We start from the raw sequence: 71,830 nt of genomic DNA on the forward strand, positions 1-71,830 counted from the left end.
TTCATTGGTAGGTCGAGAAAATAAGACACGCACAATAAAGTCGTGCTAATCGATCACGCCTTCATTGGTAGGTCGAGAAAATAAGACACGCACAATAAAGTCGTGCTAATCGATCACGCCTTCGTTGGTGGGTCGAGAAAATAAGACACGCACAATAAAGTCGTGCTAATCGATCACGCCTTCGTTGGTGGGTCGAGAAAATAAGACACGCACAATAAAGTCGTGCTAATCGATCACGCCTTCATTGGTGGGTCGAGAAAATAAGACACGCACAATAAAGTCGTGCTAATCGACCACGCCTTCATTGGTGGGTCGAGAAAATAAGACACGCACAATAAAGTCGTGCTAATCGATCACGCCTTCATTGGTGGGTCGAGAAAATAAGACACGCACAATAAAGTCGTGCTAATCGATCACGCCTTCATTGGTAGGTCGAGAAAATAAGACACGCACAATAAAGTCGTGCTAATCGATCACGCCTTCATTGGTGGGTCAAGAAAATAAGACACGCACAATAAAGTCGTGCTAATCGATCACGCCTTCATTGGTGGGTCGAGAAAATAAGACACGCACAGTAAAGTCGTGCTAATCGATCACGCCTTCATTGGTAAGTCGAGAAAATAAGACACGCACAATAAAGTCGTGCTAATCGATCACGCCTTCATTGGTGGGTCGAGAAACTAAGCCGCGCACAATAAACTGTGCAAATCGATCGCGCCTTTATTGGTAGGTCGAGAAAGTAAGCCACGCACGATCGACTCAGAACAATAAGTCGTCCTTCGTGACGCACAAAGGCCGTCCCTCGCGACGCGCAAAGGCCGTTCCCCGTGACGCAAACCCGGGAGCATTCATCCCGCATCCGCATTAAAGCGTAGATTTTGAGTTTCCACTCGACCTACGCTCGACCGGAAACTTGGGGGGCTAATGTTATCGGCCCGTCTAGGGCCGACGAGAACAAAGGCATCTCTTCGTCCCACGTGGCTGGTACGAGGCCTTGGGCGGCGAAATCCTGACTCAACCAGGGGCCGGCCCAAACCAATGGCCAAGACAAATGCCTTGCCCAGCCATGGGCCGAGTCAATGGCTCACTCGGCCATTGGGCAGTTCACTCGGCCAATGACCGAGTGAACCATCCAACCACCAAGGCAGTTCACTCGGCCATTGGCCGAGTGAACCTTCCAGCAGTTCACTCGGCCAATGGCCGAGTGAACCATCCAGCCACCAAGGCAGTTCACTCGGCCATTGGCCGAGTGAACCTTCCAGCAGTTCACTGGGCCAATGGCCGAGTGAACCCTCTAGCCGCCCAGGCAGTTCACTCGGCCATTGGCCGAGTGAACTTTCCAGCAGTTCACTCGGCCAATGGCCGAGTGAACCCTTCAGCCGGCCATGCAGTTCACTCGGCCATTGGCCGAGTGAACCTTCCAGCAGTTCACTCGGCCAATGGCCAAGTGAACCTTCATCCGGCCAAGACTCCTCACTCGGCCATTGGCAGACCCAACCCTTCAGCCGGCCAATGGCCGACCCAAACTTGCTCACTCGGCCAAGGGGTCTTCAAACCACCCCTTGGCTGCCTATAAATACAGGGGCCGCTCCCCTAGTCCAGGTAATCCATTTTTGAGTATTGAAACGCTGTCGAACTCGTACCTCGCTCGTTTCTCTCAAGTCTCGGCCTCTAAACACCCCCAAAACCTCTATACCCTACCTCAATCCCACTAATGTTGAGCGTCGGAGAGGTAAACAGGGGCACCCCCCCTGTTTCCCCTTTGTAGTTCACAATCTCTTGTTTGCTTTTCAGGTATCGAGACTAGGTGAGCTTCACCCACAGCTAAGGGACGACTTAGGATACCAAGTCCGACACGCTCGAGCCGGAGTGAGACCACTTGGTCCGGCCTTGGGTCTAACCACTCTGGGCTCCTAAATAGTTGTCCAAAAATCAGCGACAACAGTAGTAATGGGATTACGTTTCGCCTCAAAACCTTTGTCTTATATTGTTATAATTTCTAGTCTCCTCAACGAGTACACAAGAAACTCGGGGGGCTAACAGGATACCTATTATCGCGCGACGCTCTCGCACGAGTTGACGTGCCGCACGCCGAAAGGTAGCGAAACATCAACGGGTCTCGTCCGCATACCGGAACGCTGATCACATCTCTTTTCGCACGACTTGACACCTCGCACACCGATACGTAGCGAGACGTCAACAGGTCTCATCCGCGCACCGGAATGCTGATCCTCAGTCAAAACCCAAAACGTAACACGCGTGCTAACAGGTACCACACTCGGTGGGAACTGCACTTGCCTCGAACCCATCCTGGCACACGACACGCACGTCGACAGGTAGCGTACACGCCGGAAGATGGGCGCGATAGCCGTCCAGCTCACACTTGCCGATAGGCAGCGAGTCACGAATGGATGGCCATGACTCGCACCCGCCGGACAAAATTAGTCTAGCCAGCGTCCACGGGAGACCTCGCCACTAAGTGTGGCACTGAGCCGTGCAAACCGATTACGCTAGACATACTAAACCGGGGGTTGTAAGACGTGCAGTAGTCGGATTCCGCAAATCGATTACGCTAAACATAGTAAATCGAGAAAATAAGACGCATAATAAATTGGGAAAAACTTTAACTAACGCAAGCAGTGTTATGAAGACAACCCAACGAAAGAAAAAAGAGTACGCCAAGTATCCGAAAGGAAAACAAAGACAAGCGCTAAACAGACGCGCGGGAAGTTAAAATAAAGCCAACTACTCGGAGCCGAAGTCGACCTGCTCCTCATCAGCCTCAGGTGGTAGAACGCTGAACACGTCAGTGCCCTCTCCGTCAGCCGGGCAGTTCGTCGATTGAGCAGCGTCTGCACGAGCCTGGGGACGAGGGTCTCCCGCCTGTGGCACGTCGTCCAAGGGAGGAAACATACCCTCGAAAAAAGAGAAAGTGATTCTGTGAGACGCGTTCTCCTTCGCGGTCGCGTCACGAACCCGCGTGGCCGCCACGTAGTGAGCCTCCTCTAGAGAAATGTCCCAATCGTCCTCCAAGTCCGCCTTGGCATGCACGGCGTCGTCCTTCTCTTCGATAGTGGCATGCATTTCCACTAGCAAGGAGTCCCACTCTCGTTCCACCTTGATGTGGGAGATATCGCTCGCCGAAAGTCGAGCATGGACGATATTCAGCTCCTCGTCTCAGCCTAAGCAACGCCTGGAGTTTCCTCGTCTCCCCGAGGAAGGTCTCCGCTGACTGCTCTGCTTTCTCCCGAGATACCTGCTCGGCCGCTCGCAATGACCTTTAGGAAGCCAACTCTGCGCCTAGGCGAGACGCCTCCTCGTGGGCTCGTCCCAGCTCCTCCTCAAATGCTTGAAACTCCTGCACGGTTCAGGCCCCGGCCAAGGCGGCGGCATGATCGGCCGCGGCACTCTCCATTTCCGCCCACATGTTCTGCATCCGTCGCAGCAAGTCAGGAAGAATTCGGTAGCCTCGGTCCTAGCGCTAGCATCTGCAAGAACGGGCGCAACACATGGAGTAAGCACTATAATTATACACGGGTCGGGAAGCGGATCGTACCTTCCGGGCATCGCTGATCCCGTTCTGGAAATACTCTATGTCACTTGTCATTAAAAGGCCCTTGAAGTCCATCAAAAGGGCGCCAAGCATTCCCCGACAGTACTGGCCCCTCAGCTCCGCCGCTTCTTCAAGGAGCATCGAATCCATCCGTCCCTCACCGCCGGTATGTGAGCACATTTCTGACAAGGGGGCGAGCTGAGAGAGACCGAAGACGAAGGGCTCTTGTTCGAGGAACTCTCCTCGTTACGGCTTCGCATAGGTGACCCTCCGTGTTGAGGTTCGATCCGAGAACGGGCAGCAGCAGTGACACCGGTGGTGGGTCGTGTCCTGGGTGACCTAGCTCGCGGGCGGTCTCGAGTCATGGCACATGTCACAATGAGAAACAAGGATGTCAAATCAACGAAGCAAAATGAAGCACAAATGGAAAACACATGGCAGCCTGAACATGCTTAGTACCCCCCGCATCCGGAGGTAAGGCGTAGGAACCCCCCGCCTCGGGCTTAGGGCCCGACAAGATCTCGTGGCTTCGGGAAGAACACTGAGGTCCATCGCTATCAGGTATGAACCACCCGGTGGTCGCCATGAGGTCCGGGGATTCGAAGAGCGATCCCTGTTGCCTCAAGTCTGGTACCGCCCCGACCACAAGCGCGAGCTCGGAACTCTCGATACCATGATTTGTCGGGAAGTCACCCGCGAGACCGAAAGTGAGAGGCGCCGCTCCGAATGCGGATTCGGACACCCACACCTAGGGATATCGATGCTTGGATGACAACTTGGTAAGTATGGGGAAACGCTTACGGTGCTGAACTTTATAGAAGCCTGGCTTCCCGAGGACGTCGTAAATAGACACAAGGTTCTTGATATCGTCAACCATCACGGCCCTGTTCCTCGCTCGATAGAGCATCATGTGATACGCGGCCATTACACGATAGAAAGATGGAGACATTTGGGACGCGTGAACATTAAGTCGAGCTAGTAGATCCTGGATCACAGGCTGAAAGGGTAGCCGCAATCCCTCGTGAAGACTCGCCTCATGAACAGTGGCATACCCCTTCCGCGGGCGAGTCGGAAGGTCGTCAGGCAGCGGCAACGATACGGAGGACGGAATACTGAATCGCTTCCTCGGGTTCCCAAAGCTGGCCAGCGAAAGAAAGCTCGAGACATCGGCGCCGGTACAATCGAAGTTGCCTCGGATCGCCGAGTCCCCGATAGGGGAAGACGAGGCGCGCTCATCCACTCGAGCAGTCATAGAACGCGTCACGATCGACGGTGGATGACGCAAAGGGGACTCGCCCGAGCCTTCCGGGTTCATCACGCCTTCGGGGCTAGCCAGAGCGATGGAGGTGCATCCGGCCGAGCCAGCGGGGCCGATTGGGCAAGCCCCCTCGCGCGCGCACTCACCGCCGGACCCGTCCGGGCCCTTCCCACGTGCCCTCGAGGCGGCCAGGTCCTTTTCTCTCTCCCTCGGCACGATGGCGCTATCCCCCGGCCTGGTGACGTTCTCCCCCGGCCCGATGGCATGCTCCCCCGGCCCGGTAACGCGACCCGGCCCGTGCCTGGATGGGCTGCCCCCGCGCAGGTCTGGCCCGTCAGCCCCTAGGGACTGGGTGGGCCGAGACTCGGTTGCCCTCACTCGGCCAGGCGCGTTTCATTCGGCCATGACGCACGCGGCCCCTCAGCGCCCGGCCAGATGGGCCCAAAGGCACAGCCCGGCCCACTCCCGGGAGGGCTGTCCTCGCGTTGGCCCGGACCATCAGCCCCTAGGGTTTGGGCGGGCTGTGTCTTGGTCTCCAGCCCTCGGCCGCCCGCTACCTTTCGGGCGGCGTCAGCCGGGCGGCGCGCCCCACCATCAGCCCCGGTACTCGCCCGGTCACCCTCGCCCGGTGCCAGTGTACCTCCCTCGGCGCGCTCCACCGGTCCAGCAACGCGGCTCGACCCATGGCTGGGCGGGCTGTCCTTGCACGGCCAAGGCCCGCCAGCCCCTAGGGTTGGGGCTGTCAGCACCTCAGCCGTCACCTCTCGGCCGACACCTCCCAGCCGGCACAGCCCATCGCAGGCGCTAGCATCAACCCGGCCGCCCTCGTCCGGCGCCTCGTCCCTTGCGCGCTCCCGGCCCGGCACGACCCCGTCTGACGCGCGCGGTCCCTCAGCGCCGCCAGCGCGCAGCCAATCGAACCCCGCCGCCTGGGGCGTGGCCTTTCCCACGCCGGCACCTGTCCAACCAAGGTCACCCAGGGCCCGCCCATCCCTCCCTCGGCTCGCCTCGCCAGGGGAATCCTCGTCAGAGGCGCGCGTCCTTCCAGGACCGCCGGCGCCCAGCAAGATAGCCCCCTCGGTGCTCGTCCCGACCGGCTTTGCTGCGCACGGCCCGCCAAAGCCCTCCTAGGCGTTTCCCTTGGCTGTGCACCCATCGCCCAAGCCGCGCAAGTCCCTCCCCGCACTCACCTCATCCGGGGGTCGCTCGTCCCGGTCATGTTGTGCGTTCCATGTGCGCCACACCTAGCGCCGCCCCGGCGTCGCCCGGGATTTGCTCGGCCAATCCAGGTGGCGCGATAGCCTCTCCGGCCGCCAGGTGGACGTCCTCACCGGCCAACCACGCGTCCACGGTGGAGAAATCATTGTCGCCCGAGCCCATCATCACCCGGCCGGAAAAATCCAAGCCCAAAGTTGGGAGAAATTGGTGATCGACTAAGAGGCGGTGAAAATCGATCAAAGAGATCACCTAGGGTCTCATGCGAATATTCTAGAAAAAAGGTGAAAATGTCCTCAGGGGGCCCATGTCCCGATAGGTGATTAGGGGACCGCATGGGCATGGGTAACGAGAAGAACGTCGGAAAACGAATAAAATAACGGAAAAAAGGCTTACCTGTTCAACACAAGGTGGTCCGACGAGACGGCGAAAGGCGAAGCTCAATTGAGTTTACTACACGGGCTACGCCCGATGGCAAACTCAGGGGGCTAATGTTATCGGCCCGACGAGACCCGACGACACTTTCGGCCGTTCGAGCGGACGGACAAACTCGCCCCGTCAATGGCCGGCCGAAACTCACCCGGCCAATGGCCGGCCCAGCTTCACTCGGCCATTGGCCGGCCCAGACGCCTTACTCGGCCTATGGCCGAGCGAAACTCACCCGGCCAATGGCCGGCCCAACTTCATTCCGCCATTGGCCAGCCCAAACGCCTCACTATGCCTTTGGCCGAGCGAAACTCACCCAGTCAATGGCCGGCCCAACTTCACTCGGCCATTGGCCGGCCCAGACGCCTCACTCGGCCGTTGGCCGAGCGAAACTCACCAGGCCAATGGCCGGCCCAACTTCATTCGGCCATTGGCCGGCCCAGATGCCTCACTCGGCCTCTGGCCGAGCGGAATTCACCCGACCACTGGCCGGCCCAACTTCATTCGGCCATTGGCCGGCCCAGGCACCTCACTCGGCCTTCTGTCGAGCGAATCCCACCCGGCCAATGGCCGGCCCAACTTCAATCGGCCATTGGCCGGCCTAGGCATTTCATTTCGCCAGTGGCCGAGTGAATCTCATTCAGCCAATGGCGGGGTCAATTTCACTCGGCCAAGGGGCCTTTAAAATGTCCCTTGGTCGCCTATAAATACGAGGTAAACAGAGGTACCCCCTCTGTTTCTCCTTTGTAGTTTACACATTCTTTCCTGCTTTTTAGGTGTTGAAGCGAGGCAAACATCATCTACATCTAAGGGACGGCTTGGGATACCAAGTCCGACACGCTTAAACCGAAGCGAGATCACTTGGTCTGACCTTGGGTCTGACCGCTTCCAGTTCCTAAATAGTTGTCCGAAAACGAGCGACAACACTCATCGAAAAATATAAAAATGGAGAGCTAAAGAATGTCGATCTGGGTCCACCACCCAAGAAAATGGAATTTAATAACGCTAGACCCCGAGGAAATCCCTCCCCAAAGAGGGGAAGGGAAAAGGAGATGGATAACAACACGTCCCAAGCAAAACCCTTAATTTACTATATTATGGGATGCTCCAAGTTTTGCAGAGATAGCGTGAATTCTATCCAGGCACACCAACGCCAACTTAAAGGTGCACCGAGGTCTGCAGGAACTTAAGAGAAAGTAGATACCATGATCTCGTTTAACGAGAATAACACTAGAAGGCTATACGGGCCCCACGACGACGCTTTGATCATTGAGCTCGAAGTGGGCAACTGCGTAGTAGCCAGGATCTTGGTCGAAGGCAGAAGCTCTGTGGACGTCATATTCAAAGCCACTTTGGATAGGATGAACATCAAAGAAGCCGAAATCGAGCACAAACCCAACTAGCTATCTGGGTTCAACAGCGAGATGACCATTTCTCTAGGAGTCATTGAACTTCCCGTATGGGCTAGAGACGTGAACCGAATGGTTGAATTTACCGTACTTGACTGCCCCTCCCCGTTCAACGCCATCCTGGGAGACCTTGGATACACGGGATGAAGGCGGTACCTTCGACCTACCACTTATGCGTATGTTTCCTGACTCCTAACGAGATACAAGACATCAGGGGAAGCCAAGAGGCATCCCGAATTTGCTATATGAATAACCACAAAAGGATCGTCGAGAAACTCAAACCAGAATAGAGCAATTCCGATGGTCCTTCCAACAACAAAACCAACGAGGGTCAATAACAATTAATGACCATCGAGAAAAGAACCACTGATCCGACCCTGAAAGAAAAACTAGAGGATAAGTATGAACAAAGTGTAGAACTTATAACACAGGTTCAAATCGATGGAACCGATCCCGAACGATGCGTGGGCATATGGGTCGAGTTAAAGGGAAGCTTACGCCTAGAGCTGATTGCCTTCCTGAAGAAAAACAAGAAAACCTTCGCATGGGCAACAGCGGACATGCCAGGTATAGATATCAAAATCACATGACATCAACTCAACGTGGACCCAAGCCATAAACCCATGAAACAGAAATGAAGATAACTTGGCCCCGAAAGAGCCAAAGTAACCAACGAAGAGGTAGAACGGCTGTCGAAAGCTGGGTTGATACGAGAAGTGAAATATCCCGATTGGCTAGCCAATACCGTCATAGTCAAGAAGAAGAACGGTAAGTGGCATGTATGTGTCGACTACACCGATCTCAATAAAGCTTGTCCAAAAGACAGCTTACCGCTACCCCATATCAAACGCTTAGTCGAAGCCACGGTTGGTCACAAAATCTTATCGTTCATGGATGCATTTTCCGGATACAATCAAATCCTCGTGCATCCAAACGACCAAGAAAAAACCGCATTTAAGATCGATAAAGGTATTTACTGCTATAAGGTAATGCCATTCGGGCTCAAGAACGCATGAGCCACGTACCAATGACTAGTAAATGAGATGTTCGCCTAAAAGATAGGAGAGACAATGGAGGTATATATCAACGATATGTTGGTAAAGTCCCTGCAAGAATCAGATCACGTTACACATTTGGAAGAATGCTTCGAAATTCTGAACAAGTACCAAATGAAATTAAACCCATCCAAGTGTACCTTCGGGGTGTCCTCCGGGAAATTCCTAGGGTACATGGTAACTCGAAGAGGGATAGAGGCAAATCCGGATCAAATACAGGCGATCCAAGAATTGCCCTTTCCTAGGAACATGTTGTCACAGTTTTTCGGACAACGATTTAGGAGTCACAGGCGGTCAGACCCAAGGCCGGACCAAGTGGTCTCGTCTTGACTCGAGCATGTCGGGCTTGGTCTCCCAAGCCGTCCCTTAGCTGTAGGTGTTGTCTATCTCGTCCGGGCACCTGAAAGGTGAGAAGAGAAGGTGTGAACTACAAAGGGGAAACAGAGGGGTTGCCTCTGTTTACCTCTCCGACGCTCAACATTAGTAAGATTGAGGTGGTTTGTAGAGGGTTTAGTGTTTAGGGGTCGAGACTCGAGAGAAACGAGCGAGGTACGAGTTCGGCAGCGTTTCAGTACTCAAGAATGGATTACCTGGACCAGGGGAGGGACCCCGGTAGTTATAGGCGACCAAGGGACGTTTTGAGGGTCCCTTGGCTGAGGGCCGGCTCTGAGCCGGCCATGGAGGAACGCCAGCTCTGAGGCGTCCTTGGACGAGCGCCGGGTCTGAGCCAGCCTTGGACGAGCGCCGGCTCTGAGGCGTCCTTGGATGAGCGCCGGGTCTGAGCCGGCCTTGGACGAGCGCCGGCTCTGAGGCGTCCTTGGACGAGCGCCGGGTCAGAGCCGGCCTTGGACGAGCGCCGGCTCTGAGGCATCCTTGGACGAGCACCGGGTCAGAGCCGGCCTTAAACGAGCGCCGAGTCAGAGCCGGCCTTGGACGAGCGCCGGGTCAGAGCCGGCCTGGGACGAGCGCCGGCTCTGAGGCATCCTTGGACGAGTGCCGGGTCTGAGCCGGCCTTGGACGAGCGCCGGCTCTGAGCCGGCCTCAGGCGGGGGAGTCTCAGGACGGCCGCCAGCGTGGCCGTCGTCGATCTACCGGGCCGAGACGGACCGGTAACATTAACCCCCCGAGTTTATCATCGATTGTAAATCGCGTGGTAAACTCAAAGTCTAACGTTGGCCCATCAGAGAAGCCCGCCGCCAAGAGGTATGTTCCGACGTCTTTTAGTATTATTTTTATTTTGTCGATCACGCTTACCTCGTTATTCGCGCCCATGGACCCCATTGACCACCTATCGGGGTGTGGGACCATTGATGGCGACTTGCATGATTTGTTTGAGGACAACCATAAGGACTTGGATGTTTTTTGGGCTCAATTTTCGCCCCCACCAACGATCCCCGATACACGGCATTCGTCGCACTCGATCAACGCTATCGAGATGACCGGAGATGATCTGTCATTGGTGGAGGCGTGGCTGGCCGACGAGGGAGAGGGCGCGCGTGCCGGAGACGGCCAACGCCGGCAGGAGGACGCCGGGGACAGCGCACGCGCCTGGGCTCGGGGCGGCGCCGGCGGTGCTGGAGACGTCGGGGAGGACCCGCCCAGGCCGGGGAACGATGCCCCTCTGCTTGCCGGCGGCTTGGACGACGCGCGTGTGCCGGAGACGGCCGCGCCTGGAGCGGTCGGCGCTGGAGGAGACGCGCCGGAGGAGGGCGACATCGGGGGGGACGCCCCGACCAGGGGCGGCACGATCTGGGTCGACCCCAGCTCCGAAGAAGCCCTAACCCGACCGGGCCGGGCCAACCAGGCGCTCACCCGACGCGCTGACAAGGAAGAAAGCCCGGGCGGCGCGAGCGGACCCGGGGTGGCCGCGCGCGGCGAAGCCGGCGCCGAGAGGGGCGCGCCGGCCGACCTCGACGTCGCCTGGGTCGACCCTAACGCGGGGGAGGCTTCTGCTCGACCGGTGGCGGCCGTCGGGTGGCCTGCAGATCGCGCGCGGGAGGACAGCCCCCGGGGCCTGGTCGCGCCGGCGAGGGCGCGCGCTGCTAGAGGGTCGTCGGCACCGGGCGACACCGCCCAGGAGGGGCCGACGCCGGGCAGGAGGTGGCCCGGCCAGGTGGCGCCGGCCAGGGGGCGGCTGGCTGCCTAGCCCTTGGGCAAACCCTAGGCCCCATTGGGCCGGGCTTAGGCGAGGAGAACGCAGCCGGCCAGGAGCCGGGCTAAGCTGGTGCGCGCGAGGAAGGCCCAACCGGCTGGGGGCCGGACGGGGCCGCTGGGCTGCGTGCGCGCGAGGAGGGCTTGGCCAGCCGAGAGCCGGGCCGGGCTGGTGGGCCGGACGCACCTGGGACTAGTGCTGGGACGTCCGGGCAGGGCTCATGGGCCGGAAACCCGACTGGCCGAGAGCTGGGCTGGGCCGACGGGCCTGACGCGCGCGCCGGAGGAGCCACCCAGCCAGGAGATGGGCTGGGTCCTCGAGCTTGACGCACGCACAAGAGGGAGCGTTGCCGGCCACGGGTCGGGCCGGCCTGACGGCGGCGACCCGGCCGGCCGGCAGCCGGTCGGGCGCTCGGGCAACTCTGCCAGGACCGAGGGGAGCCGTCCGGCTCGAGCGGGCGGCCGCGAGGGGGTCACCCCCTGCTCGGGCAACGTCCCGGACTCCGAACGCTCCGGTGACTCGTCGAGCCGCCGCGTAGCACCTGCGGCGAGGGTACTTTCTTCCACTGCGAGGGAGGAAACGTGGGCCTCAACCTTCCCGATAGGAGAGTCGGCCATACGGAGCAACCTCGACTGCTCGGGCGTCGACGTCCCGAGCTTGATTTCCATTGCCAGCTTCGTGAGTCTGAGGAAACGCTACAGCATCCCGGAGTCTGTGTCAATCCTCTGGCCGTTGCCCGACGACCTTCCGACCCGCCCTCGAAAGGCGTATGCCGCGGTCCACGAGGCGAGTCTTCGCGGGGGATTAAGATTGCCTTTTCAACTGGTTATCCAAGAGTTGTTGGTTCGATTGGGGGTACACGCTTTGCAGATGTCCCCGGCCTTCTATCAACTGGTCGCGGCGTGCCACATGATGCTTTATCGGGCGAAGAAGAGGGTCGTCACTGCCGACGACATCCAGGGCGTCATGATGGTACGAGGGGTGCCTGGGAAGCCGGGCTTCTACTTAGCGTCACACCGTAAGCGCCTCGCCATCATTAGCAAGGTTAACTCGAAGCACAGATACCCTTGGATATGGGTGTCCGAGTCAGCCTTCGGGATCGCGCCTCTCTTCTTCGGCCCCGCGGCTGATTTTCCACCCGTAGGCGATATCGAGGGTTCCGAGCTCGACGCGGTGATCAGGGCGGTCCCGGAATCAAGGCGGCAAGGACCGCACTTCGAATTCCCAGACTTAATGGCGAGGACCGGGTAGTTCACGCCTGGTGACGACGCTCTCCCGTGCCCGGGTCTCGGCGCGGAGGCTACGGAGGACCCCGAATCAGAGGCGTGGGGCTCGTCTGCTCCTCCCCCCGATGTGGGGGGTACTAACCATACATATGCTTTCCTTTATTGCACGTTCCATTGTATTGCATTCTAACCTGTCGTCTCTTTATCTTTTTCAGATACTATGATGTTGTAAATGGTGCCCACAAGAAGAGTTGTAGTCTTTAATTTGTACATTTGATGTAATAAAGTCTCATGAAGACACTTGCTTGTAATTGCCTATCTATTCATTAATAAAGTTGAAACGTTCATTCATTCTTTCTTTGTTTGAAGCTTTATGATAAAACCTTAGTCTTTTAGTCCATAAACAAACTTAACAACTTACGAAGAGACAAATGTAGATTTGCATGAACAAACTCTTCGTAGTTTGTTTAAAACGATATATTCGCAATCTTAGGGTCAAAGGACTATTGACCTCAGTATGATTGTTAGAAGAATCTATGATGTCTGGTTATGAGGCATTGAGAGTTGGGGACTCTATAGTTCTTCTAGGTATCTTCCGAAGGTACTGAATTGACCAGTGCACTTCTAGAGACAATATAAGAACAAACCATTTAACCTCTTATGTCTCGAAGTCACTATGTATGAATTGCATCATGCTTATCTTAATCCTGAAATGAGACATGTCATTTCACACCTTAGTATTCTCATTTGAGAAAGTCAGAGTTCGGACTCACTATGTGATTCCGAACAGGGCCTATTGGTGAAGTACTAAGTTGTGAGAATGTCATGAGTAACTTTGTGAAGTTCTCATAGATATGGAATTCATGTACAAGATTGCTGAAATGCAATGTATGTCACCTCATGCTTTGTTCCTTGGAGTGTGAATAAATGAACTGGCCAGTGTCCAAATTGAGCCATGACTCTTTTGGATGAAACAATGTGACTTGTTAGCTCCTCGTCAATACATTGTTTCTAACTTATTCACAAGCGACAGACGAGTTGAGGAAATAACAGCTAGAAGGGTAAAATGGTAATTTAGTAAATCCCGACTAGCTGATGACATTCATGAAGGGTAAACATAGATAATATTCAGTGGATCCACTCATCATAATTTGGTTGAATTCTTGAGTAGAAAATAAATTCATTTGAACCGAGAGATTTTCAGTGTCAACTCTTTAGTGGAGTCAGTTGGCATTAAGCTAAACTTGGAAAAGGTTTGTGAACTTTTGAGTCCAAGTGTTTAGCTCAAGCTTTGTTCATTTGGATCCATGAGGTCACTGTCACAAATCATATCGAGTAGGAATAGTTAAACTAGAAGCTAAGTCAAAACAAGAACGAGACAAGTTTTACGAAAATTGTCAAAAGGGTAAATTTGTCTTTTTGGACATAGCATGAAATGAATGTCAATAAATTTTTTTGACATGGTCATATGATGGCCTAGATCACTTGGCTATGATGTGTTCATTGGGACTTGTGGATTAATTTCATTTCATAGAATTTTACTTGAAAATTCTCAATGGGCTTTTCTTATGTTGTCATGAACAAGTAAAGAAAAATCTAGAAAGGCTTTCTGGAAGCCCTTTGGACACCCAACCCAAGAGAATGGGAGACTAATTTCGTGCAGCCCCATAGAGAAAAAGAGAGTTTATTTTGTGCATTGATGTATGAAGATACTTGCCAAAAGAAAAAGAGGAAACAAATTTCCTTTAGAAGGAAAGTGTATTTTCGGCCAACTAAGAGAGAAAGCAAATGAGGAAACAAATCCAAAGGCTTCTAGAAGCTCATTTGGACGTGCAAGGGGTATGAGGAAACTACCTTTTGAAGGTAATCCTCCTCCTATAAATACCCCACCTCATTCCTCTCATTTGATTCATTCCACATAAGTTAGAGATTGAGAGCTTCTCTCTCTAGAACTTGTGGTTGCCGCCCCTCTTCTCTCTCTCTCTAAGTTTATTTTCGATTTTTCTTGTCTTGGCACCTAGGTCCTCACTCGACCTAGTGTTTAGCTCTGCGACTTCGAGACTCGTTCTTAAGTCGTAGTGTTTAAAAGTGTCCACTCACTGATTCCTTCTTTTCGAGTGATTTAGTGATAGAAACTTTCGTGGTTGCTCGAGGTGCCGAGGAAAGAAAGAGAGACGTGCTGCGAGGGGAGACGAGCGTTGCAAACTTTCCACAAGCTTCTTCAAAGTTCAAGCTTCAAGAAAGGTTAGTAAACTTCTAGCTCATATTGGTTTTTAATTACATGTACTTGCACTTGTTTAGGTTAGTAAAAACTGTTTTACTTGTAAAAGAAAATTTTTAAAATTCCGCCGCTTACCGAAGCGTTAATTATTTTCTTAAACCCTAGATCGATTCCAACAAATGGTATCAGAGCTATGGTCAAAGAGATGCATGTACATGTTTTTAAAATTATGAGCTTGAAAATCGTTTTCGAAAGTTTACTAATTTTGTGACAAGTTAGAATTGTAATCTTAGATTTTTTTAATTTAATGCTCTTGTCTTTAAATTAAAAAGCATGTTGATTTTCTATGATTTTGGGATGTTTTTAAAACACTTTAGAATCAGTTCTAAAAGTTTTTAATTTTTTATATTGAAAAACGTGTTTTAAAGGTTTGAGAAATTTCGAGTAAAATTTTGTGACTAGTTATATTGTCTTGCTAGTTTCTTATTTTTACTTGAATCGTTCTATGGTTGTTGTTATTTCTTTTATGCCTTGTTATTACCTTGCTAATAAAACACAAATAAAAGCTTTAACAACCTTCATAAAACGTTCCGTTACACTCGATTCTTTTTCGCACCTAAAAAGGACCAAGCTTTAATTATTTCTTTTTCTTCGAGCTGGAGTAAACCCGCATTAAAAGTGGCATAACTCTCTACTCAGAAATCGAAATTTAATTATTCTTGAATCAAATTAAAGCTCTGTCTGTCCTCTGTCCAATGCCACCGGTTTCGGCTCAAAAGGACATCGGAGCCGCCAGATATGGTGATTTTACTCCAAGGTGCGCGGCTGTTCCGAAACTCCAGTTTTTTAGAAATCCGGATTTTCAAACGCCACTACCATGAGTTATAGAACTCTAATGAGAAAATTTTCTTGAGAAAAAATGTTTTTCATATGATTATAAACATGATGTGTAAGATTAAAATGTTTTGGTTTTTTGAAAGTTTAATTGAAATTGAGTTTTTACAAAACTAGTTTGAATTTTGAAAAACCGTTTTCACTTTCAAACTTGGAAATATTTTGTCATCCAAATCAAATAAGTTTTCAAAATGTTTTCAAAACTATATCTATATCACATATGTTCAAAACCTATATGCTCTTGAAAATTTGAGTGGGAGGTCTCTTTGTAGACAAGCCGAAAAATAAAAAGATGTGTAATCTAAAACTTTCAAGTGTTCGAGTGAGTTGAAGTTCACACTTCCCTCACGCACTTTCCCGAAATAGAAAATAGGAAAAGATCGAGTATGTACCTTGTGCCTTTATGCACTAATACTGCTCTGAACTTGTCGATCTAGGATTCTCTTCTAGTTGTCCGCTCTGTCGCTCTTTAACAAGGAAATCTGTTTCCGAACTTATAAGAGTTGATGAACCAACTCCAGAAACTAAGTGGGAGGGTTATACTTGTTGTTTGTAACCCACGATCCCCAACACTAATGAAAAGTGCAAGTGTCGCCGGACTAAGAGTCACCCTCGTGGCCCTCTCTTAAATGAGAGTACTCAAGGGCGCTTTGCTCTGATCATTGCTCAATGAGCTACGTCCGAGAGTGAGACGATGATGGCAAGGCCTCCCCTTGGGGGATTGTTTTTCAAAGTTGATCTTTTGGACTAAGTGGTTGGTTGCACACTTAGGCTCAATCCCTAGTAATCCTCCCTCGAGGCCCTGCGAAAGGATGTGAGTGATCAAACCAATTTACAAGGTGGCTAGTCAAAATTGGTGTATTGACATCTTGGCTAAGCATTAATGATGTGTCATTTACTTATAAAAGGAGATTTTTTGCGGCCTTCCCTCGAAGGAGTAAATTATCGTTTGGTTTATAACACCTTTGGATTTTATCAAAGTCTTAATAAAACTTAAATCCTAAACCAAAGACTAATCATAAACTTTTTCAACTTTTATAGGCAATATGTCTCCCAACTCTCTCTCTTTCATTCTTTCCTCGAACAAACTCGAAAACGAAAACTACATAGACTCGAAACGTAACCTCGACATAATACCTATCGTTAACAAGCACAAATGGGTACTCACCACCCCGTGTCCTCCTCTGACGAATGATGATTCAACTCAAGAGGACAATGACGCCTTAGCGGCCTGGCTTCGATCCGATGAGATTGTGAGGTGCTATATCTTGGCATCTATGAACAATGTGCTGAAAGAGCAACATCGTGACATCGAGACTGCCGCTGACATGCTCTACAATCTCCTTAAGATGTTTGGAGGGCAAAGGCGTCAAACAAGGCAACAAGCAGTCCGACAGTTTATGAACTGTCATATGCAGGCTAGGACTCCTATTGGAGACTTTATGATATTGATCATTAGTCATCTGAGTAAAATGGAAATCCTAGGATCTGAGATTGATGGGAAGAATGTCATAGATATGATCTTAGAAACTCTCCCCGCATCTCTTGATACCTTCAAGATGAACTACTCCATTAACAAGCTAGAGTACACTGTTACCAAGCTTATGGAGGAACTTCACACTGCTGTAGGTTTCACTAAGAAAAGGAGGAATCAAGGAGACGCACATGCTACTGAGCAAAAAGCCTCCGCCTCTGGAACTATGAAGAGACCTTACAAGGCCGATAAAAAGAACTGTCCCGCCTATCTCAAAGCAAAGGAACATAGTATTGTACTAGTTACCGAAGCATGCTTAGTAGCTGATAATGTATCAACGTGGATTCTTGACTCCGCTGCTACTAACCATATTTGCTGTTCCTTGAATGGTTTCAAGAAAACCAAAAGCTTAGAGGAAGGCGAGTTCTGTTTCAAATGGGGTGATGGGAGCCTGGTGTCTGCAAAGGCTGTGGGATCCGTGACGCTGTCTTTTGAAGACCGCACTTTAAACTTGAATAATGTTTATTTTGTTCCTACCTTTGGGAAGAACTTAATATCCGTTGCTCGTCTTCGTGAGCAAGATTATTGTTTAAAGTTCATTAAGAATGGAATTCGTATTTCGTTTCCTGATAATTCTTTTGTCACTGATGCATGTATGAAGAATGCTCTTTTTTACATCTATCCCACTCAACCTTCTCTTTTAGACACCGAAATAGACAATGATCTAATTAGGGAGCCAAAGAGGATCAAACTTTCTGAATCCTCCGATCTAACAAAATCAACACACCTATGGCACTTAAGACTTGGTCATATCAGTCTAGAAAGGATTAAGAGACTTGTGAGGGACGGTCCACTCCAAGCCTCTGCAATAGGTTCACTACCTACTTGTGAATCCTGCATAGAAGGAAAAATGACTAAGCGACCTTTCTCCGATAAGGGTCGAAGAGCCACTGAGTTGCTGGAACTAATACATTCTGATGTATGTGGTCCGCTCAGCCAACAGGCACGTGGAGGATACGAATACTTCGTTACCTTCACTGATGATTACTCACAATATGGGTTTGTCTATTTGCTCAAACACAAATCCGAGATCTTTAACGTATTTAAGGTCTTTAGGGCTTTAGTGGAAAAGCAAACTGGCAAAGTGATCAAAACCCTTCGATCTGATCGAGGTGGTGAGTATATGTCTGGAGAGTTCGATGACTTTCTTAAAGAAGAAGGTATCGCTTCTCAGCTTACCGCACCTGGCACACCTCAACAAAACGGAGTGTCAGAGAGAAGAAACCGAACTCTTATGTAGATGGTTAGATCGATGATGAGTTACTCATCACTCCCGCTTTCCTTTTGGGGATATGCCCTCGAAACAGCCGCTTACATTCTGAACCAAGTTCCGTCTAAAACGGTTCCTGGTACTCCTTATGAAAGATGGACAGGCCGTAAAGTAAGTTTGGGCCACATCCGAATTTGGGGTTGCCCTGCACATGTGCTAAGGCAAAAGACTAGCAAGTTGGCTAGTAGGTCAGAATTGTGCCTGTTTGTGGGATATCCAAAGGAAACCAAAGGTTTCATTTTCTATAGTCCCGAGGACGATAAGACTTTCGTTAGCACGAATGCTCGTTTCCTTGAGGAGGACTTCATGAAGGATGCGAAACCTAGAAGCAAAATTGTGCTTGAAGAAAAGTTGGGTGAGGAAGCTTCTACCTCATCTGTAAGAACTGTTCTTACCCCAACTGAAACACAACCTAACTCATCAGAATCTCGTCAAGTAGTACTTCGACGTAGTGGGAGGGCTACTCAAAAGCCTGACAGGTACATGTCTTATGGAGACTCTCTTGTAGCCGTCTCCGACATGGATGACCCTGTTTCCTATAGCCAAGCGATGGCTTGTTCTTAATCAAACCTTTGGCTTGACGCCATGAAAGTTGAAATGCACTCGATGTATGTCAACAATGTCTGGAAACTTGTAAACCTTCCTGAAGGGATTAAACCCGTAGGGTGTAAATGGATATACAAGAAGAAAAGGGGTCCTGATGGGAATGTTGAGACGTTCAAAGCACGACTTGTGGCGAAGGGTTATACCCAACAAGAAGGGATTGACTATGAAGAAACCTTCTCGCCAGTCGCGATGCTTAAATCCATCCGCATACTCCTATCCATAGCTGCAGCTCTCGACTATGTGATCTGGCAAATGGATGTCAAGACAGCCTTTCTGAATGGCAATCTTGACGAGCGCATTTACATGGCTCAACCAGACGGTTTCGTGGATAAAGGTCAAGAGACCAAGGTTTGTGAGTTGCTTAAATCCATTTATGGACTAAAGCAAGCATCTAGGTCATGGAATATTAGATTCGATGAAACTGTAAAAAGCTTTGGCTTTGAACAGTCGATAGATGAGCCTTGTGTTTACAAGTTAATACACGAAGGTATAGTTGTGTTTCTGGTACTATATGTCGATGATATACTACTCATTGGTAATGACGTGAGTAAGTTATCTGAGGTTAAGGTCTGGCTGGCGAAGCAATTCGATATGAAGGATCTAGGAGAAGCCGCATACATTCTGGGAATCCAAATCTTTCGAGATAGGAAAAACCGGACCATGTCGCTCTCTCAAGCATCTTATATTGATAAGGTGATGGATCGCTTCTCGATGCAAGACTGCAAGAGGGGTCAAACACCCTTTAGGCATGGAGTTTCACTCTCTATGGACCAGTCTCCCAAGACTGCACAAGAGATTGAAGACATGAGGAAGATTCCTTACGCCTCTGCCGTAGGAAGCCTCATGTATGCTATGCTTTGCACTAGACCTGATATATGTTTCGCCGTTGGCGTAGTTAGCCGTTTCCAATCCAACCCTGGACCCGAGCACTGGATTGCTGTTAAGCATGTTCTTAAGTATCTTCGAAGAACTAGGAACTTGATGCTTACATACTCAGGTACTGACCTGACTATGACGGGATATACTGACTCCGATTTTCAAGCGGATAAGGATTCCAGGAAATCCACTTCGGGATCTGTGTTCATCCTTAATGGTGGAGCTGTTATGTGGAGAAGTATTAAGCAATCTTGCATTGCTGACTCCACAATGGAAGCAGAATATGTGGCTGCTTGTGAAGCATCCAAAGAGGCTGTATGGCTTAGAAAGTTCCTTAAGTATTTGGAAGTTGTTCCAAACGTCGACGAGCCCATGACCCTTTATTGTGATAATAGTGGGGCTGTCGCTAACTCAAAGGAACCTAGAAGCCATAAGCGCTCTAAGCATATTGAGAGGAAATACCATTTGATTCGAGAGATCGTGCAGCGCGGAGACGTGGAAGTGAAGAAGATCTCAATGGAGGACAACCTCGCAGATCCATTCACCAAGGCCCTAGCGAACAAGGTCTTCGACCAACATCGTGAGGGATTAGGCATGAAGGACTACACACACCTTCTTTGAGTCAAGTGGGAGTTTGTTGTAAATGGTGCCCACAAGAAGAGTTGTAGTCTTTATTTTGTACATTTGATGTAATAAAGTCTCATGAAGACTCTTGCTTGTAATTGCCTATCTATTCATTAATAAAGTTGAAACGTTCATTCATTCTTTCTTTGTTTGAAGCTTTATGATAAAACCTTAGTCTTTTAGTCCATAAACAAACTTAACAACTTACGAAGAGACAAATGTAGATTTGCATGAACAAACTCTTCGTAGTTTGTTTAAAACGATATATTCGCAATCTTAGGGTCAAAGGACTATTGACCTCAGTATGATTGTTAGAAGAATCTATGATGTCTGGTTATGAGGCATTGAGAGTTGGGGACTCTATAGTTGTCACGACCCGCGAGCCTTAGCTCGCCCACGAGCCGCGGCAGAGATCTTCGTATCTTACTTAACATAAATAAAATTCATAAAAACTTTGGTGGAAGCGCTTCCTGAAAACATTTTCTAGAAAAACTTTTAAAATATTTACATAAACGTCTCAAAACTATGGGCGAATTTTTCGTTTTTCCTACAACATACTATTTAAAACTTTACAAACAAAAAGACTCGTCTCTTTTTAAAAACAAAACAGACTCATTCGCCCTTGACTTAGCCACAGGTCGGCAGCCGTACATACACACGCCTACTTACTTATCGGTTTCGCTGATGCTCTGCTTAGTCTTCTTTGGCCTTTCCTTTATCTACAATATCAAGATAATAACTGTGAGTCGAAAGACTCAGTAAGCGGATATCTACATATTTAATGCACAATGCACATAACACATAAACAATACATAACATGAGATCATATCTTTTCATAACTTGCGGAAGTATCGGCTTAGGTCCCGATAAATCCACCTTACTTGAGAATCAATCGGCTTAGGTCCCGATAAATCCATCTTACTTGAGAATCAATCGGCTTAGGTCCCGACAGATTCATCTTACTTAAGAACCAATCGGCTTAGGTCCCGATAGATTCATCTGCTTAGGAATCACTCAGCTTAGGTCCCGAGAGATCCCCCTTACTTAAGAATTCACCAGCTTAGGTCCCGGTGATTCACATCATAACATACTTGCTTTAATCATAACTATGGAATTACCAGCTTAGGTCCCGGTAACTCCTCTTACTTGAGAATATGCCAGCTTAGGTCCCGGCAATTCCCATCATACAATACATTTCCTGCTCGGGATCCCTTAATGATATCCGCACGACACATGTCTTATTGGCGCCAGACAGGAGGGTGCACAGTCTCCTGCCTAATCCCCATGTGGTACCAGCACGAAGCATAATAGGTACCTGCTAACAAGGGGTATATGTCGGAGGCGGTACCATTCTATGTTTTCTCTTTAATTAACTTAACATGAGAGACTGCTTAATTCGGGTTTAATCCCGATCTTAACATATATTCTTTTCGCTTATTAACTCGTGACTTATAAGATCTTGAGATGCGACTCCCAAAGATCCTATCATAATATTCTCGCTTTTGAATACGAGTCTTAACTTCAGTCTCTCATAATCCAGTTCACTAGGACTGGATCTCTGGAAGGTGGCTAACTAAACACATAGCAAAGGCTCGGGTTCCTAGTTACCTCTAGCCATTTTTGTTAGCCGGACTAATTCCGTTTCCCAATTCGTTAGCGGCTTAAAGCCCTTAATCTTGATAGTGACTTATCTTTTGGCTTATCTTACTCTTGCTTACTAGAAAGCATATAGAAAATGCACGTACAATATATGTATATATATAAAGATATATATAATATTTCTTGATATTGTAGGTGCCTAAAATCCACTTACCCGGATAACGATTCTTTCGAATCCTGAGATCTTCTCTTCCAAATAAAAGGGTTCTTCTTAACTTCACGTATAACCCAGTCCTCGTAAGCTTCTCCTGCTAATCCTTATAGCAATCTGGACGTATCTATGGAAGAGAAAGATCGAACATCGAGCATACTCAGTATCTCGTCCATTGATCTACTAACGTACACACTTCTACTAAAAGAAAGCTCATAAGGAATGCATTCAAAACGTCCTCCTAGTGACAGAACAGAGAATACATGACAGAATAAACATCAGGGAAAACATGACAGAACAGAGACGGGAAAGAATCGACGCCTAAGAACAAGGCCTTAACAACTTCCGTGATCTAGGCTAAGAAACGCCCCGCTATTCGACCACCTATTCTTTTGACGGGACAAAGCCCATTGCTTAGGATAGGTCCCGAAGGTCGAAACTAAAAGAAAAGAACGTATAAAGAAACTCTTACTAACAATCTATAGAATACGTAAGTTATATGAAAATAACTCAAACCGACACTTCTCAAATGTGGTTTAGAAAATATTTTATGACTTGTCTCTTTTTATTGACAAGTTATAATGTTTGAGAACGTAAATAAAACATTTCTCGTTGATATTCTTTTTCCAAATTAAAAGAGTCGAGCTTATAGTCGAACTCGATTTTTAATACATAATTAAGATAAATATACTAAATAATTACGTGAATAATCAACGAGTTTAATAATGATACATATTAATTATTTTTTCTTAACGACTTACATAAAACGAGCTCGATTATAAAACATACATATTGATATTATATCGCAACTCTCACAATCTAGAACGACCCAACAAAAATAATTATAGGTTCGCACTAGCACGAGTCGAGACTCGGGAAATTTCTCGACTTTCTAACACTAAACCGAGACTTCGCGAGTCTCCGAACGAAACCCGACAGCCGTGAACAGCCCCCCGAGAGCCGCCACAAAGTCGCTGCCGTTCCCGACCCAACAGCTCGTCCCAACCGAGCCGATGAACCTCGCTGACCAGCCCCGCTCCGTCGTCACTCGCGCAACAGCTCCGCCAACCTTCCGACAGCCTCTTCGCCATCCCGAGCCGCTGCCCCGAGACCTGTTCAGCCCACCTAAAACGAGCCTAGACTCTCAACATATATAACTCACACGCACAACAACGAAACAACCGTTAACTCCTATTCTCAAACTAGAAAAACAACATCAAGCTCAGAATCACGTCCCAACAAAAATCAAGACTAAACACACGGCTAGAACCATTCTACACGGCCAAGACCAAAACCACACAGCCAAGACCACAACCACACCCAAACCCGTCCAAAACCAAGAACAACACCATAAGCAGAGGAATCATCACCGAAATCAACTCTTGAACCATTAATTTCGCTTAACATCAAAAACCCCCAAATTCCAACCCTAAAATTTCGAACCCTAGAGATAAAAATCTCTCTTACCTCAGGTGAAATTGGTGGGTTCGAGTCTTCTCCGGCCCTTTCTCCCTTCTTTCCCGGTGATCTCCTCTCAGCCGGTGTCCTCGGCGGCTCACGGCGGTGGTTCGTCTCTTCTCGGTCCGCGCGCACGTCCAGCAACTTTGGGTCTCGGTCCTGGTGGCTCGTCGGCCGAGCGTCCCCTTCGCGAGCTCACCCCCTCGCTCTCTCGTTCTCTATTTCTCAGCCGCTCTCTCTCTCTCTCTCTCTCTCCCTCGGTCTCTCACTCTCGGTCTCTTCCGCTCTCTCGCTCTCTTTCCCTCTCTGGTTCTCTTCTCCTTCTTCTTTTTTTTCCCGTGTCTTTTCTCTTCCTTGGGCTGGTGGGTTTGATTTTATCCGGCTAAGTGATAAACATCACTTGATATTATCCAAATCTTTGATTGATGACATGGCAATGCTCATCCTTATCCCATTAATTACAAACCAACCTATTTTCTTTGTTTTCTTTCAAATGGGTCCCTTAAAATTGTTACAACCACGTCCTTTCATACAATCATTTAATTAAATCCATCACCGAACGGATTATAATTATATGATTTGAACCGAGAATTTTCTCGTTCGTTCTCGAATAATTTAAATATATTTAAGGTTTCTCGGAATTAATTCTCGTCCTTAAGAATTTATTTCTTAATTTAATTTCCGGAATGTTTCCTCGGAATTAATTTACTAATCGAGATAAACTCGATAATTCCTTTGATTATTCCGAGATTTCCATAACCTTAATATATTTAAAATTAATTCGATAAATCCATTGGAGTATAATTCACTCGAGAATTTAGTTGTAACAACGGAAACTCGCTTATTACTTCCAAATCTCCAAATACGAGTGACGCAGAAACTTGTCCTTACAATCCCTACCCCCTTAAGTTAGTTTCGTCCTCGAAACTTAAAGAAAAGCAGGGTACTCCTTTTGCATCACACTATTGAGTTTCCAGATAATTTTCCATCTTCAGAAAAGAAGAGAGGATATAACTTCCTCTAAACATGTCATCGCTTAATGAACAGCAGATTGATTCTAGTCTTAAGATAGTCACTTCCTAACTGTTAGATATAACTAACCAGGAATCTACTCCATCATCTACCAAGATCAAGAACTTGACTAGGACACAACAGACGAACATGCATAGTTCCCACATACAGGAATGCATATCTGAAGAGTAAAGGATAGGAATCTAACCGGTTCTTCCAGATGATGACTCCTTTACTTCATCTCCATAGATGCTAAAGACGCGAGCTTTGGCCTTAGGTTGATTCTTCAGGTAAGCGATCTTCTCTTCTGAAACGTGACAATCCCGTGCAAAATGACCTTCTAAGCCACACCGGTAGCAGCTTGAGGTTCCTATGCGACACTCGCCTGAGTGCTTTCTGCCGCACTTGTTGCACGTAGGGAAATCATTAACCCTTGGCCTCTTGTACTTGTTCTCGTTTTGATTTCCTCTGTAGCTTCCTTCATTTCCCTGTGCCCTAGACCTGGAGTTTCTATCCCAACTCTTTTTCTTCTTGTCGGTGAAGTTCTTCTTCTCGACTTCTGCTACAGATTCCTGTAGGATGGTCATTGACTCGCTAGCTGGATTGACTTGTGCTATACGCCAACCGTCAATCCTTAATGCTCTTTGAACGGCATTCGCATAAGTTCGTGGCCCAACGTCGCCACTATCAACCTGACGCACAATTTCCACATTGAGTCCATGCATAAACTTCATCTTGCGCGACTGATCCGTCGGTACCATAGAGGGCGAAAACTTTGCAAGCTCATCAAACTTGGCTATATACTCAGCTACAGAGAGCTTCCCTTGCTTAAGATCCATAAACTCTCGTACCTTACCCGAGAGATTAGCTTCACCCAGGTACTTCTCATAAAATAGGTTGATAAAACGATTCCATGTAATATGAGAAACATCATCATAGAGTGCGATTACTTCCCACCAACTTCGAGCTTCAAGTTCCAGCTGGTTCACAGCACATGCAACCCTCTCAGCATCTGTAAGTTGCATGTACGTGAAGATCTGTTGGATCCTTTTAATCTAATTTTCCGCAAGGGAAGGATCAGCATCTCCATTGAAAGTCGGTGGTTTCTGCTTACGAAAACGCTCATATATAGGCTCCCCGACAGTCGGTGCCATTATCGGAATCTGGAACAGCGGAACCTCATCTGGCGCCATAGCTTGAGCTTGTGGTGGCGCTTGTACATTCTGACCATCTGGATTCCTATTCATATTTGGCACGTGCTCACCTTGTCCTCCAGGTTGTTCTGGTCGATGCGCCTGGGGTTCAGGGTCTTGTTGTCCCTGTGGAGGTTGCTGCTCATTCATTCGTGCAATAAGTTGCGTGATCAACCTGTTCTGCTCTTCTATTTGAGCATCCCTTCGACGAGCATCTTCTGCTTGGCGCTCTAAAGCCCTCCTAATCTCAGTCATTTCTTGTGAAAGATTCGTCTGCGTTTGCTTCTTAGGTCCCATTCTTAATCTCTACTTCACCTATAAGTAGGAATGGGTAAGCACACGGTTATCCTAATATAACCACTATCTTTCACAAAGACTCAACAAGATATTATAGATAAGGCTATCTTGGACATCAACTGACTTATAAGTAAGTAAGATAGTGTGTGTACGACCACAAGTCTACAGAAACGGCTCAACCTGGGCTCTGATACCAAAAATTCTGTCACGACCCGCGAGCCTTAGCTCGCCCACGAGCCGCGGCAGAGATCTTCGTATCTTACTTAACATAAATAAAATTCATAGAAACTTTGGTGGAAGCGCTTCCTGAAAACATTTTCTAGAAAAACTTTAAAAATATTTACATAAACGTCTCAAAACTATGGGCGAATTTTTCGTTTTTCCTACAACATACTATTTAAAACTTTACAAACAAAAAGACTCGTCTCTTTTTAAAAACAAAACAGACTCATTCGCCCTTGACTTAGCCACAGGTCGGCAGCCGTACATACACACGCCTACTTACTTACCGGTTTCGCTGATGCTCTGCTTAGTCTTCTTTGGCCTTTCCTTTATCTACAATATCAAGATAATAACTGTGAGTCGAAAGACTCAGTAAGCGGATATCTACATATTTAATGCACAATGCACATAACACATAAACAATACATAACATGAGATCATATCTTTTCATAACTTGCGGAAGTATCGGCTTAGGTCCCGATAAATCCACCTTACTTGAGAATCAATCGGCTTAGGTCCCGATAAATCCACCTTACTTGAGAATCAATCGGCTTAGGTCCCGACAGATTCATCTTACTTAAGAACCAATCGGCTTAGGTCCCGATAGATTCATCTGCTTAGGAATCACTCAGCTTAGGTCCCGAGAGATCCCCCTTACTTAAGAATTCACCAGCTTAGGTCCCGGTGATTCACATCATAACATACTTGCTTTAATCATAACTATGGAATTACCAGCTTAGGTCCCGGTAACTCCTCTTACTTGAGAATATGCCAGCTTAGGTCCCGGCAATTCCCATCATACAATACATTTCCTGCTCGGGATCCCTTAATGATATCCGCACGACACATGTCTTATTGGCGCCAGACAGGAGGGTGCACAGTCTCCTGCCTAATCCCCATGTGGTACCAGCACGAAGCATAATAGGTACCTGCTAACAAGGGGTATATGTCGGAGGCGGTACCATTCTATGTTTTCTCTTTAATTAACTTAACATGAGAGACTGCTTAATTCGGGTTTAATCCCGATCTTAACATATATTCTTTTCGCTTATTAACTCGTGACTTATAAGATCTTGAGATGCGACTCCCAAAGATCCTATCATAATATTCTCGCTTTTGAATACGAGTCTTAACTTCAGTCTCTCATAATCCAGTTCACTAGGACTGGATCTCTGGAAGGTGGCTAACTAAACACATAGCAAAGGCTCGGGTTCCTAGTTACCTCTAGCCATTTTTGTTAGCCGGACTAATTCCGTTTCCCAATTCGTTAGCGGCTTAAAGCCCTTAATCTTGATAGTGACTTATCTTTTGGCTTATCTTACTCTTGCTTACTAGAAAGCATATAGAAAATGCACGTACAATATATGTATATATATAAAGATATATATAATATTTCTTGATATTGTAGGTGCCTAAAATCCACTTACCCGGATAACGATTCTTTCGAATCCTGAGATCTTCTCTTCCAAATAAAAGGGTTCTTCTTAACTTCACGTATAACCCAGTCCTCGTAAGCTTCTCCTGCTAATCCTTATAGCAATCTGGACGTATCTATGGAAGAGAAAGATCGAACATCGAGCATACTCAGTATCTCGTCCATTGATCTACTAACGTACACACTTCTACTAAAAGAAAGCTCATAAGGAATGCATTCAAAACGTCCTCCTAGTGACAGAACAGAGAATACATGACAGAATAAACATCAGGGAAAACATGACAGAACAGAGACGGGAAAGAATCGACGCCTAAGAACAAGGCCTTAACAACTTCCGTGATCTAGGCTAAGAAACGCCCCGCTATTCGACCACCTATTCTTTTGACGGGACAAAGCCCATTGCTTAGGATAGGTCCCGAAGGTCGAAACTAAAAGAAAAGAACGTATAAAGAAACTCTTACTAACAATCTATAGAATACGTAAGTTATATGAAAATAACTCAAACCGACACTTCTCAAATGTGGTTTAGAAAATATTTTATGACTTGTCTCTTTTTATTGACAAGTTATAATGTTTGAGAACGTAAATAAAACATTTCTCGTTGATATTCTTTTTCCAAATTAAAAGAGTCGAGCTTATAGTCGAACTCGATTTTTAATACATAATTAAGATAAATATACTAAATAATTACGTGAATAATCAACGAGTTTAATAATGATACATATTAATTATTTTTTCTTAACGACTTACATAAAACGAGCTCGATTATAAAACATACATATTGATATTATATCGCAAATCTCACAATCTAGAACGACCCAACAAAAATAATTATAGGTTCGCACTAGCACGAGTCGAGACTCGGGAAATTTCTCGACTTTCTAACACTAAACCGAGACTTCGCGAGTCTCCGAACGAAACCCGACAGCCGTGAACAGCCCGTGAGAGCCGCCACAAAGTCGCTGCCGTTCCCGACCCAACAGCTCGTCCCAACCGAGCCGATGAACCTCGCTGACCAGCCCCGCTCCGTCGTCACTCGCGCAACAGCTCCGCCAACCTTCCGACAGCCTCTTCGCCATCCCGAGCCGCTGCCCCGAGACCTGTTCAGCCCACCTAAAACGAGCCTAGACTCTCAACATATATAACTCACACGCACAACAACGAAACAACCGTTAACTCCTATTCTCAAACTAGAAAAACAACATCAAGCTCAGAATCACGTCCCAAAAAAAATCAAGACTAAACACACGGCTAGAACCATTCTACACGGCCAAGACCAAAACCACACAGCCAAGACCACAACCACACCCAAACCCGTCCAAAACCAAGAACAACACCATAAGCAGAGGAATCATCACCGAAATCAACTCTTGAACCATTAATTTCGCTTAACATCAAAAACCCCCAAATTCCAACCCTAAAATTTCGAACCCTAGAGATAAAAATCTCTCTTACCTCAGGTGAAATTGGTGGGTTCGAGTCTTCTCCGGCCCTTTCTCCCTTCTTTCCCGGCGATCTCCTCTCAGCCGGTGTCCTCGGCGGCTCACGGCGGTGGTTCGTCTCTTCTCGGTCCGCGCGCACGTCCAGCGACTTTGGGTCTCGGTCCTGGTGGCTCGTCGGCCGAGCGTCCCCTTCGCGAGCTCACCCCCTCGCTCTCTCGTTCTCTATTTCTCAGCCGCTCTCTCTCTCTCTCTCTCTCTCTCTCTCCCTCGGTCTCTCACTCTCGGTCTCTTCCGCTCTCTCGCTCTCTTTCCCTCTCTGGTTCTCTTCTCCTTCTTCTTTTTTTTTCCCGTGTCTTTTCTCTTCCTTGGGCTGGTGGGTTTGATTTTATTCGGCTAAATGATAAACATCACTTGATATTATCCAAATCTTTGATTGATGACATGGCAATGCTCATCCTTATCCCATTAATTACAAACCAACCTATTTTCTTTGTTTTCTTTCAAATGGGTCCCTTAAAATTGTTACAACCACGTCCTTTCATACAATCATTTAATTAAATCCATCACCGAACGGATTATAATTATATGATTTGAACCGAGAATTTTCTCGTTCGTTCTCGAATAATTTAAATATATTTAAGGTTTCTCGGAATTAATTCTCGTCCTTAAGAATTTATTTCTTAATTTAATTTCCGGAATGTTTCCTCAGAATTAATTTACTAATCGAGATAAACTCGATAATTCCTTTGTTTATTCCGAGATTTCCATAACCTTAATATATTTAAAATTAATTCGATAAATCCATTGGAGTATAATTCACTCGAGAATTTAGTTGTAACAACGGAAACTCGCTTATTACTTCCAAATCTCCAAATACGAGTGACGCAGAAACTTGTCCTTACAATAGTTCTTCTAGATATCGTCCGAAGGTACTGAATTGACCAGTGCACTTCTAGAGACAATATAAGAACAAACCATTTAACCTCTTATGTCTCGAAGTCACTATGTATGAATTGCATCATGCTTATCTTAATCCTGAAATGAGACATGTCATTTCACACCTTAGTATTCTCATTTGAGAAAGTCAGAGTTCGGACTCACTATGTGATTCCGAACAGGGCCTATTGGTGAAGTACTAAGTTGTGAGAATGTCATGAGTAACTTTGTGAAGTTCTCATAGATATGGAATTCATGTACAAGATTGCTGAAATGCAATGTATGTCACGTCATGCTTTGTTCCTTGGAGTGTGAATAAATGAACTGGCCAGTGTCCAAATTGAGCCATGACTCTTTTGGATGAAACAATGTGACTTGTTAGCTCCTCGTCAATACATTGTTTCTAACTTATTCACAAGCGACAGAGGAGTTGAGGAAATAACAGCTAGAAGGGTAAAATGGTAATTTAGTAAATCCCGACTAGCTGATGACATTCATGAAGGGTAAACATAGATAATATTCAGTGGATCCACTCATCATAATTTGGTTGAATTCTTGAGTAGAAAATAAATTCATTTGAACCGAGAGATTTTCAGTGTCAACTCTTTAGTGGAGTCAGTTGGCATTAAGCTAAACTTGGAAAAGGTTTGTGAACTTTTGAGTCCAAGTGTTTAGCTCAAGCTTTGTTCATTTGGATCCATGAGGTCACTGTCACAAATCATATCGAGTAGGAATAGTTAAACTAGAAGCTAAGTCAAAACAAGAACGAGACAAGTTTTACGAAAATTGTCAAAAGGGTAAATTTGTCTTTTTGGACATAGCATGAAATGAATGTCAATAAAGTTTTTTGACATGGTCATATGATGGCCTAGATCACTTGGCTATGATGTGTTCATTGGGACTTGTGGATTAATTTCATTTCATAGAATTTTACTTGAAAATTCTCAATGGGCTTTTCTTATGTTGTCATGAACAAGTAAAGAAAAATCTAGAAAGGCTTTCTAGAAGCCCTTTGGCCGTCCAACCCAAGAGAATGGGAGACTAATTTCGTGCAGCCCCATAGAGAAAAAGAGAGTTTATTTTGTGCATTGATGTATGAAGATACTTGCCAAAAGAAAAAGAGGAAACAAATATCCTTTAGAAGGAAAGTGCATTTTCGGCCAACTAAGAGAGAAAGCAAATGAGGAAACAAATCCAAAGGCTTCTAGAAGCTCATTTGGACGTGCAAGGGGTATGAGGAAACTACCTTTTGAAGGTAATCCTCCTCCTATAAATACCCCACCTCATTCCTCTCATTTGATTCATTCCACATAAGTTAGAGATTGAGAGCTTCTCCCTCTAGAACTTGTGGTTGCCGCCCCTCTTCTCTCTCTCTCTAAGTTTATTTTCGATTTTTCTTGTCTTGGCACCTAGGTCCTCACTCGACCTAGTGTTTAGCTCTGCGAATTCGAGACTCGTTCTTAAGTCGTAGTGTTTAAAAGTGTCCACTCACTGATTCCTTCTTTTCGAGTGATTTAGTGATAGAAACTTTCGTGGTTGCTCGAGGTGCCGAGGAAAGAAAGAGAGACGTGCTGCGAGGGGAGACGAGCGTTGCAAACTTTCCACAAGCTTCTTCAAAGTTCAAGCTTCAAGAAAGGTTAGTAAACTTCTAGCTCATATTGGTTTTTAATTACATGTACTTGCACTTGTCTAGGTTAGTAAAAACTGAATTACTTGTAAAAGAAAATTTTCAAAATTCCGCCGCTTACCGAAGCGTTAATTATTTTCTTAAACCCTAGATCGATTCCAACACATGACCCGGCGACATCGACCGCGCACGCAGGTACCGAGGGTGGCGCTCGACGTCGAAGCCGTGACCGCGGCTCAACCACAAGCCGAGGCTCGCCATGGGGGGTTTCCAACGCGGGCGAGGAACGAGGCGAATTCCTCGAACAAGCGACCACCGTCGACGACCCTCCCTGGCTCGTCCTCCGGCCACAAGCGCGCTCATACGTCGGCGGCGCCAGACGGCATGGAATCGATGCTCCTAGCGGAGGCGGTGGAGCTGAGGGATCAATGCTCTCGAGGGATCCTTGAAACCCCTCTGCGGGATTTCAAGAGTCTCCTGACGGCGAGCGACCTTGAGCCTTTCCAGAGTGGGATTGGCGACGCCCGAAAGGTACGATTCGCTTGCTTGTCTTATGCGCAACCATTATACTTATTTCGATTGCACGTATATTGTTTGTTTCCACAGATGCTCGAGCATCAAGAACGGAGCGACCGTATCCTCTGGGACTTGCTGCGTCGTATGCAAATCATGGAGAAGGACAAGGAGAGCACGGCGGCCGCCCATGCTGCCACTCTGGCGGGGGTTCGCACCGCCCGAGAGTTTCAAGCGCTCGAGGATGAACTAAAGCGAGCTCGCGAGGAGCCGGCGGCCGAGAAGGCGTCTTGGGAGAAGGCTGAGCAGGCGGCTGACACCTTCTTAGGGGAGACAAAGAAGCTCCAGGCGGCGCTCTCGAGCCGGGACGAGGAGCAGAACATTGTCCACGCTCGACTGTCGGCGAGCGAGATCTCCCGGGTCAAGGCCGAGAGGGAGAGGGATACTTTACGAGCGGAGGTGCAGACCCTCGCCGAGGAGAAGGACGACGCCGTGCGATCCAATACGGAGATGGAGGAGGACTGGGACCTCTCGCTGGAGGTGGCCCGCTACGAGGTGGCCATGCGGGTCAAAGACGCGACCGCGGAGGAGAATGCGTCTCGTGGGATCACGTTTTCCTTCTTTGACTTCATGTTTCCTCCTCTGGATGACGAGTTGCCAGAGGACGACCTGCCTCCCGAAGTCCCTGCGGAGGCCTCCCAGTCGTCAAACTGTCGATCCGATGGAGAAGCCGCTGGCGGGCCGGGCGCCCCTCGCCCCGAAGACGACGAAGAGCAGATCGACTACGGCTCAGAGTAGCCAAGTTTTCTTTGGTTTTCTGCGCACTTGTTTAGCGCTCGCTTTACACCTCCTTCCGGATTTGTGTTGTGTTTGACATGTATCGTACTTTCGTGCTTTTCTTGTTGGGTTGATTGTGCAACATTACCCTACTTCGACTGAAGCCTTTTTATTCGTTACGCGTCTTATTTTCTCGACTTTCTATGTTTAGTGTAATCGATTTGCGCAATTTGAGCAATGCGTGTCTTACGAACTCGGCTTACTATGTCTAGCGCAACCGGTTTGCACGACTTACTGCCGCATTTGGCAGCGAAGTTTCCCGCGGACGCTGGCTAGACCAGTTTCATCCGGCGGGTGCGATTCTCGGCCATCCCTTCATGACTCGCCGCCTATCGGCGTGTGCAAGCTGGGTGGCCGTCGCGCTCATCTTCCGGCGAGTACGCTACCTATCGGCGTGCGTATCGGGATGAGCTTGCAGTTCCCAGTGAGCGTGGTACTTGTCGGTACGCGTGTCACATTTTAGGTTTTGACTGCCGGGATCGACGATCCGGTGCACGGACGTGATCCGTCGATGCCTTGCTGCCTATCGGTGTGCGAGGCGCAACGTTGCACGAGAGTGTCACCGCGAAAGACGTGCGAGGTCGGAGGTCCGGTGCGCGAATCCAACTTGATGACGTTTCGCTATCTCTCGGCGTACGGATTCGACTCGTGCGAGAGCGTCGCATGAGGGACGTGCAGGGTCGGAGGTCCGGTGCGCGGATCCGATTTGTGGATGTTTCGCTACCTCTTGGTGCATGAAAAGTGGAGTAAATGAGCTTGTTGCCCTCATTCTATCCTCCTTAGCCCCCCGAGTTTCATGGGTACTCGTAGAGGAGACTAGAAATTATAATACAATACTTTGAAGTGAAATGTAATTCATTATAATGTTGAAATGGTTAAAAAATTACATCCCAGGCCGTTGGCCGAATTTGAAATTTAAAATTGTCTTTGCTAAAATCGAAAACAGCATGAAAACAACAAAACGTAAAGTAGACGAATGAACATCTATTGGTAGTATTGCCGAAGGTGCTCCGCGTTACACGGGTGCGTGAACACGAGTCCCTCCAGGTTCTCGAGCTCGTACGTGCCGTTGTGGATGGCTCGGCGTACACGGTACGGGCCTTCCCAGTGGGGCCTAGAACTCCCGCGCCTTGCACCTTGGTGTTTTGGAACACCCTTCGAAGAACGAGGCTCCCGTCGGCGAACTTCCGCAGCTTGATCTTGGAATTGTAGTACTTCTCGACCTTCCTCTTTTGTGCAGGAAGCCGGGTGAGTGCGTCCGCCCTCCTCTCGTCTATGAGGTCTAACTCGAGCCTGATTGCGTCGTTGTTGGTGGCTTCTTCGTACTCCTCAATGCGCAAGGTTGGTAGCTTGGTCTCAACGGGTACCATGGCCTCGACGCCGAACGCGAGAGCGAAAGGGGTTTCGCCGGTCGCAGTTCGAGCGGTGGTGCGGTACGCCCATAAGACCATGGGGAGCTCGTCGGCCCAAGCCCACTTTCTTTCCTCCAGCTTCTTCTTCAAGTTCTCTTTGATTGTCTTGTTAACCGCCTCGACCTAACCGTTGGCTTGAAGATGGCGGGGAGAGGAGAATGTCTTGCTAATGCCCAGTTGTTCGCACATTTCTCGGAGGCGCGCATTGTCGAATTGTTTCCCGTTGTCGGTTACAATTGACGCGGGTATCCCGAAGCGGCAGACGATGCTTTTCCAAATGAAGCTTGTCGTGTTCGCCTCGGTGATCTTTGCTAGCGGCTCAGCCTCTACCCACTTTGTGAAGTAATCGATGGCCACGATCGCGTGCTTGTATTGCCTCGGGGCCGTAGGTAGCTCACCGATGAGGTCGATTCCCCACTTCGCGAAAGGTCGCGGCACAATGATTGGACACAATGGGGCCGGTGCTTGACGCGGGATGTGGGCGAACCTTTGGCACTTATCACATTTTTTGGCCCACTCGTGGGAGTTCTTTTTCAAGGTCGGCCAAAAATATCCGAGTCTTAGCAGCTTCAATGCCAAAGATTGTCCGGCGGCGTGGTTTCCGTACACCCCCTCGTGCACCTCGTGGAGCGCCTTCCTCGCCTCGACTTCGGTCAGGCAGCGGAGAAGGGGAATTGAGTAGCCTCTATTGAACAAGTTGTCCTCCCTCATTGTGTACTTTGGCGCCAAGCTTCTCGGCTTTTTGGCCTCTTCTTTGTCTTCGGGGATGACTCCTCGCTTAAGGAATTCCACGAGCGGAGTCATCCATGAGGGAGGCGGAGTCTCGTCAACTACCCCTACATCGCCTCTCGAGACGTAGGGTCGGGTCAACACTTGGATCGGGACGCTGCCTTCGCCTTCCTCGTCTATCCCAGACGCGAGGCGAGCAAGGGCGTCAGCGTCAATGTTCGCCTCTCGGGGAACTTGGACGATCTCAAACCACGATAGGGCCTCCAGATTCTTTTGGGCCTTTGACAAGTACGCGATCATGTTTGGCTCTTTAGCGGCGTAGTCGCCCCTGACCTGGTTCACAATCAACTGCGAGTCGCAGTGGATGTGCAGGTTTTGGGCGCCTAGCTTGTTCGCCAGCTCCAAGCCAACGATCAGAGCTTCGTACTCCACCTCGTTGTTGGAACTCGAACTGCATGGCGTATCTCTATTTTTCCCTATCGGGATTCGTGAGTACAACGCCAGCGCCAGCCCCCCGGGCGTTTGACGCGCCATCTACGTGCAAGTCCCAGACCGGCCCTATCGGGCTGCTGGTCCTCTTCTTTGACAACTAGATGCGGTCGTTCTTATCGTCTTCCTCGTTCCCATTATCCTTGCCCCCTTCGCCGATCGAGGGTGCGTTTGTGAACTCCGCTATGAAGTCGGCGAGGGCTTGGCCTTTGATGGCGGTTCTCGGCTGAAACTCGACCCCGTACTCGCCCAACTCCTGGGACCATATGGCCATTCGAGAAGAGGTCCCTTTTTGAAGGGCCTTCTCGATGGGATGTCCCGTGCGTACCACGATGGGGTGCGCTTTGAAGTAGGGTCGGAGTTTCCTTGCGCTCATGACGAGGGCGAGGGACAATCTCTCGATTTCCGGGTATCGGGTCTCGGCGTCGAGGAGCGCCTTGCTCACGTAATAGACCGGCCATTGCACCTTGTCTTCCTCGCGTATGAGGACCGCGCTCACGGCCTTGTCGGACACCGCGAGGTAGAGGTACAAAGTTTCGCCATTCTTTGGCTTTGCGAGAAACGGGGGGGTGGTGAAATAGGCTTTCATTTCGCGGAACGCTTCCTCGCACTCCTCCGTCCACACGAACCGGTCGGTCTTTTTCAGTGCCCTGAAGAACGGCTGACACTTATCAGTGGCCTTGGAAACGAATCGCGTCAGGGCGGCGATCCTTCCCATCAGGCTCTGAACTTCTTTTACTTTCTGTGGCGACCTCATCTTTAAGATCGCCCTGATCTTCTCGGGGTTAGCTTCGATCCCGCGACGGCTAACCATGTAGCCCAAGAATTTTCCGGACTCGACCCCAAAAGCGCACTTGTTGGGGTTGAGCTTCATCTTGTAGCGTCGTAGGATCGTGAACATCTCCCTAAGGTCTCGAACGTGGTCGCGGGCCTTGAGGCTTTTGACGAGCATATCGTCCACGTAGACCTCCATGGTTTTGCCAATTTGATTGGCGAACATCCGGTTAACCAACCTTTGATACGTCGCTCCCGCATTTTTTAGGCCAAAGGGCATGACCTTGTAATAGTAAAGTCCGCGGTTCGTAACAAAGGTGGTCTTGATCTGATCCGGCTTGTGCATGCGGATCTGGTTGTAGCCTGAGTAGGCATCCATGAAACTCAGTAACTCGTGGCCTGCCGTGGCATCCACGAGTTGCTCAATCCTCGGGAGAGGGAAGCTATCTTTCGGGCAGGCTTTGTTAAGATCTTTATAGTCAATGCAGATACGCCACTTCCCGTTTGGCTTCTTGACCATCACCACATTGGACACCCACTTGGGGTGCTCCGCCTCCCTGATGAAGTCGGCGGCAAGAAGTTTGTCAACTTCTTCACCAATGGCCTGGTACCTCTCACCGCTGAACGCCCACCGCGGTTGAACGCGCTCAGTTACTCTCTTGTCGTCGTTGAGTCGGTGAACCATTATTTCGGGGTCGATCCCCGGCATGTCGGCGTGTGTCCACGCAAAGACATCTTTGTGCTCGCGGAGGAAGGCGGCGAGCTCGACTCGGATCCCGGACGGGAGTTAGGCGCCTACTTTGACCACTTGTCAGGCTTGGCGTCGTCCAACACGACGGGAACGAGGTCGTCCGGTGTCTCCACCTTTCGACGCTCGACATCGTCTCTTTGGTCCAGTTCTCCGAAGGTGCCTCCTTCCTCTATCTTGCAGGGGAATTTGTCCCCAAGCTGAAAGACGGTGCTTACCATCATTCCTTTCCCTTTTCCGTCCACGCCCTGGATGTAGCACATCCTCGCCATTGACTGGTCTCCCAGCATTACGGCGATCCCCTTCTCGGTCGGGAATTTCATCATCAGATGGTACGTGGACGTTATGGCCTTCAACCGATTGAGAGTCGGGCGGCCGACGATGATATTGTATGCCGAGGGCTGATCCACGACAAGGAACGACACGATGTGGGTAACCTCGAGCCCCCCCGGGGTACCGAAGGTAACCGGGAGGTCGATAGTTCCCTCCGTCATGACCCTCTCCCCGGAGAAGCCGAAGAGCGAGGTCGAGATCGGGGTCGGTCTCATCCCGGATAGCTTCATCCTGTCCAACGCCGACTTGAAGATTATGTCGGCGGAGCTCCCATTGTCGATTAGGATTCTCCGGACGAGGTTTTTGGCGACGGAGGCAGAGACGACTATCGCGTGTTTGTGTGGATGGAGCACTCGTGCCACTTCTTGGCCGGTGAAGAACATGGATTCGAACGGGGCCGGAGGAGGGGCCTCGTACGTGTGGTTGATGTAGTGTGCTATTTTCCCTTGGGAAACTTCGCGCACGTACTTCTTCCTTTGCGTGGCCGAGTCTCCGAACTCCGGGCCGCCCAAGATTGCGCCCACGACGTGAAGTTGCGAGCTCTCCGGTTCTTCGTTTGCCGCGCGGTCCGTGACGGTCACCGTCGTTAGACCTTTCTTTTCTTGCCGCGGGCGGCCTCCGTGTGCCGCGGCCGTCCCGATAGTCCTGAGGACGTATTCTTTCAGTTTCCCATCTTGAATCAGGGCCTCGATCTGATGTTTGAGTTGATAGCATTCGGACGTTAGATGCCCATGATCTTGATGGTAGTCACAGTACTTACTTTGATCCCTCTTGGCGGGATCCTTCGTGAGAGGGGTAGGACTCCCCAGATTGTCACGGTGCAGAGCCAGGATGCGCTCCGGCGAAGTGTTCAGAGGAGTAAATGTCGAGAACTTTCGGAAGCTATCGACATGTGGCGGCCTCGGCCCAGGGAGGGAGCGACCGTTAGCGGCCTGGCTTCCCTTATTCCTCCTCTTTCGAGGGTCGGGGCGATCTCCGTCTTGATCATCGTGGCGGCGACTCCCCTGTCCTCCTGACTTTCGGCCATCTCGGCCATCGAGATAGACCTCGATTCCCATATACGTGCGGGCTCTCGCCATTAGCTCCACCATGTCTCGTGGGACTTTGCCAACAATAGACTTGAGGAAGTCGCTCGTGCGGACTCCCTCAGTGATCGCCGTGATGTCGTCCCTGTCGTCGAACCCTTCGACCTTGTGAGACTCCTCAGTGAAGCGAGCGAGGTATTGTCTCAACGTCTCATCCCTCCCTTGCCGGATAGAGAGGAGATGGGTCTTTGGTTTCTTTTGCGCCACGAGGGTGGCGAATCGAGTGAGGGATGCTTCTCGCAAGGCCCGGAAAGACGAGATGCTCCCCGGCCTCAAACTTCGGAACCACTCAAACCCCGACCCTGTGAGGGTCAGGCTGAAGGCTTGGCAGAGGGTGGCATCTGTCTGCCCTTGCATCGTCATCCACGTCTCGTAGTGTTGGACATGGAAGTGGGGGTCCGTCCGTCCATCGTAGGGGGGAATGGACGGTAACTTGAAGGTTCCCATGCAAGGTTGCGCGAGGACTTGTGCGGCGAAGGGAGAGTATAAGTCCTCGATCCCTCCATACGGTCTTTGCCTCCCTGACTCCCTCATCTCGATGATTTGATTTTGGAGGCTCTGAATCATCGTGACCATGTCAAGCCCGTTAGCAGTGCCGACCGTCGGGGCCACGGGAGTCACCGGTTGGCGCTCGTTGGACGCTTGGTCCACGACATTGGCCCGAGGCCGGCCGAGAGTTGCGGCGGGAAGCGCGTCCCTCCGAGAGTTGAGCCTTTGGCGGAGATCCTCCCCTCGGGAGTTTCTCTGCGCCGTCAAGCGCTCTCTAAGGTCCACGCTTGGTGCGGGGCGAGGCGAGGTCGCCCTTGGTCGAACTGTCCGGCGAGCGTTTCGGCTATCGGCCCCATCATCTACCAGAGTGGCTCTCTCCTCGGCGAGGGGCCGTGTCCGGCCGCCTCTTGAAACCGAGGGGGCGAGTCCCCGGGAATGTGACCGTGCCTGCTGTCGCGCCAGGTGCGACGGACCGGCCAAAGCATCGTTAGACCTCTTCAATGTCATAGCCGAGGAGATTGGCTATGAGCGTACCGTCGACGCCGGGACGGTCAAGTAGCTCAGCAAGCCGCCGGGCCGTGTCCTCTCGGAGCTCGGCCTCGGGGTCATTCATCGGGTCTTGGGGCTGGCTCTCGCTATCGCGAGGTTGCCCTTCAAGACGATGTGCGAGGCGTCGAAGGCCGTACCTCGAGCTCGTCGCTCGGGTACCCACGGAGGTGGTGGGAATGTGACTCATCTCTCGAGAGTCGTGAGAATAAGGAGAAAAAACTGGTAGAGGGAATGAGTCATCAAGGTTGAGAGATCCCCTCCTTCTAGCGCTAAAATGTTGTCGCAGTTTTTCGGACAACGATTTAGGAGTCACAGGTGGTCAGACCCAAGGCCGGACCAAGTGGTCTCGTCTTCACTCGAGCGTGTCGGGCTTGGTCTCCCAAGCCGTCCCTTAGCTGTAGGTGTTGTCTATCTCGTCCGGGCACCTGAAAGGTGAGAAGAGAAGGTGTGAACTACAAAGGGGAAACAGAGGGGTTGCCTCTGTTTACCTCTCCGACGCTCAACATTAGTAAGATTGAGGTGGTTTGTAGAGGGTTTAGTGTTTAGGGGTCGAGACTCGAGAGAAACGAGCGAGGTACGAGTTCGGCAGCGTTTCAGTACTCAAGAATGGATTACCTGGACCAGGGGAGGGACCCCGGTATTTATAGGCGACCAAGGGACGTTTTGAGGGTCCCTAGGCCGAGGGCCGGCTCTGAGCCGGCCATGGAGGAACGCCGGCTCTGAGGCGTCCTTGGACGAGCGCCGGGTCTGAGCCGGCCTTGGACGAGCGCCGGCTCTGAGGCGTCCTTGGACGAGCGCCGGGTCAGAGCCGGCCTTGGACGAGCGCCGGCTCTGAGGCGTCCTTGGACGAGCGCCGGGTCAGAGCCGGCCTTGGACAAGCGCCGGCTCTGAGGCGTCCTTGGACGAGCGCCGGGTCAGAGCCGGCCTTGGACGAGCACCAGGTCAGAGCCGGCCTTGGACGAGCACCGGGTCAGAGCCGGCCTTGGACGAGCGCCGGCTCTGAGGCGTCCTTGGACGAGCGCCGGGTCTGAGCCGGCCTTGGACGAGCGCCGGCTCTGAGCTGGCCTCAGGCGGGGGAGTCTCAGGACAGCCGCCAGCGTGGCCGTCGTCGATCTACCGGGCCGAGACGGACCGGTAACAGAACAAAAGAGAGATTTAGAGGTTAATGGGACGCATCGCGGCCCTCAGCCGATTTATATCTCGATCAACTTATAAATGCTTGCCCTTTTACAAACTGTTGAAAGGGAACAAGAAGTTTGAGTGGACCGAAAAGTGCAAAGACGCTTTTAAACAGCTGAAGCAATATCTAGCCAAGCCTCCGATCCTATCCAAACCCGTAGAGGGAGAGCCTCTCTACTTGTACGTCGCTATATCATCTTCCGCGGTAAGCGGGGTACTCGTCAAAGAAGAGCACAGAGACCCAAAACCAGTCTTCTACATTAGTAGATCACTCGTTGATGCCGAAACGTGATATCCAGCAATGGAAAAACTTACTCTAGTCGTCGTCACGGCAGCCCGAAAACTCTGCCCGTACTTTCAATCCCACTCGATAGTGGTGATGAAAATTCAACCCCTACGTTCGTTTCTCCACAGCCCTAACCAATCAGGAAGGTTAACCAAACAGGCTGTTGAATAAAGCGAGTACGATATGGAATACCGTATCAGATCTTGTGCGAAATCACAAGTTCTGGCCGTTTTTCTCATCGAACTCTCTGCAAACGAAAATGAAACCACGATGGATGTTGGAGTCTTGACCCTCAAAGTCGATGGTTCGTCAACAAAACAAGGGGCTAGAGTTGGGATGCAGTTAATATCACCGCACGGGGAAGTGATAGAGCAATCCTTTCATCTAGACTTTAGTGCCTCGAACAACGAAGCCGAGTACAAGGCGTTAATCGCAGGATTGCATCTACCAAAGGCTGTAGGAGCAAAATCCATATCCGCTTTTTGCGATTCGAAACTCCTCGCGAACCAACTTAGCGGAGAATTTGAAACAAGAGACGAACGTATGGAAGCATATGTGCAAGTAGTAAAAGAGATGACAGACCAATTCGATAAATCAACTCGCATCCCTAGATGAGATAATACAACCGTCGACGCCCAAGCTGCGCTAGCCTCTACCTCAGACCCCACGTTGAGCCGCATCATACCGGTTGAAGTATTTAAGCAGTCTTCTATCACTACCAAGAACACAAGTATAATGGTAATAATAGAAGTAGGGGACTAGAGAGTAGATACAATCAAGTATATTTCCAAAGGACACACCCCAATGGACAAACAGTTGCGTCCAAAACTCGTCAGTCAAAGCACAAGATTCTCCCTAATTGACGGCTCACTCTTCAAAAGAAGCGTTTCCGGAGTCTACTTAAGATGCGTAGGAAAGGACGAATCTAAACAAATCATTTCTGAAATACACGAAGGACAATGCGGAAACCACGCGGCAGTACGAGTTTAGCCGTTAAAATCAAGAATCAATGGTATTTTTGGCCAACCATGGTCGCCGACTGTGAACAACATTCACAAAAATGGTCCTCAATCACCGCCCCATACCTATTCATGAAATGGTCTATGGACATTGTTGGCCCTCTGTCTAGCGCACCGGGAGGACTCAAGTTCCTTCTAATCACAACAGATTATTTTTCAAAATGGGTTGAAGCCGAAGCATTCGTCTCAGTGAGGGATAACGACATGAAAAACTTCATTCGGAAAAATATAATTTGTCGACATGGAATGCCTTAAGAGATAATCACAGATAATGGATCCCAATTCATATCGAAAGAGTTCTGATGCTTCCGCACAGTCGAACGAATCACATTACGTTTCTCGACACCACGATACCCGCAAGGAAACGGACACGCAGAAGCTACTAACAAGACAATCATCAGTAACCTAAAAAAGAAACTCAAAACCAAAAAGGGACAATGGGCCGACGAACTCCCTGGAGTATTATGGGCCTACCATTCAAGTCCACGAAGGCCCACCGGAGAAACCCCATACTCTCTGGTCTAAGGGTCAAAGCAACATTGCCTATCAAACACGAGATAAGAACAATTCGCACCATATACGCGAATGATAAGGAAGAAACCAACAACAAGATGCTTCGCGACTCTCTCGACTTGATTAACGAGAGGAGAGACCAATCATTAATGCGCATGGATCTATACCGACGATCCATCGCCCGATATTACAACAAAGGTGTCAACTTCCAGGAATTTGACATCGGAGATCTCGTATTGAGAAAAGTGTACCAGAACAAAGCCGCAGAGAACGCCGAAAAGTTAGGAGCAAACTGGGAAGGACCGTACCGAATCACGGAAATCCCACGTATAGGCGTCTACAAGCTCGAAACACTCGATGGCATCCCAGTATTAACGTATTGGAATATCATGAATTTAAAACAATATTATTGTTAGAGTAGTATCACAATAATCGAACTACGCAACGGCTTGATCCCAAACATGGGTACGTAGGCAGCCTTGTGACAAGGTTCAGCCCCCGCCTCATATAAATGAGAGAAACTTGAAACGAACAATTTCGATTCAAATCAATTTTCCAAGCATGGTAGATTCGACCTACACCCGCAAATGAAAACGCCTAAGGCTTTGTTCATGCGCAGTGTACGATAAACCATTCTAAGTCTGACTCAAGAACAAAGAAGAACTTAGAGTTTCATTTCGAAAAACATATCGTGTACGGCGTCATCTAGAGGCATGCCATATACATAATCCCAATACGACTAGGGGTTCGACTTACGATGGACGAACATCGTACAAATAAGATGCGAAAACGCCTTCGTGAATAGGCGCGTTCATCGAAACACACAAGCATTAAAACATTGATTAAGTATAATCAGTTACTATTTATAAGTAATTATTACCTAAGGAAAGCATAAACAAATATAACGAAAATATCCATGGCATTTAATAAGGGAAATTAAAGTCACGGGATATGTTCGAACAAAATAGAAAAGAAAACAACAAAATAAAAATAAAGGAGTCAAGCAAACTTGCCCAACCATCAGGCCCAAAATAATAAACTTAAAAAAAAAAGATCGAGGCGAGCTTAAGCCAACTTGTCCTGGGCGGACTCCTCTCTCTTTGAGATCTCTCCGGATTCATCGATGGACACGAGCACGGCTTCCGAGCTGTCCAACATCAAGCCGAACAGATCTGCCATGTCGGTACTCTCCGACATCACCACATCCGGGAGCGAACGGTCCTCATATGGAGTGAACTTGAGGTCCTCGGCCCCGGCGAGGGAAGGCAAAGGCACGCCATCGAGCTCGGGTTGGAGCTTCGCCAACCCATCTTCGGCCTCATGCAGCTCGGTCAGGGCATCAGTGATCTCCTTGTTAACGACCTCCTGGAAGATCGATGACGCAGCCTTAGCCTGGTCGAGGTTGCGCATGATGGTCGTCCTCTTCCTCCCAGCTGTGACGAACTGGCGGTAGGCCACCAGCGCCCCCTTATACTTCGCCCAAGCAGCCTTCCTGCCTAAGCGAATGCTATCATCCTTGGCCGACCGATAAGCTCGATACAGGGACCGATTTCCCACCTTCTCCTTCGCCAAATCGGCCTTCACCTGTTCCAACTCGGATCCAAGGTTGCGACGAGAAGCCTCTGCCTGATCAATCTCTTTCTTTAGCTCGACCCGTGTCCTCTCAGTATCTTCGAGACGATCTTCGAGGTCCTTCTGACGACGGACATGCTCGCCCGCCTCGGCGATGAGGAGATCCATCTGGCCAAGCGAGCCACAGCACTTCGCGAGCTTATCCTCGGAAGCCTTCGGCTTGGTTCGCAAATCCTGGTTCACGATGGAGAGGCGGTCGTACATCACCTCGTACCCAAGGAAGCTTTTGTTCACCTCGGCCATGAACTGCCAGGACAATCAATTAGACCTGAGGCGGACGTGAAACTTACCCGAGACCCCGCCGCGCTGACGGAGCGGTAGTAGTTTGCCCCGTGCATCCTCTGTTGGTATCGATCTAGGGTTTAAGAAAATAATTAACGCTTCGGTAAGCGGCAGAATTTTAAAAATTTTCTTTTACAAGTAAAAACAGTTTTTTACTAACCTAGACAAAGAGCAAGTACATGTAATTAAAAACTATTATGAGTATAGAAGTTTACTAACCTTTCTTGAAGCTTGAACTTTGAAGAAGCTTTTGGAAAGTTTGCAACGCTCGTCTCCCCTCGCAACACGTCTCTCTTTCTTTCCTCGGCACCTCGAGCAACCATGAAAGTTTATATCACTAAATCACTCGAAATAAAAGGAATCAGTTAGTGGGCACTTTTAAACACTACGACTTAAGAACGAGTCTTGAAGTCGCAGAGCTAAACTCTAGGTCAAATGAGGACCTAGGTGCCAAATAAATAAAACGAAATTGACTAGAGAGAGAGAGGAGAGGGGCGGCCACAAGTTCTAGAGAGAGAGACTCTCAATCTCTAACTTATGTGGAATGAATGAAATGAGAAGAATAAGGCTCCTATTTATAGGAGAGGCTTTACCTTCAATAAAGTAGTTTCCTCTTCTTTAGAATATCACATATTCATGAGGAAATAATCCTTATTTCCTTTTCTCATTTTGGGCGTGTAAGTCTTGCCATCTAGAAGCAAATTTGTTTCCTATTTTGCTTGCCTTGGCCGCCCATGTCATACTCTCCTAGAGGAAATTTGTTTCCTCTTTTTCTTTTGGCAAGTATCTTCATTCATTAATGCACAAAATAAACTCTCTTTCACACTAAGGGCTGCACGAAATTTGGTCTCCCATTCACTTGGGTTGGACGGCCAAAAAGCCTTCTAGAAAGGCTTTCTAGGTTTTCTTTTAATTGTTCATGACAACATAAGAAAAGCCCATTAAGAATTTTCTAGTAAAATTCTATGAAATGAAATTAATTCACAAGGCCCAATAAACATGTTATGGCCGTGTGACATAATATGTCATCATATGACATTGTCAAAAAATTTAGTGACATTCATTTCATGCCATGTCCAAAAAGACAAAATTACCCTTTCGACAACTTTCGTTCTTGTTTTGACTTAGCTTCCTGTTTAACTATTCCTAATCGATGTGATTCGTGACAGTGACTCCAAATGAACAAAGCTTGAGCTAAACACTTGGACTCAAAAGTTCACAAACCTTTTCCAAGTTTAGCTAAATGCCAACTGACTCCACTAAAGAGTTGACACTGAAAATCTCTCGGTTCAAATGAATTTATTTTCTACTCAAGAATTCAACCTAATTATGATGAGCGGATCCACTGAATATTATCTATGTTTACCCTTCATGAATGTCATCAGCTAGTCGGGATTTACTAAATTACCATTTTACCCTTCTAGCTGTTATTTCCTCAACTCCTTTGTCGCTTGTGAATAAGTTAGAAACAATGTATTGACGAGGAGCTAACAAGTCACATTATTTCATCCAAAAGAGTCAGGACTCAATTTGGACATTGGCCAGTTCATTTATTCACACTCCAAGGAACAAAGCATGAGGTGACATACATTGCATTTCAGCAATCTTGTACATGAATTCCATATCTATGAGAACTTTACAAAGTTACTCATGACATTCTCACAACTTAGTACTTCACCAATAGGCCCTGTTCGGAATCACATAGTGAGTCCTAACTCTGACTTTCTCAAATGAGAATACGTAAGCTGTGAAATGGCATGTCTCATTTCAGGATTAAGGTAAGCATGATGCAATTCATACATAGTGACTTCGAGACATAAGAGGTTAAATGGTTTGTTCTTATCTTGTCTCTAGAAGTGCACTGGTCAATTCAGTACCTTCGGAAGATACCTAGAAGAACTATAGAGTCTCCAACTCTCAATGCCTCATAACCAGACATCATAGATTCTTCTAACAATCATACTGAGGTCAATAGTCCTTTGACCCTTAGATTGCGAATATATCGTTTTAAGCAAACTACGAAGAGTTTGTTCATGCAAATCTACATTTGTCTCTTCGTAAGTTGTTTAGTTTGTTTATGGACTTGACTAAGATTTTATCATAAAGCTTCAAACAAGGAAGATTGAATGAACGTTTCAACTTTTTTATTAATGAATAAGCAATTACAAGCAAGAGTCTTCATGAGACTTTATTACATCAAATGTATAATATAAAGATTACAACTCTTCTTGTGGGCACCATTGACAACATCCTCGAGACCACTGGAAGCCGATACTCGGGGAAGTTGAACTGGCGCAAGAGGCTTGGCGTTGCCGCCGGATCTTCCTAGACCGGCTTCGCGACGTTCTAGTTGGTCGTCAACTTGCAGGATCCTGGTCGGGACCCCTGCGTGGGTCGGACTGCGAGGTCGGCTAGCGGGATTGCTGGCCAGATCCCTTCACGACCTTTCCTTGGTCGTCAGTTCGACCCTTCTTTGGATCGCTTGGCTGTTGAGGGTTGATGTCGACCCCCTTCCTCTTGGCCTGAGAGATCGAGACCACCGAGGTCTTGGTTGGTGCAGTCGAAGTCTTGACGACCTCGGCAACAGAGGGCACGACGACCTCGGTTTCGAGCTCGACAAGCAGCGTGGTGGGAGGAAGCGTGACTGTGGGCTCCTGCAACCCAAAAACAGGCTTCGGTGCCACCACGTCGGTGGGCTTGATTTTCTCTGCCGACCTCAATGTGGCCCCAGAATTGCTGGCCATTCTAATGGCCTTCCTCTTGGCTTGCCAGCCGATGTTCTCGTTGTTATGTCGAAAGTAGTGGGAGGATCGTCTAAAGAATCGTCTACAGAAAACCATCAGTGAAAAAAAAAGGAGAAGAAAAATGCAGCTCGACAAGCCAAACTAACCTAAAGGAAGGGTGGACCAAAAAGATTTCCAAGAAACCTCACCGGCACGCAACGTCTGGACTTTGAGATCAGAGGGCTCCAATGGATAGAGCACGATCTTTTCTGCAAAATGGAAAAACAAGACGTCAGTTCGGAACTCAATCATAACTACTAGCGAAAACCCTCCCCAATATATTAATACCACAGTCCGTCTTCCACTCGATAGACAGGCAGTTCTTCACCACCTCGACGGTCTTATCGCTGATCTCGAAATAGAAATATTCCGAGTCCCAATACTTATGCTTTCCAGGGAGGTCGGTAACGACCCCATGGCGAGGTCGGTTCACCAAATAGAAGCACATCAGATGATGCTTCGAGTTGCGCTTCGCGACCAGTAAGCGGTCGACGTTGTTATCTTCCAAGGAAACTCCGACCTCCCTAGACAATAGCAACAACACCATTACTTGGCGCACGAAGTTCGGACACATCTGGGCGAACTGAAGGCCCAGACGGTCGCAAAACTCGATAAGGAGTCTGGGATGGGGAAGCACAGTCCGCACTCTTCGTAAAACACCTGGTCCACATATACGTACCCGGGAATAACTCCTTCGGCGGACTGGCCTCCCACCTTCACTCTCAACCCATCCCAGAAGTCATAACGCTCCCACATGTCGGCGAGATCGCGCTTCATCAAGGTCGACGACAACGATAACACACTGTTGGGATCCTCGCTCTTTTTGTCAGATGTTGATATTTTCTTTATAGAAGAAAAGATTATTGTTTCACGCAAAGAAGAAAGGAAAAAGTATAGGATAAAAGCCCGGGATGAGGGTCGACTAAGCACAAGAACCTCTAAGTTCACTAATACAACAAAGAAGCGGAGAAAATTAAGGGTTTTGGCGAAAAATAGATAGCGAAAACAGAAGTTTCAGAAGAAAGAAGAAGCAAGAAGAAGAAGGAAAGAAAATCGCGACTGTACCTTGGAACGGCGAATGGGTTGATATTAATGAAGAAATCGAAGGGTCAAGGTCTTTATTTAAACGTCAAATCGATGTTGGGATACCTGAAAGAATCGAAATTGTTGTCGAACGAAAATGAACAACGATTAGATACCTCGGGCGGTTCGATCCAAGGCCGGACCAAGTGATCGCGCCCGGGCCAAAAACGGGAGCTCGTAGACCGAGCTGCACCCTCCAAACCCTAAGGTGTGTTTTGGGGGGGTGTGACCGTGCCAAAGGTTGGCTGCCAACGTACCCTTCAGTAGGGATCAGGTCAGAACGTAGTTCAATTTGTGTGGGGAGGCTATCTTGGGCTCGGAGGCTTTGTGAATCCAAGGCTTTAGAGTAGGACCCGGCTCGTAGCTTCTAGCGAAGGCTTTAGAGGGGTCGCGTGCTCGTAGCTCGGAGTTCTAGCTCAAGGGCCAAGAAGCAGGAGGGCAGTATGTACTGCAGCCGCTCAGATCGCAGAAGAGTAGCGCGCTCCCTCTCGTGGAGGGGGGTCCTTGACTTTCTGAGCCGAGGGAGGAGTAGGAGTGCGCCCTCTTGGAAATGTCACAAGAGAGCGAGAGAGAGTTCTCGAGAGGAGAGAAGTGTTCTTAGCATCAACCAGGATGTAAGTTGTGTCCAAAACCGGGGTCCTTTTTCCTTCCCCAAGGGGGGGGGGTATTTATAGTGTTTAGGGGAGGCCTTGGGCCGGCCCCTTGAGGCCCACCGGGTGGCCGGGAGCGAGGCGCGCGAGGCCTCACACCTAAGGGGGCGCAGGGCGCGTGGGACATGTTGCCTGTATGGGCGCGGGACGTGCCAGGCGCGGGACTCGGCCGGGCGTGGCGTGCCCGGCCGAGGTGGCAAGAACGCTCGGCCGAGGTGGCGAAGGCGCCCGACCGAGGTGGCCGAGCTGATGAAGGTGCTCAGCCCAGGTGGCTGAGCTGGCGAAAGCGCTCGACTAAAGTGGCCGAACTGACGAAGACGCTTGGCCGAGGTGGCAGAGCTGGCGAAGGAGCTCGACCGAGGTGGCCGAGCTGGGGAAGGCGCTCGACCGAGGTGGCCGGGCTGGCGAAGGCGCTCGACCGAGGTGGCCGAGCTGGCGAAGGCGCTCGACCGAGGTGGCCGAGGTGGCGGGGACACCCGGCTGAGGCGGCAGGGGCGCTTGGGCGGGGTGCCGAGGCGCGCGCAGGCCGAGAGGTCGGGGTGCAGAGTGCGTGCGGGCCAGGCGCGATAGGGCGCGCTGAGGCCCCTTGGGCCGGGGACCTCAGGGCCGGGAGCGCAGGTGCGCTCGCACCGGCCGCGCCGGGCCGTGGGCGCATCGGGGCGCTCGGGCCTGGTGGGCCGGGGCCCGTTGGGCTTCCGGCCGGCAAAGCCCGGCCGGCCTTGAATTGTCTTTGAATTTCCGGTGTTCCGAAAACGACCGGTAACATTAGCCCCCTAAGTTTACGGCTTACGGGACGTAAGTTGTGAACTTTAGAAAAGAGAAGGGCGTTGAGGTATTTTTCACCTTCGATCACATGTGATCGTCCGCACGCATATCTCCTGTGGCCGGACCCCTGGGGGCCGGACCGGGCCGGTCGGGCCGCAAGACCCGGGCGCGGCTTGGCGCTGGGGGACTGGTGCGCGCGCGAGGCCGGCCCGCGGGCCGGGCATCGTGTCGCGCGCGCAAGGGGAAGGAGCAGGGTTTGCTCCTTCCTCTATATACATAGGAGAGCTCCCGCTCCCTCTTGTTTATACTGCCGGCCTGCAGGTAATCAGAAAAATTCTTTTGACTTTGAAATTTCCCCCGGGCCGTTGACCTTCTTTTTATTATTATTATTATTTTTTTTTCGATGGGGAGTGAGCTTGTTCCCCGTGTTGATGATCCCGAGGTCGACCCTACCTGCCCTCTCCCAAATTTTGGGGGGCCGGTCAAGTGTCCCTTTGAGGAACTCGACGGGATTCCCATCTTCGTTGAGGAAGACTCTGAGGTGGCCGACCAATGGCTCGCGGAGTTGGAGACCGATGCCGCGGCGATCGCCGAGCTGGCGAGGCCCGGGAGCGGCCCACCTACCAGGTGCGGCCCCGAAGGGGAGGACGAGGGGCCCGAGGGCCCGCGTTCGTCAAGGTTGGTGATCAACTTGGTCTCCCGCGAGGCGTCCTTTGACGCCCCCCTGCTCAAGCAGCGGGGTCAAGCGGTGGTGAGTTCCGAGCTCCCCCGGGCATCTATCTTGGACGCCTCGGGTGTCGAGCTTGCGATTGTGCCGTCCGAGTCTTTCTTGGATGAGATCTATTCCGATGACCCCCAAGGGTCGGGCTCGGAGGCTCCTCCCGCGAGGGGGAAGGAGAAACACGATGGCGAGGTGTTGACGACGGCATGGCCGGCCCTCGAGTCCGCGGAGGCCTCGGGTTACACTTACGCCCGATCGCTGGAGAGTACTCGTATGTACGGAGTGGGCGACTCTGTTGCCCCCGTCGGCCTGGATTGCAAGGGAATAGACGCTGCGAGCACGCTCACTTCCCGAGTCTTCGGCACGCTTCGTGAGGCGTATAACATCCCTCCCTTGGTGGGGTTGCTTAGACCTGCCCCCGAGGACAGGCCCTACCGTCCCAGGGACGGGTATGCGGCCGTGACGATTGGGAGTCTTGTCTGCGGGTTGCGTCTTCCGTTCCCCGCTATCGTCCAACAAATCTTGACCCGGCTCGGGGTCCATGCGTGTCAGATGAGCCCGGCGTTCTATCGCATGTTGGCCACATGTTTCATGGAGTGGCACTGCCAGACGCAGCGTGCCATGACCGTGGACGACTTCCGTAACCTGGTTGCCGTCTTCCCGGTGCCGGGGCAGCCGGGATTCCATATGGCCCGTGCCCGGGGCAACGTGAGGCTGGTCGAAGATTGTGACCCGCCTAGCCGCCGGGCGTGGGTATGGGTCACCTCGGACGCTTTCGGCGAGGCGCCCCTTTACTTCGGCCGCATGGCCGACTTTTCAGCGGACGAGGGGGCAGCGCAGCTCCCCTTTGTGAGAGGAATATCGGGGATGTCGGAAGCCCGCAAGGCTGGCGAGCGGTTCCGTTCCCCCGAGCTGATGGCGCTCACCGGGTGGTTCCCGCCCTTTGCTCCGGGCACCGAGGAGGCGCTCCGGGCGAGCAGGCCCCCGAGTCCCGAGGCTCAATCAGCCGCTCCTGCTTCCCGAGGTATCTTTATTGTTTTGTAAAACTTGTTGTTTTGACAGGAACCTGACCTTTGTCACTTTGTTTTGTGTAGCTGCGAGGAGGTGAGCTACGAGGCAGACCCTTGCTTCTCGGGACCCCGAGTCAATGGCGGAGATTCGCTCTAGGGTCGTTGACCGCAAGGCTTCTTTGAAGAGGGCTTCGACATCGGCACCTCCCGACAAGCGTTCCGAACCCAAGAGGGCGAACTCGGTGGTGGAGCTGGAGGCGAAAGAAGCCCGAGGGGACTGTTTTCGCCACCTTGAGGGATCCCCGCTATCCTGGTGGAAGGGCGTGGTGTCGAAGGGTGACATCGCTTTCTTCCAGGCGGGTGTTACCGACGCTCAGAGGGTCAGTACTTCTGCTTTTATTGTAAGCGTAGGTTTTTAGTTTTAACCTTTACTTCTTTGTCGTCGCAGGCGTATGCAAGGGCCGTACGAAGCGACAGGATTCTGCATGACTTCATCCGGCGCTTAGGGGCATCCCAAGAGGAGCTCGCCCGGACGAAGGCTAGGTTGGCTCTGGTCGAGCGAGGTTCGCACCCGGGGGCGGGGACCGAGACACTTCGAGACCAGCTCCGTGAGGCCAGGGTGGAACTCCAGATCGCACAAGGCCAGCACGACGGGGCCCAACTATCAGTGGCCAAGATGGCGGGCGAGCTCACTGAAGAGCGGCGAGCTGGCGACCCGATCAGCGGAGATTTTTTGCACTGAGGTTACCGACCTTCGGAGGCAGCTGGACTCTCGATCCGATGCCTTGGAGACGTCGCACCGCCAGCTTACTTCGAGCGAGGCGGCGCGAGTTAGGGCAGAGCGCGAGCGCGACTCTCTGACGGAGGAAAACGCTCGACTCTCGTCCCGGATTGCTGAAGCGGAGCGGAGAGCGTCCGACTTGCAGGATGACTACGACATAGTGTTGTCAATGGTGCCCACAAGAAGAGTTGTAGTCTTTCTTTTGAACATTTGATGTAATAAAGTCTCATGAAGACTCTTGCTTATAATTGCCTATTCATTCATTAATAAAGTTGAAACGTTCATTCAATCTTCCTTGTCTGAAGCTTTATGATAAAACCATAGTCTTTTAGTCCATAAACAAACTTAACAACTTACGAAGAGACAAATGTAGATTTGCATGAACAAACTCTTCGTAGTTTGCTTAAAACGATATATTCGCAATCTTAGGGTCAAAGGACTATTGACCTCAGTATGATTGTTAGAAGAATCTATGATGTCTGGTTATGAGGCATTGAGAGTTAGGAACTCTATAGTTCTTCTAGGTATCTTCCGAAGGTACTGAATTGACCAGTGCACTTCTAGAGACAAGATAAGAACAAACCATTTAACCTCTTATGTCTCGAAGTCACTATGTATGAATTGCATCATGCTTACCTTAATCCTGAAATGAGACATGCCATTTCACACCTTAGTATTCTCATTTGAGAAAGTCAAAGTTCGGACTCACTATGTGATTTCGAACAAGGCCTATTGGTGAAGTACTAAGTTGTGAGTCTGTCATGAGTAACTTTGTGAAGTTCTCATAGATATGGAATTCATGTACAAGATTGCTGAAATGCAATGTATGTCACCTCATGCTTTGTTCCTTGGAGTGTGAATAAATGACCTGGCCAGTGTCCAAATTGAGTCTTGACTCTTTTGGATGAAGCAATGTGACTTGTTAGCTCCTCGTCAATACATTGTTTCTAACTTATTCACAAGCGACAAAGGAGTTGAGGAAATAACAGCTAGAAGGGTAAAATGGTAATTTAGTAAATCCCGACTAGCTGATGACATTCATGAAGGGTAAACATAGATAATATTCAGTGGATCCGCTCATCATAATTAGGTTGAATTCTTGAGTAGAAAATAAATTCATTTGAACCGAGAGATTTTCAGTGTCAGCTCTTTAGTGGAGTCAGTTGGCATTAAGCTAAACTTGGAAAAGGTTTGTGAACTTTTGAGTCCAAGTGTTTAGCTAAAGATTTGTTCATTTGGGTCCATGAGGTCACTGTCACGAATCACATCGATAGGAATAGTTAAACTGGAAGCTAAGCCAAAACAAGAACGAAAATAGTTAAAAGGGTATTTTTGACTTTTGAGACAAAGGATGAAATGAATGTCAATAAATTTTTTGACAAGGTCATTTTGTGACATGTTTCACTCGGCCATGACTTGATCATTGGGCCTTGTGAATTAATTTCGTTTCATGAGAATTTTATTGAAAATTCTTAATGGGCCTTTCTCATGTTGTCTTGAACAAATGAAGAAGCTTCTAGAAGCTCCTTCTAGAGAGACTTGGGCGCCTACCCTAATAGAGAAATAGGAGAGTTTATTTTGTGCATAAATGTATTTAGATACTTGCCAAAAGAAAAAGAGGAAACAAATTTGCATAAGGATGCATAAGGGAATCGGCCACATTGAGAGAATAGGCAAGCTTTGAACAAAATAGGAAACAAATCAAGGCTTCTAGAAGCCCTAGCTTGGCCGAGTATCTCAAAGGGAAAAAAGAGGAAATTGCTCATGAATATGTGATATTCTATAGAAGAGGAAACTACCTTATTGAAGGTGAGACCTCTCCTATAAATAGGAGCCTCATTTCCTCACAATTCATTCATCCAAGTTTAAGAGATTTGAGAGACTCTCTCTCTAGAACTTGGCCGAAGTCCTCTTCTCTCTCTCTCTAGTTTATTTTCGGTTTTCTCTTGTCTTGGCACCTAGGTCCTCACTCGACCTAGTCTTTAGCTCTGCGACTTTGAGACTCGTTCTTAAGTCGTAGTGTTTAAAAGTGCCCACTCACTAATTCCTTCTTTTCGAGTGATTTAGTGATAGAAACTTTCGTGGTTGCTCGAGTTGCCGAGGAAAGAAAGAGAGACGTGCTGTGAGGGGAGACGAGCGTTGCGACTTTCCAAAAGCTTCTACAAGGTTCAAGCTTCAAGAAAGGTTAGTAACTTTAGTAGCTCATATTAGTTTTTATTTACATGCACATGCTCTTGTCTAGGTTAGTAAAAACTAGTTTTACTTAAAAAGAAAATTTTTAAAATTCCGCCGCTTAACGAAGCGTTAAACTTTTTCTCAAACCCTAGATCGATTCCAACAAATGGTATCAGAGCTATGGTCAAAGGAATGCATGTGCATGTTTTTAAATTATGAGCTTGAAAATCGTTTTCGAAAGTTTACTAATTTTGTGACAAGTTAGAATTGTAATCTTAGATTTTTTTTTAATTTATTGCTCATGCCTTTAAATTAAAAACCATGTTGATTTTCTATGAGTTTGGGATGATGTTAAAACACATTAGAATCAGTTCTAAAAGTTTTTAATTTTTTTTATTGAAAAACGTGTTTTAAAGGTTTGAGAATTTTCGAGTAAATTTTGTGACTAGTTTTATTTTCTTGCTAGTTTCGTTTATTTACTTGAATCGTTTTATGCATGTTGTTATTTCTTTTATTCTATGTTGTTACCCTGCTAATAAAACACAAATAAAAGCTTTAAACAACATCTTAAAACGTTCCGTTACACTCGATTCTTTTTCGCACCTAAAAGGACGAAGCTTTAATTTATTTCTTTTTCTTCGAGCTGGAATGTAAACCCGCATTAAAAGCGGCATAACTCTCTGCTCAGAAATCTAAATTTAATGATTCTTGCATCAAATTAAAGCTCTGTCTGTCCTCTGTCCAATGCCACCGGTTTCGGCTGAAAAGGACATCGGAGCCGCCAGATATGGCGATTTTACTCCGAGGTGCGCGGCTGTCTGAAACTCCAGTTTTTTTTAGAAATCCGGATTTTCAAACCCCACTACCATGAGTTATAGAACTCTAATGAGAAAATTTTCTTGAGCAAAAATGTTTTTCATATGATTATAAACATGATGTGTAAAGATTAAAAGTTTTGATTTTTGAAAGATTAATTGAAATTGAATTTTTACAAAACTAGTTTGAATTTTGAAAAACCGTTTTCACTTTCAAACTTGAAAATATTTTGTCATCCAAATCAAATAAGTTTTTAAAATGTTTTCAAAACTATATCTATATCACATATGTTCAAAATCTATATGCTCTTGAAATTTTGAGTGGGAGGTCTCCTTGTAGACAAGCCGAAAAATAAAAAGATGTGTAATCTCAAACTTTCAAGTGTTCGAGTGAGTTGAAGTTCACACTTCCCTCACGCACTTTCCCGAAATAGAAAATAGGAAAAGATCGAGTATGTCCCTTGTGCCATTATGCACTAATACTGCTCTGAACATGTCGATCTAGGATTCTCTTCTAGTTGTCCGCTCTGTCGCTCTCTAACTAGGAAATCTGTTTCCGAACTTAAACGAGTCGATGAACCAACTCCAAAAACTAAGTGGGAGGGTTATATTCGTTGTTTGTAACCCGCGATCCCCAACACTAGTGAAAGATGCAATAACGTGGGACTAAGAGCCGCTCTTGCGACCCTCACTTAAATGTGAGTACTCCAAGGCGTTATTGCTTCGATCATTGCTCAATGAGCTACGTCCGAGAGTGATGCAATGATGGCAAGGCCTCCCCTTGGGGGATTGTTTTTCAAAGCTGATCTTTTGGACTAAGTGGTTGGTTGCACACTTAGGCTCAATCCCTAGTATCCTTCCTTAAGGCTCTGCGAAAGGATATGAGTGATCAAACCAATTTACAAGGTGGCTAGTCAAAATGATGTACTGACATCTTGGCTTAGCATTAATGATGTGTCATTTACTTATAAATGGAGATTTTTTGCGGCCTTCTCTTGAGGGAGTAAATTATCGTTTGGTTTATAACACCTTTGGGTTTTACAAAAGTCTTAATGAAACTTAAATCCTAAACCAAAGACTAATCATAAACTTGTTTCAACTTTTATAGGCAATATGTCTCTCAACCCTCTCTCTACAATTCTTTCCTCGAATAAACTCGAAGGCGACAATTACGTCGACTAGAAACGTAACCTCGACATAGTCCTTACTGTCGACAAGCACAAATGGGTTCTCACCACCCCCTGTCCTCAAACGAATGATGATTCAACGCAAGAGGAGAAAGACGTCCTGGCGGCCTGGCTTCGATCCGATGAGATTGCGAGATGCTACATTTTGGCATCGATGAACAATGTGTTGCAACAACAACATCGTGATTATGAAACTGCCACCGATATGCTCTACAATCTCCATGAGATGTTTGGAGGGCAAGGACGTCAAGCTAGGCAACAAGCGGTCCGACAATTCATGAACTGTCGTATGAAGGCTGGAACTCCCGTTAGAGATCATATGATGCTGATCATTAGCTATCTAAACGAAATGGAGATTCTTGGATCTGAGATTGATGGGGAGACTAAAATAGATATGATCTTGGAAACTCTCCCCGAAACCTTTGATACCTTCAAGTTGAACTATTCCATGAACAAGCTGGAGTACACTGTTACCGAGCTCATGAAGGAACTTCAAACCGCTGAGGCACTCACTAAGAAAAAGAGGGCTCAAGGAGAAGTACATGCTACTGCCTCCACCTCTGGATCTAAGAAGAGACCTCGCAATGCCAAGAACAAGAACCAACCTAAGGTTCAAACGAAGAAGAAGGCGCCAAAGGCTCCAAAGGTGGACAAGTCTAAAGACAAGTGCCACCACTGCAATGAGCCTGGTCACTGGCGTAGGAACTGTCCCGCCTACCTCAAAACCAAAGCTAAAGGTATTGTACTTGTTACTGAAGCCTATTTAGTAGCTGATAATGTATCATCGTGGATTATTGACTCCGCTGCTACTAACCATATTTGCTGCTCCTTGACTGGTTTTAGGAAAAGCAAAAGCTTAGAGGATGGCGACTTCTGCTTCAAGTGGGGTGATGAGAGCGTGGTGTCTGCGAAGGCTGTGGGATCCGTGACGCTATCTTTTGAAGATCGAACTTTAAATTTGAATAATGTTTATTATGTTCCTTCCTTTGGGAAAAACCTAGTATCTGTTGCTCAACTTTTCGAGCAAGATTATTATTTAAAGTTTATAAAGAATGGAATTCGTATTTCTTTTTCTAATTCTTTTGTCACTGATGCATGTATGAAGAATGGTCTTTTTTACATCTATCCCACTCAACCTTCTCTCTTAGACACCGAAATAGATAACGATCTAATTAGGGAGCCAAAGAGGATCAAACTTTCTGAATCCTCCGATCTAACAAAATCAACATACCTCTGGCACTTAAGACTTGGTCATATCAGTCTAGATAGGATTAAGAGACTTGTGAGGGATGGTCCACTCCAAGCCTCTGCAATAGGTTCACTACCTACTTGTGAATCCTGCATAGAAGGAAAAATGACTAAGCGACCTTTCTCCGATAAGGGTCGAAGAGCCACTGAGTTGCTGGAACTAATACATTCTGATGTATGTGGTCCGCTCAACCAACAGGCACGTGGAGGATATGAATACTTCGTTACCTTCACTGATGACTACTCAACATATGGGTTTGTCTATTTGCTTAAACACAAATCCGAGACCTTTAACGTATTTAAGGTCTTTAGGGCTTTAGTGGAAAAGCAAACTGGCAAAGTTATCAAAACCCTTCGATCTGATCGAGGTGGTGAGTATATGTCTGGAGAGTTCGATGACTTTCTTAAAGAAGAAGGTATCGCTTCTCAGCTTACCGCGCCTGGCACACCTCAACAAAACGGAGTGTCAGAGAGAAGAAACCGAACTCTTATGGAGATGGTTAGATCAATGATGAGTTACTCATCACTCCCGCTTTCCTTTTGGGGATATGCCCCCGAAACAGCCGCCTACATTCTGAACCAAGTTCCGTCCAAAACGGTTCGTGGTACTCCTTATGAACGATGGACTGGCCGTAAAGTGAATCTTGGCCGCATCCGAATTTGGGGTTGCCCTGCACACGTGCTGAGGCAAAAGACTAGCAAGTTGGCTAGTAGGTCAGAATTGTGCCTGTTTGTAGGATATCCGAAGGAAACCAAAGGTTTTACTTTATATAGTCCCGAGGACGATAAGACTTATGTAGCACGAATGCTCGTTTCCTTGAGGAGGACTTTATGAAGGATGCAAAACCTAGAAGCAAAATTGTGCTTGAAGACAAGTTGGGTGAGGAAGCTTCTACCTCGTCTGTAAGAACTGTTCTTACCCCAACTGAAACACAACCTAACTCATCAGAATCTCGTCAGGTAGTACTTCGACGTAGTGGGAGGGCTACTCAAAAGCCTGACAGGTACATGTCTTATGGAGACTCTCTTGTAGCCGTCTCCGACATGGATGACCCTGTTTCCTATAGCCAAGCAATGGCTTGTTCTGAATCAAACCTTTGGCTTGACGCCATGAAAGTTGAGATGCACTCGATGTATGTCAACAAAGTCTGGAAACTTGTAGACCTTCCTGAAGGGATTAAACCCGTAGGGTGTAAGTGGATATACAAGAAGAAAAGGGGTCCTGATGGGAACGTTGAGACGTTCAAAGCACGACTTGTGGCGAAGGGTTATACCCAACAAGAAGGGATTGACTATGAAGAAACCTTCTCGACAGTCGCGATGCTTAAATCCATCCGCATACTCCTATCCATAGCTGCAGCTCTCGACTATGAGATCTGGCAAATGGATGTCAAGACAGCCTTTCTGAATGGCAATCTTGACGAGCGCATTTACATGGCTCAACCAGACGGTTTCGTGGATAAAGGTCAAGAGACCAAGGTTTGTGAGTTGCTTAAATCCATTTATGGACTAAAGCAAGCATCTAGGTCATGGAATACTAGATTCGATGAAACTGTAAAGAGCTTCGGCTTTGAACAGTCAATAGATGAGCCTTGTGTTTACAAGTTAATACACGAAGGCAAAGTTGTGTTTCTGGTACTATATGTCGATGATATACTGCTCATTGGTAATGACGTGGGTAAGTTATCTGAGGTTAAGGTCTGCCTGGCAAAGCAATTCGATATGAAGGATCTAGGAGAAGCTGCATACATTCTGGGAATCCAAATCTTTCGAGATAGGAAACACCGGACCCTGTCGCTCTCTCAAGCATCTTATATTGATAAGGTGATGGATCGCTTCTCGATGCAAGACTGCAAGAGGGGTCAAACACCCTTTAGGCATGGAGTTTCACTCTCTAAGGACCAGTCTCCCAAGACTGCACAAGAGATTGAAGACATGAGGAAAATTCCTTACGCCTCTGCCGTAGGAAGCCTCATGTATGCTATGCTTTGCACCCGTCCTGATATATGTTTCGCCGTTGGCGTAGTTAGTCGTTTCCAATCCAACCCTGGACCCGAGCACTGGATTGCTGTTAAGCATGTTCTTAAGTATCTTCGAAGAACTAGGAACTTGATGCTTACATACTCAGGTACTGACCTGACTATGACGGGATATACCGACTCCGATTTTCAAGCGGATAAGGATTCCAGGAAATCCACTTCGGGATCTGTGTTCATCCTTAATGGTGGAGCTGTCGTGTGGAGGAGTATTAAGCAATCTTGCATTGCTGACTCCACAATGGAGGCAGAATATGTGGCTGCTTGTGAAGCATCCAAAGAGGCTGTATGGCTTAAGAAATTCCTTAAGTATTTGGAAGTTGTTCCAAACGTCGACGAGCCCATGACCCTTTATTGTGATAATAGTGGGGCTGTCGCTAACTCAAAGGAACCTAGAAGCCATAAGCGCTCTAAGCATATTGAGAGGAAATACCATTGGATTCGAGAGATCGTGCAGCGCGGAGACGTGGAAGTGAAGAAGATCTCAACGGTGGACAACCTCGCAGATCCATTCACCAAGGCCCTAGCGAACAAGGTCTTCGACCAACATCGTGAGGGATTAGGCATGAAGGACTACACACACCTTCTTTGAGTCAAGTGGGAGTTTGTTGTCAATGGTGCCCACAAGAAGAGTTGTAGTCTTTATTTTGAACATTTGATGTAATAAAGTCTCATGAAGACTCTTGCTTGTAATTGCCTATTCATTCATTAATAAAGTTGAAACGTTCATTCAATCTTTCTTGTCTGAAGCTTTATGATAAAACCATAGTCTTTTAGTCCATAAACAAACTTAACAACTTACGAAGAGACAAATGTAGATTTGCATGAACAAACTCTTCGTAGTTTGCTTAAAACGATATATTCGCAATCTTAGGGTCAAAGGACTATTGACCTCAGTGTGATTGTTAGAAGAATCTATGATGTCTGGTTATGAGGCATTGAGAGTTGGGGACTCTATAGTTCTTCTAGGTATCTTCCGAAGGTACTGAATTGACCAGTGCACTTCTAGAGACAATATAAGAACAAACCATTTAACCTCTTATGTCTCGAAGTCACTATGTATGAATTGCATCATGCTTACCTTAATCCTGAAATGAGACATGCCATTTCACACCTTAGTATTCTCATTTGAGAAAGTCAGAGTTCGGACTCACTATGTCATTCCGAACAGGGCCTATTGGTGAAATACTAAGTTGTGAGTATGTCATGAGTAACTTTGTGAAGTTCTCATAGATATGGAATTCATGTACAAGATTGCTGAGATGCAATGTATGTCACCTCATGCTTTGTTCCTTGGAGTGTGAATAAATGAACTGGCCAGTGTCCAAATTGAGTCTTGACTCTTTTGGATGAAACAATGTGACTTGTTAGCTCCTCGTCAATACATTGTTTCTAACTTATTCACAAGCGACAAAGGAGTTGAGGAAATAACAGCTAGAAGGGTAAAATGGTAATTTAGTAAATCCCGACTAGCTGATGACATTCATGAAGGGTAAACATAGATAATATTCAGTGGATCCGCTCATCATAATTAGGTCGAATTCTTGAGTAGAAAATAAATTCATTTGAACCGAGAGATTTTCAGTGTCAGCTCTTTAGTGGAGTCAGTTGGCATTAAGCTAAACTTGGAAAAGGTTTGTGAACTTTTGAGTCCAAGTGTTTAGCTAAAGCTTTGTTCATTTGGGTCCATGAGGTCACTGTCACGAATCACATCGATAGGAATAGTTAAACTGGAAGCTAAGCCAAAACAAGAACGAAAATAGTTAAAAGGGTTTATTTTGTCTTTTGAGACAAAGGATGAAATGAATGTCAATAAATTTTTTGACAAGGTCATTTTGTGACATGTTTCACTCGGCCATGACTTGATCATTGGGCCTTGTGAATTAATTTCGTTTCATGAGAATTTTATTGAAAATTCTTAATGGGCCTTTCTCATGTTGTCATGAACAAATGAAGAAGCTTCTAGAAGCTCCTTCTAGAGAGACTTGGGCGCCTACCCTAATAGAGAAATAGGAGAGTTTATTTTGTGCATAAATGTATTTAGATACTTGCCAAAAGAAAAAGAGGAAACAAATTTGCATAAGGATGCATAAGGGAATCGGCCACATTGAGAGAAAAGGCAAGCTTTGAACGAAATAGGAAACAAATCAAGGCTTCTAGAAGCCCTAGCTTGGCCGAGTATCTCAAAGGGAAAAAAGAGGAAATTGCTCATGAATATGTGATATTCTATAGAAGAGGAAACTACCTTATTGAAGGTGAGACCTCTCCTATAAATAGGAGCCTCATTTCCTCACAATTCATTCATCCAAGTTTAAGAGATTTGAGAGACTCTCTGTCTAGAACTTTGGCCGAAGTCCTCTTCTCTCTCTCTCTAGTTTATTTTCGGTTTTCTCTTGTCTTGGCACCTAGGTCCTCACTCGACCTAGTCTTTAGCTCTGCGACTTTGAGACTCGTTCTTAAGTCGTAGTGTTTAAAAGTGCCCACTCACTAATTCCTTCTTTTCGAGTGATTTAGTGATAGAAACTTTCGTGGTTGCTCGAGTTGCCGAGGAAAGAAAGAGAGACGTGCTGCGAGGGGAGACGAGCGTTGCAACTTTCCAAAAGCTTCTACAAGGTTCAAGCTTCAAGAAAGGTTAGTAACTTTAATAGCTCATATTAGTTTTTATTTACATGTACATGCTCTTGTCTAGGTTAGTAAAAACTAGTTTTACTTAAAAAGAAAATTTTTAAAATTCCGCCGCTTAACGAAGCGTTAAACTTTTTCTCAAACCCTAGATCGATTCCAACATGAGACTCGTTCTTAAGTCGTAGTGTTTAAAAGTGCCCACTCACTAATTCCTTCTTTTCGAGTGATTTAGTGATAGAAACTTTCGTGGTTGCTCGAGTTGCCGAGGAAAGAAAGAGAGACGTGCTGCGAGGGGAGACGAGCGTTGCGACTTTCCAAAAGCTTCTACAAGGTTCAAGCTTCAAGAAAGGTTAGTAACTTTAGTAGCTCATATTAGTTTTTATTTACATGCACATGCTCTTGTCTAGGTTAGTAAAAACTAGTTTTACTTAAAAAGAAAATTTTTAAAATTCCGCCGCTTAACGAAGCGTTAAACTTTTTCTCAAACCCTAGATCGATTCCAACACATAGGGACCGAGGAAGCCCATCATGTCGGAGCAGTGGAATGTCGAGACGCGACCGCGGCCGAGAACGAGGCTCGGTGGGTCACTTTTGACTTCTTCGACACCCTGTTCCCTTTGTTGGATGAGGGTGCTCCTTGAGCCGAGATGGCTTTCTTTTTCAGCGCGTATGTTTAGCACTTTTGTTTCTTTTCCCTTTCCATGATTTGTTTTTCACGCACTTTTGTTTAGCATGTGTTTATCAGAGCCGTGGCTCTTTTTTTTTTATTTATGAGACATTTTTGTTTCTTTCAAGTTGAATGCATATCTCATTTTTCGGGCTATTTTTACTCGCATGTGCCTTCTTTGTGGGCTTATTGTGGCCCAGTGACTTCACTTCGTGCCTTTCGGCAATCGAAGAGGTCGTACCGGGTAGTTCCCGGGGGCTTTGCATCCGTGCCATTGGCGACTGGACGTGTAAGTTGCGCCGGGTTGGGCCGGCGTCTTTTGGAGCCCGTGCTTTTAAGCGACCGAGCTTGCCGGGTTAGGCCGGCATCTTCGAGTTCGCGCTGCTTTGAGCGATCGAGCTCGCCGGGTAAGACCGGCGTCTTTGAGCTCGCGCTGCTTGAGCGACCGAGCTCGCCGGGTAAGGCCAGCATCTTTGAGCTCGCGCCGCTTGAGCGACCGAGCTCGCCGGGTAAGTCCGGCGTCTTTGAGCTCGCGCTGCTTGAGCGACCGAGCTCGCCGGGTAAGGCCGGCGTCTTTGGGTTCGTGCCCTGAAGCAAGCGAACACGCTTTGCGTCGGGTTTAGGCCGACGTCTTTTTATGTGTTCGCGCCCTTGAGCGTCGGAACATAGGTGCGCCGGGTTAGGCCGGCGTCTTTTTAGGTGTTCGCACCCTTGAGCGTCGGAACAGGGGTGCGCCGGGTTAGGCTGGCGTCTTTTTAGGTGTTCGCGCCCTTGAGCGTCGCAACATAGGTGCGCCGGGTTAGGCCGGCGTCTTTTTAGGTGTTCGCGCCCTTGAGCGTCGGAACAGGGGTGCGCCAGGTTAGGCCGGCATCTTTTTAGGTGTTCGCGCCCTTGAGCGTCGGAACATAGGTGCGCCGGGTTAGGCCGGCGTCTTTTTAGGTGTTCGCTCACCCTGGAGTGAGCGAACGCGGGTGCGTCGGGTTAGGCCGACGTCTTTTTGGGCTCGCTCACCCTGGAGTGAGCGAACGCGATTGCGCCGGGTTAGGCCGGCGTCTTTTACTCAAACCACATGTGCCGGGTTAGGCCGGCGTCTTTTGGTGTTCGTGCCCTAAGGCTAGCGAACCTTAGTTTGGCTCAAATTTGGCCTTTTCGGGATTGAGGCAACGCCTTTACGCGACTTACATGCGTCTCGGAAGACGTCTTTCACCTGATCCTTTACGCGTCTTACGGCACGCCGGGAAGGCCGACGTTTTATCCGAATCCGTATGCACGATGGGCCGTCGGGGTCCGAGCTTCCTAAGTTTGTGCCCCCGTGGGGGACTTAGGCCGGCGTCTTTTGTTTTTTTTTTGAAGAGTCGGCACAAGGAGTATTAATCGACTCGTAGACTCAGGGCTCGACTCGAAGGGCGAGCTTGATTCGAGGAGCGAGCTCGACTCCTGGAGATGCGTAGGTTTGGCGCGAGGAGTGCCAGCCGACTTTGCGGACTCGGAGCCCGTCTCGAGGAGCGAGCTCGACTCGAGGGGCGAACTGGACTCAAGGAGCGAGCTCATCTTGAGGAGCGAGCTCGACTTGAGGGGCGAGCTCGACTTGAGGAGCGAGTCTGGACTCAAGGAGCGAACTCGACTTGAGGGGCGAGCTCGACTTGGGGAGCGAGCTCGACTTGGGGAGCGAGCTCGACTTGAGGAGCGAATTTGAGCTCGACTCAAGGAGCGAACTCGACTTGAGGAGCGAACTGCGCTCGAGGAGCGAGCTCGACTGGAGGAGCGAGCTCGACTGGAGGAGCGAGCTCGACTCGAAGAGCGAACTTGAGCTCGACTCAAGGAGCAAACTCGACTTGAGGAGCGAACTGCGCTCGAGGAGCGAGCTCGGCTGGAGGAGCGAGCTCGTCTCAAGAGCGAACTTGAGCTCGACTCAAGGAGCGAACTCGACTTGGGGAGCGAGCTCGACTCGAGGAGCGAGCTCGACTTGAGGGGCGAGCTCGACTCGAGGAGCGAATTGGACTCAAGGAGCGAACTCGACTTGAGGGGCGAATTTGAGCTCGACTCAAGGAGCGAACTCGACTTGAGGAGCGAACTGCGCTCGAGGAGCGATCTCCACTGGAGGAGCGAGCTCGACTCGAAGAGAGAACTTGAGCTCGACTCAAGGAGCGAACTCGACTTGAGGAGCGAACTACGCTCGAGGAGCGAGCTCGGCTGGAGGAGCGAGCTCGTCTCGAAGAGCAAACTTGAGCTCGACTTCAAGGAGCGAAGTCGACTTGAGGAGCGGGCTCGACTCGAGGAGCGAGCTCGACTTGAGGGGCGAGCTCGACTCGAGGAGCGAGCTCGACTTGAGGAGCGAGCTCGACTCGAGGAGCGAATCTGGACTAAAGGAGCGAACTCGACTTGAGGGGCGAGCTCGACTCGAGGAGCGAGCTCGACTTGAGGGGCGAGCTCGACTCGAGGAGCGAGCTCGACTTGAGGGGCGAGCTCGACTCGAGGAGCGAGTCTGGACTCAAGGAGCGAACTCGACTTGAGGGGCGAGCTCGACTCGAGGAACGAGCTCGACATGAGGGGCGAGCTCGACTCGAGGAGCAAACTTGAGCTCGACCCAAGGAGCGAACTCGACTTGAGGAGCGAATTTGAGCTCGACCCAAAGAGCGAACTCGACTTAAGGAGCGAATTGGAGCTCGACTCAAGGAGCGAACTCGACTTGAGGGGCGAGCTCGACTTGAGGAGTGAGCTCGACTCGAGGAATGAGCTCGAGCTCGACCCAAGGAGCGAACTCGACTTGAGGAGAGAATATGAGCTCGACTCAAGGACCGAACTCGACTTGAGGAGCGAACTGCGCTCGAGGAGCGAGCTCGACTGGAGGAGCGAGCTCGACTCGAAGAGCGAACTTGAGCTCGACTCAAGGAGCGAATTCGACTTGAGGAGCGAACTGCTCTCGAGGAGCGAGCTCGGCTGGAGGAGCGAGCTCGTCTCGAAGAGCGAACATGAGCTCGACTCAAGGAGCGAACTCTACTTGAGTAGCGAGCTCGACTCGAGGAGCGAGCTCGACTTGAGGGGCGAGCTCGACTCGAGGAGCGAATCTGGACTCAAGGAGCGAACTCGACTTGCGGGTCGAGCTCGACTCGAGGAGCGAGCTCGACTTGAGGGGCGAGCTCGACTCGAGGAGCGAGCTCGACTTGAGGGGCGAGCTCGACTCGAGGAGCGAGCTCGACTTGAGGGGCGAGCTCGACTCGAGGAACGAGCTCGACATGAGGGGTGAGCTCGACTCGAGGAGCGAACTTGAGCTCGACCCAAGGAGCGAACTCGACTTGAGGAGCGAATTTGAGCTCGACTCAAGGAGCGAACTCGACATGAGGAACGAACTGCGCTCGAGGAACGAGCTCGACTCAAGGAGCGAACTCGACTTCCGGGGCGAGCTCGACTCAAGGAGCGAACTCGACTTGCGGGGCGAGCTCGACTCGAGGAACGAGCTCGACATGAGGGGCGAGCTCGAGTCGAGGAGCGAACTTGAGCTCGACTCAAGGAGCGAACTCGACTTGAGGAGCGAATTTGAGCTCGACTCAAGGAGCGAACTCGACTTGAGGAGCGAACTGCGCTCGAGGAGCGAGCCCGGCTAGAGGAGCGAGCTCGTCTCGAAGAGAGAACTTGAGCTCGACTCAAGGAGCGAACTCGACTTAAGGAGCGGGCTCGACTCAAGGAGCGAACTCGACTTGAGGAGCGAACTGGGCTCGAGGAGCGAGCTCGACTGGAGGAGCGAGCTCATCCCGAAGAGCGAACTTGAGCTCGACTCAAGGAGCGAACTTGACTTGAGGAGCAAGCTCGACTCGAGGAGCGAACTCGACTCGAGGAGCGAATTGGAGCTCGACTAAAGGAGCGAACTCGACTTGAGGAGCGAATTGGGCTTCGAGGAGCGAGCTCGACTGGAGGAGCGAGCTCGACCCGAAGAGCGAACTTGAGCTCGACTCAAGGAGCGAACTCGACTTGAGGAGCGAGCTTGACTCGAGGAGCGAGCTCGACTCGAGGAGCGAACTCGACTCGAGAAGCGAATTGGAGCTCGACTCAAGGAGCGAACTCGATTTGAGGAGCGAACTCGGCTCGAGGAGCGAGCTCGACTGGAGGAGCGAGCTCGACTCGAGGAGCGAATTGGACTCAAGGAGCGAGCTAGACTTGAGGACCTTTTCTTTCTCTTCTTTTTTTGGCCGTGAATTCCTGAGTGTATGTCGCAGACCCATCAGCCCCCCAAGTTTTTAGTTTACAGGGTGTGCCGTGATGACTAAAAACTTTGTGTTTTTTTTTATAATAAAGTGTGTAAAAAAAGACTGCAAACTTTATTTTTTATTGATTTTTTCTAACAGGTAACATCCTTGAACAGTGGCACATAGGCCTTTATTGAATAAGGGAACACAGAGCAATAATGGGGGGGACTTGATCATTGGTGGTACTGCCTCAGGTGTTCGGCGTTCCACGGGTGCCGGATTGGGGTTCCGTCCGTGTACTCGATGTAGTAGGTCCCGTCGTGTATGACTTGTCGGACTCTATACGGTCCTTCCCAATTTTGGCCTAGGACTCCGGCGCCTTGCACTTGGGTGGTCTGGAACACGCGTCTGAGTACAAGGCTGCCGACGGCAAAGATCCGCCTTTTGACTTTGGCGTTGTAGTATCTCTCGACCTTTCGTTTTTGTGCAGCGAGTCTGGTGAGAGCCTCGGATCTTTTCTCGTCGATTAGATCCAGTTCGAGGCGCATGGCTTCCTCATTTTCTTTTTCGTCGAAAGTGTCAACCCGATAGGTGGGGACTTCTAATTCCACGGGGACCACCGCTTCAACCCCAAAAGCTAGGAAGAAGGGGGTCTCTCCGGTGGCGTTTCGAACGGTCGTTCGATAGGCCCATAGGATGAAAGGCAGTTCTTCAGCCCAGGCGCCTTTTTTGGCTTCGAGCTTTTTCTTGAGGTTGCTCTTAATCGTCTTGTTGACGGCTTCCACTTGGCCATTAGCTTGTGAATGTCGCGGGGATGAGAATGTCTTGCTTATCCCTAGTTGGGCGCAGATCTCTCTAACCCTCGCGTTGTCGAACTGCGCGCCGTTACCGGTCACGATTGATGCGGGGATGCCGTGGCGGCATATTATGTACTTCCAGATGAAGTTCGCAGTGTCGGCCTCAGTGATCCTGGCCAGAGGCTCGGCTTCGACCCACTTGGTGAAGTAGTCGATAGCGACGATGGCATATTCGTATTGTCTCGGAGCTTTAGGAAGCTTGCCGATAATATCTACGCCCCATTTTGCGAAGGGGCGTGGAACAACGATGCTACTTAGGGGAGATGGCGGCTGTCGTGGAACGTTGGAGAAACGTTGACACTTGTCGCACTTTCTCGCCCAGTCGTAGGCGTCTTTTTTCATCGTTGGCCAGAAATAGCCTTGTCGAAGCGCTTTTAGCGCGAGGGACCTTCCAGCGGCGTGGTTTCCGTAGAGGCCTTCGTGGATCTCGCAGAGGACCTTGGTCGACTCGACGCTGTTGAGACATCGGAGCAGCGGGGTTGAATACCCGTGCTTGTATAAGGCTTCGCCTCTCAACACGTATTTGGATGCGAGGGCTTTTAGCCTTTCGGCTTCTTTGCGGTCTTCGGGAAGTACCCCTCTGTTGTCAATGGTGCCCACAAGAAGAGTAGTAGTGTCTATTTATGTACATTTGATGTCATATAGTCTTACGAAGACTCTTGCTTGTAATTGCTTATTCATTAATAAAAAGTTGAAACGTTCATTCAATCTTCCTTGTCTGAAGCTTTATGATAAAACCCTGGTCTTTTAGTCCATAAACAAACCTAACAACTTACGAAGAGACAAATGTAGATTTGCATGAACAAACTCTTCGTAGTTTGCTTAAAACGATATATTCGCAATCTTAGGGTCAAAGGACTATTGACCTCAGTATGATTGTTAGAAGAATCTATGATGTCTGGTTATGAGGCATTGAGAGTTGGGGACTCTATAGTTCTTCTAGGTATCTTCCGAAGGTACTGAATTGACCAGTGCACTTCTAGAGACAATATAAGAACAAACCATTTAACCTCTTATGTCTCGAAGTCACTATGTATGAATTGCATCATGCTTACCTTAATCCTGAAATGAGACATGCCATTTCACACCTTAGTATTCTCATTTGAGAAAGTCAGAGTTCGGACTCACTATGTCATTCCGAACAGGGCCTATTGGTGAAATACTAAGTTGTGAGTATGTCATGAGTAACTTTGTGAAGTTCTCATAGATATGGAATTCATGTACAAGATTGCTGAAATGCAATGTATGTCACCTCATGCTTTGTTCCTTGGAGTGTGAATAAATGAACTGGCCAGTGTCCAAATTGAGTCCTGACTCTTTGGATGAAACAATGTGACTTGTTAGCTCCTCGTCAATACATTGTTTCTAACTTATTCACAAGAGACAAAGGAGTTGAGGAAATAACAGCTAGAAGGGTAAAATGGTAATTTAGTAAATCCCGACTAGCTGATGACATTCATGAAGGGTAGCATAGATAATATTCAGTGGATCCGCTCATCATAATTAGGTCGAATTCTTGAGTAGAAAATAAATTCATTTGAACCGAGAGATTTTCAGTGTCAGCTCTTTAGTGGAGTCAGTTGGCATTAAGCTAAACTTGGAAAAGGTTTGTGAACTTTTGAGTCCAAGTGTTTAGCTAAAGCTTTGTTCATTTGGTTCCATGAGGTCACTGTCACGAATCACATCGATAGGAATAGTTAAACTGGAAGCTAAGCCAAAACAAGAACGAAAATAGTCAAAAGGGTATTTTTGTCTTTTGAGACAAAGGATGAAATGAATGTCAATAAATTTTTTGACAAGGTCATTTTATGACGTGTTTCACTCGGCCATGACTTCATCATTGGGCCTCGTGAATTAATTTCATTTCATGAGAATTTTATGGAAAATTCTTAATGGGCTTTTCTTATGTTGTTATGAACAAATGAAGAAAAATCTAGAAGGCTTTCTAGAAGTCATAGGCGCCCAAATACCCAAAGAGAGAGAATTTATTTTGTGCATAAATGTATTTAGATACTTGCCAAAAGAAAAAGAGGAAACAAATTGCATAAGGATGCATATAGAATTTCGGCCATAAGAGTAAAAGGCAAGCCAAGGAACAAAAAAGGAAACAAATCCTAGCCTTCTAGAAGGCTGCCTTGGGCGCCTAAGAGGAATGGGAAATAAGGGTTATTTTGCTCATGAATATGTGATATTCTATAGAAGAGGAAACTACCTTATTGAAGGTGACACCTCTCCTATAAATAGGAGCCTCATTTCCTCACAATTCATTCATCCAAGTTTAAGAGATTTGAGAGACTCTCTCTCTAGAACTTTGGCCGAAAATCCTCTCTCTCTCTCTCTAGTTTATTTTCGATTATTTCTTCTCTTGGCACCTAGGTCCTCACTCGACCTAGTGTTTAGCTCTGCGACTTCGAGACTCGTTCTCAAGTCGTAGTGTTTAAAAGTGCCCACCCACTGATTCCTTCTTTTCGAGTGATTTAGTGATAGAAACTTTCGTGGTTGCTCGAGGTGCCGAGGAAAGAAAGAGAGACGTGCTGCGAGGGGAGACGAGCGTTGCAACTTTCCAAAAGCTTCTACAAGGTTCAAGCTTCAAGAAAGGTTAGTAACTTTAATAGCTCATATTAGTTTTTATTTACATGTACATGCTCTTGTCTAGGTTAGTAAAAACTAGTTTTACTTAAAAAGAAAATTTTTAAAATTCCGCCGCTTAATGAAGCGTTAAACTTTTTCTTAAACCCTAGATCGATTCCAACAAATGGTATCAGAGCTATGGTCAAAGGAATGCATGTGCATGTTTTTAAATTATGAGCTTGAAAATCGTTTTCGAAAGTTTACTAATTTTGTGACAAGTTAGAATTGTAATCTTAGATTTTTTTAATTTATTGCTCATGCCTTTAAATTAAAAACCATGTTGACGTACTATGAGTTTGGGATGATGTTAAAACACATTAGAATCAGTTCTAAAAGTTTTTAATTTTTTATATTGAAAAACGTGTTTTAAAGGTTTGAGAATTTTCGAGTAAATTTTGTGACTAGTTTTATTTTCTTGCTAGTTTCGTTTATTTACTTGAATCGTTTTATGCATGTTGTTATTTCTTTTATTCTATGTTATTACCCTGCTAATAAAACACAAATAAAAGCTTTAAACAACATCTTAAAACGTTCCGTTACACTAGATTCTTTTTCGCACCTAAAAGGACGAAGCTTTAATTTATTTCTTTTTCTTCGAGCTGGAATGTAAACCCGCATTAAAAGCGGCATAACTCTCTGCTCAGAAATCGAAATTTAATGATTCTTGAATCAAATTAAAGCTCTGTCTGTCCTCTGTCCAATGCCACCGGTTTCGGCTCAAAAGGACATCGGAGCCGCCAGTTATGGCGATTTTACTCCGAGGTGCGCGGCTGTCTGAAACTCCAGTTTTTTTTAATTCCGGATTTTCAAACCCCACTACCAAGAGTTATAGAACTCTAATGAGAAAATTTTCTTGAGCAAAAATATTTTTTTTATATGATTATAAACATGATGTGTAAGATTAAAAAGTTTTGATTTTTGAAAGATTAATTGAAATTGAGTTTTTACAAAACTAGTTTGAATTTTGAAAAACCGTTTTCACTTTCAAACTTG

The 71,830-nt window shown here is 48.2% G+C and overlaps 1 protein-coding gene and 2 long non-coding RNA genes across 3 annotated transcripts; 1 reads left to right on the forward strand and 2 right to left on the reverse strand.

Moving 5' to 3' along the window:
- Positions 1 to 20,991: 20,991 nt before the first annotated feature.
- LOC149397642 (uncharacterized) lies at positions 20,992 to 24,318 on the reverse strand. The gene is made up of 3 exons (XR_016297308.1): positions 23,597 to 24,318; positions 22,133 to 22,256; positions 20,992 to 21,038 (listed from the first exon to the last, which is right to left on the reverse strand). It is a non-coding gene; the product is annotated as an uncharacterized LOC149397642 (long non-coding RNA).
- Positions 24,319 to 26,385: 2,067 nt separating this feature from the next.
- On the reverse strand, positions 26,386 to 29,586 carry LOC149397643 (uncharacterized). Its single transcript, XR_016297286.1, has 3 exons — positions 29,201 to 29,586; positions 27,738 to 27,861; positions 26,386 to 26,643 (listed from the first exon to the last, which is right to left on the reverse strand). It is a non-coding gene; the product is annotated as an uncharacterized LOC149397643 (long non-coding RNA).
- Positions 29,587 to 42,629: 13,043 nt separating this feature from the next.
- Positions 42,630 to 43,121, forward strand: LOC149397644 (uncharacterized). Its single transcript, XM_089614302.1, has one exon. The coding sequence runs from the start codon at positions 42,630 to 42,632 to the stop codon at positions 43,119 to 43,121; it is 492 nt and encodes a 163-aa protein (XP_089470428.1).
- Positions 43,122 to 71,830: the final 28,709 nt, after the last annotated feature.

This window comes from Urtica dioica, chromosome 5, assembly GCF_054948205.1.
Source record: "Urtica dioica subsp. dioica isolate 48M chromosome 5, U.dioica_male_clone48M_v1_H2, whole genome shotgun sequence".
Taxonomy (NCBI): domain Eukaryota; kingdom Viridiplantae; phylum Streptophyta; class Magnoliopsida; order Rosales; family Urticaceae; genus Urtica; species Urtica dioica.

What these genes read in the sequence shown, in the direction of transcription:
- LOC149397644 (XM_089614302.1), top strand. Translation starts at nt 42,630, where the DNA reads ATGGGCCGACGAACTCCCTGGAGTATTATGGGCCTACCATTCAAGTCC.